The sequence below is a fragment of the Gracilinanus agilis genome, chromosome 2, assembly GCF_016433145.1.
Source record: "Gracilinanus agilis isolate LMUSP501 chromosome 2, AgileGrace, whole genome shotgun sequence".
NCBI classification, from domain to species: Eukaryota; Metazoa; Chordata; class Mammalia; order Didelphimorphia; family Didelphidae; genus Gracilinanus; species Gracilinanus agilis.
In genome coordinates this window covers 122,060,377-122,132,465 of record NC_058131.1, presented here as the reverse complement: position 1 = coordinate 122,132,465, position 72,089 = coordinate 122,060,377, and positions in this window count along the sequence as shown.

The following is a 72,089-nucleotide window of genomic DNA, read 5'->3' as shown; positions in this document are numbered from 1 at the left end:
CTTTTATGCTATAGAACTCAAAATACAAGAACTAGAAGGATCTTGGGGATGTCTGGTTTAATCTTTACATTTTGTAAGTGAGAAAACAGACCCAGGGAGGACAAGTCACTTTCTTAAGGTAACAAAGTCAATTAATGGCAGAGGAAAGTTTAGTTCTCTGCTTTCCTGTCTCCTGAGTCTCTTTATAATATGCTTTTGAGTATCTTTTGAAAAGCACCCCAGCAATAGTGCAAAGCACCCTGGATTAGAGCTCAGGAGACTTGGATTCTCATCTTGACCTATTGCTAACTCTCAATTTGTTCAACCTCTTGGGGTCTTATTTCCTATTTCTGGAGAATGGAATGGTTGGACTAGAACGACTCTGAAGGTCCTTTCCAGCTCTGACATTCTGCGGTTTTCATAATAGTCCTTCATGGCTGCCCTTGATGCTGATATTTCATCCACTTAAAAAATAATAGTGGGGACATGTGGATAGCTGTGGGGTAGGGGAAGGGGTGCAGTGAGGGAACACAATATCATCTACTCTCTCCATGAAAAAGAGAATGTGGACCATTTGACCCTATGACTGAACTTCCTAATGGCCATGTGTTTTGTTTATGGCCTTAGGTCAACAGGCAAAGTTGTGATGGTTGGGGTGCTTTTCCATTTAGTCATGGTTTTACTCCCAAGTCCTCCAGGTGGATGAGGAGATAAATAGGCCACATGCTCTTTGTCTTTCTGAAGTTGTTTTGGGGCATTTGCCCCTTCTATTTCTTCTCATCTTTTTTGAAGATGGAGCTTTTTCTGAAATGTCAGTAATGAATATTGGGAGATTCCTTTTAAAAATCTGTTTTAAGACATCCAATGATTTACGGTGGGCGACATAGCCAGCTGCCACTTGAGCTAATTAAAATGGGCCTCCTTGGAGGTCAGGTGAACCTTCAAGTTCAAATAGTTTTTTATCTGAAAAGACACATTCTAGTTCTTTCCAGGAGACATATCTTGGTGGCCCAACAGGTCAGTGGAAGACAGTGATCACTAATCAAGTGTCAGATACCATGGATGACATTTAGCATCACGGGGACCATCTTGGTGTCTGTAATTGGAGCTGAGGTCATGGATCATGCGTGGTTCCCTCTCACAGTGCTGATGAGAAAGCCAGCTTGGGCCTTGGAGGGTAGAAAGGGGTCACCAAGATGCCTGTAGTTACTTTCAACTGTACCTCATGGGTTCTTGAGGCTCAGTCACTGAAACTCCTATCTCAGGCTGGAATGCAGGGGAAGGAGGGGTTGGAAGGGGGGGGGGGGGATGTGGGGGTCAGGTTTCTGGGGAGGAATTAGGCTTCTGCTTGCAGACGATGGTACTGAGCTAACACGCAGGCAAGCACTGTTGATTGGGGGAAGTGCTGAACTGATGAGATATTTACTATCTCCAGCCAAAATTCCTTCCTTCAAGCAATGGTATCTGAGATTAATTGAATTGAAATGCCATTGCTTAAGATTCCATAACAAACAGTGCTCCTGAGGCACCTTCTCATCTCTTCTAACTCCCTCTGTGCTCCTCTGACCCTTCCTGTTCACAGTGTGCCTCAGGTATGTCATTCATTGGGCTGGATTATTTCATTGATCCTCATGAAACAATGACCTCATAAAACACCTCACAGTCTAGAGATAAGCACTGATGCATGCCCTGCAGCTGAGATTAAAATCTGTGCCATAAATCTTTCCACAATACTGTACACTGTACACACAGGGACAGGCAACAAACTTGTGAACACAGGGCTGACACAACAAAAATCCACATCTTGAGATTCCATGTGATTAAGAGATTTGTCCTTATATTTGTGATATACTAATCACACATTAGGGGTGCTGGTTAAGGTTGGTCATTGATGCTCCCCTTCTCCCATGGAACAAAACTGGGATTACACGTGTTGGGGATTTGGAGATTGCTTCAGCACAGTTTGTAAAATATTAATAATAATAACAATAACTGATTTATAATAAGAAAATAAGCACTCACTTTATATACACTTTTTCATTTTAGCCTTACAACTACCCTGTAAAGATGATACAAACAGCCATTGATATTCCCATTTTACAGAGGAGGAAACTGAAGCTTAGAGAAGATAATTGTGCCCTGTATGCCCAGTCACACAATTAGTATGCAAACATCCAGGTTTGTTTGTTTGTTTGTTTGTTTTTATTTCAGGTCTAACACTCTGTCTTTGATATCATACCGCCTTTCTGACTTTTACAGATCAAAAAGTGGTTTGTATAGAATTTAATTTTATGGAAATTCACTTCTCTTAAATAGGAAGAGGTTAGTGGTAATGTCATGGAATGCAGTTAGAACATTTTCCCATGTCTAATTTTTCATACTTCACGAGGAGGCCTTTAACAAATAGTAACTGAAGTATTGACCATCTCTATAACTTCTTACTTGAAAATATCACATTGTTAGTTTTGTCAACCAACATCGTGGGGCACCATCCTTAACTGGAAGCTATTAGCTAGACTGATACTCTCTCAGTTTTCGGTGGTAAAGACATGGGGAAGAGGTAAGAAGAAAGAAATGAGATAATTGAAATCTACAGTTTAAATCAAAACATCATGGCTAGCCAAGACTTTTAACTTTTCTTCCATGTTGATGACAAATCAACCAACAAAACAAAACCAAATCCAAACCAACCCCTTAGAATAGGAAGTCATAATATTTTTTGCCAGTCAACAGGCACTGGACAAAGCCATAGAAAGGCTTGAAGTAGTTCCTAAAGACTTAACAAATTCTCTGATGATAATGATCACAAATGCCTTTAGCAGATGTGTCTGATTTCACCACGGAAAGATTAGGAGTCACTAGAACAGGTGAAGGAAAGAGGCTATAGAATCACTTTTTCTGAGGATTTTTATGAAAAAGACAGATGTCCATCTGCCTGGGATGCTTTTAGCGTAGTTGAGTCTAGGCACAGGGGAATGGATTAGGTGACCTTTCAGAGGTCTTTGCATAGTCCCATGATTCTATAAGTAATGAGTAGACAGAAAATTCTACTCAGTATTTGGTCAGCCATCTGCTCTTTCCCGAAAACTGGTTGATAAAGGCATGGCTATGTGGGTAGAAGGTGAGCTGTAATTAATTATCTATGGCATTGATGAAGTTCTTGTAGGCTATTCCCCTGCTAATTCAGCACCATATTTACATCTCTTCCACACCTCCTTCCCCCCCCTCCATCCATGTTAACAGTCTATTTATGAACTCAGCTCTGTAATTAAATGTTTCATTTGCAAAGAAAATGATTCCTAGGAAAATCTGAGATGTGTTTATACAGGAGCATTAGGCCTTCTCAGACATTACATAAGAAATTTGTTCATGTTGGCTCACAGCTCTTAGCTTTTCAGATAATCTAATGTATTATGTTTCCAGTGTATGTAGATAACTAAATTTAATATTTTCAAAATGCCTGCATGCAGAAAAGCCCACGTTATTGTGGGCATAATTTAAATTATTTATGTCCTATAAGAATGGAAGGAAATAAGAATTACAGGAACAGGATTCTAAAAACCTCTTAGGCTTTGTTTAGGGCTGAAAATTAATCAGATTTAAGCTTCCATCATTTTTCAGACCTTCCTCTCCTGATCTTTTGGTCTGGCATTGACTTTGTCAGCACGTGGTTGTGCTTCCCCCGTTAAGGCATTTCTCTGGGACTTAGGTTATTGCCTTGTTAGGAAGGAACACCTCTTTAACACCTAAATCTGAGGAACAGAGGCAATAGGAAAAATTTGGGGCTTAGTTTGGAGGTTTGTCCTTGGGATTCCTTCTTCATTGTGAGGACCTTCCTCCACTTTGTCCCATATCAAAGGTAGTAGAGGTGCATTGCATCTGAAATTACTCACACCAAATCAGCAAGGTCATCTGAACCTCCTGAAATGGTAACAAATGGAGAAGGAAGCAAAGCAACCATTTTTATGAAGAGGTCAGAGAGTTGAGAGCCACTACTCATGAATAGTATCCTATATTTCCTAATGGTGACTTGCAGTCAAATTTTTTCTATGATCATCAGAAATGAATTCACCAGCTTTCATCATCAGGGCAGCTAGGTGGCACAGGAAACAGAATACTGGGACCAGAGTCAGGAAGACCTGAGTTCAGACTTGCCACAGACATGTAAAACCTGGGTGACTTAATTCCTGTATGTCTCAGTTTCCTCATCTGTAAAACGGGAATAATAATAACACCTACTTTCCAAAGTTATTATGAGGATCAAATGAGATAATATTTGTAAAGCAATAGTTGGCTTATTTTTAAAGCACTTACTATGATGTGTCTGTTCACTAAAAACTCATTGATTATTTGATGGACTGTTTATAGGAAGCTTTCTTGCTGAAATCTAACATTCTATCTAACTTTCTCAGGAGATAAAGATGTCTGAGCTCCATTTGAAAGGAAAGGCTTTTCCTAATTAGAGAATAGATACATGGTGCTCTATTTGGCTAGATCTGAAGAATTTTGGTTTAGGGATAGGGACTAGATCTATAATTTCATTGTTATAAGAACTCACGAATGAAGAAACTCCTTCTACTAATGACTCCTGGCACCTTCTTTGCAACGTATAGACTTAGAGAGTTGCCTAGAAAACTGAAGAGTTATGCAACTTGCCCAGGATCATATAGCCAGTATGTGTCAGAGGCGAGACTTGATCTCAAGTCTTCTTGGCTTTGAGGCTAGCTCTCTATCTCTTATATCACACTGCCTTTCAGCATGTTGATTTGTTACAAATGGGATTTAAAAATGTGGTTTGTCTAATTTGCCAGGATTGTCTTCATGGTACACATATAAGGGACTCACATTTTTGGGTTCCTGAAACACCAAGTAACCACACAGATTTGGGTGCATTGGATGTTTCAATCCTGTCCAAGTTGGCCACTCTAAGGGAGATACAGTATGTGTGTGCCTTGTGGCAACAGAGGGGGAGGAAACACAGGCAGTTATGGTCAATGATTCTTGGGGGAATGGATCTCTTCTCCAATGACTCATGAGTAATGAAGTTCGACAGCAGACTTCTTGGTGCCCAGAACCCGTCCACACCCAGACTTGATTTACATGGGAACCTTTTCTCAGCTCTGGCATCCAGAAAGGGAAATAGCAAATTTTGGGTGTTTGCTTATTTCCTTCAGTAATTTGGGTTGGGAGGAGGAAAGGCTGATTAATTATACAGCTCTGACTCATTAAAATACAAATTCCCTTTGAAATTAGAAGCAGGAAATGGATAGTCATTAGGCAAGCTTGGTGGGATGTTGGGTGGTCTCCAGCACTCATCCCTTAAGACACAGTTGGAAAAAGCATTTACCCTAAGCTATACCCTTTGGCGGACTTGAATGAAACTTAGGGTTAGACTTGTGGGGTTGTGGTGAAAACAGGACTCAGTGAAAAGTGTGGCTGCTGAAGGAGCCCACATAAGGGACCCTCAGACTAGGAATGGTTTGCCCATTTCCTGTCCCTGTTTCTCCTGGGGGCCCTACTGGGTAAATACTACCTTGTCTTGTGTGCCAAACCAATCTCTGGGCTCTCACCCCAGGTTGTCTGAAAGGCAATAGCTGGCTTAGTGCCCCATAGCCGTCAGTGCCTTCTCCTCAGGAAGAAATAGCCATCCAAGAAAAGCGCCTGGCAGATTGAATATATGCTACTCTCAGTAACAAAATTAGGCTATGACTTTTACTTAGAAGAGTCCAGAGGACCAGGAAAACCAGTTCAGTGAAAGCTGAGAAAAACCATGTTTGCCTCATTTTGCTCTTGGTTTTGAAAAATTTCATTTCATACTAAACAGCAGTGTCTTTGAATACTTATTTAGGCTGTTGGAGTGACCGTATCACTCAAGAATGTTCATTCTCAATGGCCTTGACTCTTGGTTTCCCCTCCCTTATTGTCTATTTCTCCTTAAAGTCTGGGAACCTGTCATGTATGGGAGAGGTAGCTGAGAATAGCTTGTGCTTATATAAAATTTTACAGCCTACAAAGTAGTTTCCTTGCACCTCTTTGATGAAGGTATACCACAGTTCAATAGATCAGTGATCTCACTAATGTTCAGATTATTTCCAGTGGCGTCATTCATATCCCATCCACTTCTCTTCATCCTGTGAGATTCTTGTCCATGTTGTCCTATAGCCTTTCCACGTAGCCTCTAGTCATTATGGTTTTTTTTACATTTTGTGGATCCTACTAAAGCACTCAGGCTATAATCTCACATCTCTCAGTCTCAGTATATGACTGACCCAACTGCATTTTCTGATTATGCAATCTTTAATAGTTTCCCTTACAGTACTTTTGATGTATCAAAGTATATTTTAGTCCACTTTTTCTGTGAATGTGCCATTTACTGCCCTTTGGAAACCCAAGTGAGGATATATAGTATTATTTTCAGCATTCTAGGCGAGAAAACAAGTTCGAAGAATGTAAATAACTTGCCCAAGTCATACTTCTAGAAAGTAATAGAGTTGGAATTTGAGTTGAGGTCTTTTGACTTCTTGTATACCATGTTGCCTGTTTCTCTTTCCACTATATTATTTGGGTACTGGGGTGACCAAATAAAGGATGACTATAATCAGCAGAATCTGTGAGTTTATGGATAGGGGAAAGGGGAGGCATTTGTTTTAGTTTATATATGTTCTATAGAAACCAGGTTTGGAATATGGGGAAGTTGCTGATTATCTATATCTATATCTATATCTATATCTATATCTATATCTATATCTATATCTGTATCTGTATCTGTATCTGTATCTGTGTCTGTGTCTGTGTCTGTGTCTGTGTCTGTGTCTGTGTCTGTGTCTGTGTCTGTGTCTGTGTCTATGTCTATGTCTATGTCTGTGTTTGTGTCTATATCTATATCTATATCTATATCTATGTGTGTGTGACAACAAAAAGCTAGATTTCTTTTCCTTTGGGGGATGTCATAAATAATTGTGCCTTGGTTAAAACTTATTGGTTATGATTCTGCTACTGTGCAAAGCTATAGCGAGACTTTTTAAAGAAAAAAAGTTCATTTCATATTTATTCAGAGAATGCCAGAATCCAGTCAAGTGATAGTAAAATCTAAATTTGCCTGAGATTGAACTTTATTTTTGTCCAGAGGTGGCAACAGCACTACCAACCATAGTAAGGTTTTTCTCCTGATAGCTTTAGAGTTGGGATGCATCTAAATTTGACTCCAAATCTTACTTTTTTGTCTCTTATTTGTCCAGTAATTAAGAGACTCTGGTAGAATAAACATTTGGGATGGAATAGGGATGTAAAGTAATAATATATAGTTTGACAAATCCAAAATAAGGTGAGATCTTGAATGAATGAAAACATATCTAATTTTGTGTCATGTACTGTGCTAGATATTGGAGATCCAGGCAATCAAGGTAGTTCCTGCCTTAAGGAGCTTACATTCTAATAAAAGAAGATAAAACATGTAGGGGACCTAAATTTGGAAAACAGTATGTGCTACAGGCATGGAAGTGAAAAATTTAAATTTAATAATAATAACAATAATTCCAGATTCTTATTTTTCCATAGAGTTTTATTAATAATCACTAAAGATAGAGGAAGCAGATTAAAGCCTAATCTAACCTAACTGACCACTGCCTGGCTCTCAGCCAAGCTCCCCAGCATGTGTGTGTTCACATCTGTCCATTCACACAGCACAAGCATGTAAATGGGATGCTAGGTAAGATGAGCTGGTTTGGACGACCCTTGGGGAGAGAATTCTATGGTTTGGTTTGGAAATGACCAGGAAGTGATTTGGGGTCCTGGCTCTAGGTGAGGTAGGGTGACAAGTTCACCAATCAGAACTCTGAATCTCAGGGAAGTCTGTATGGAAGTAGTATGAGGAAGAGGAAGGCCAAAATGCAGGCAACATGGTTTGGAAACGGTTGGGAATTTTGTCCAATGAATTGTTGAGAAATTCAGTTTTATCTATTCTATTCTCCAAGTAGAAGAATCCTCTTGAAGGAGAAAGGGAGGGCAAAAGTTTTACACTAATTGGTCAACCTTTGTTGTATTTGTTTTTTAAGGTCAATGAATTTTGCCCAAGATTTGCAGGAGGGGTACTTTGTTATGACAGAAATAATTATATCATTCAAGTGAAAAGTTCCCTATGAAACTGTAGCATTGCTTTTTTTGGCATCAAGATATTAAATTTTAAGTCAGAATAAAGGCAAAACTCAGAAAGGTCCTACTTGATCGTCCTCTGCTCTTCTCTGTGTTGGAAAAGTGATTTTGCTTTGAACTGGTGCTAGAAACCACCAAATTCCAAATCTTGTGAGTGTCAGTTTCTTCCTTTCCATTCTCACAGCCATACCCTAGTCAAAATTCTCATCATCTCATGCCTTTGGCCAACTGTGCCAAAATCCTAAATGGTTGCCTTGTCTCCATTCTCCTTTGCCTCCAGTTTCTCTTGCCCATGGTTCAAATCTCTGCAAATTTCAATTCAGTTCCACAAACAGTTCCCATGTATTTGCAACATGGGAGGAACATCTACTAGGTGCTAGGCACATAAAGACAGAACCAAAACAATCCTATCCTCAAAAAGTTTGCTGGTGCAAGCAAATGTCATACCAGAGGTATTCAATATATACACAAGTAAGCACAACATTAGACAAAGTTAGACAAAATAACTTCTGAGGGGAAAGAGCATAACAAGTGGGAGGATTAGCAAAGACCTTTGGTAGGAGGTGACACTGATTTTGTAGGAAACTAGGGATCCTGGAGGGTAGGGATATGTGTGTGGGAGCTAAGTGGCACAGTGAATAGAGGATTGAGTTTAAAGTCAGGAAGACCCATCTTCCTGAATTCAAATCTGCTCTCAGACATTTACTAGCTATGCCACCCCGGGCAAGTCACTTAACCCTGTTTGCCTCAGTTTCCTCATCTGTAAAATGAGCTGGAGAAGGAAATGGCAAACTGCTTTAGCATCTTTGCCAAGAAAATCCCAAATGGGGTCAGAAAGAGTCGGGAATGACATAAAAAAGAATTAATAACAACAAATAAAACCAACAATAACAATAATAGAAAGGATGAAAGAGTAGATAGAGTGTTGGAATTTGAATTGGGAAGACCTGGGTTAAAAGCCCCATCTCTGACATGTAGTAGTTTGAGTGTCTGAGTCAAATCTCTAAAACTATAGATTTGGGCAGGAAGTGGGCTGGGGGGGTGGTGGAGGATGGTGGGTGGGGCAGTTATCGAGGTGGCTCTGTGGATTGAAAGCCTGGTCTAGAGATGTGAATTTCTGGGTTCAAATCTGACCTCAGATACTTCCTAGCTGTGTGACCCTGGGCAAATCACTTAAGCCCATTGCCTATATCCTCTAGTGTCCAGCACAGTAAGTTTCTATTGATTAATGTTTATTGATCTGCCATATTGGCCAACTGGGTACCTTTGTGGGAAGTGGATAGAGTTTAAATCTGGACTCAGATTGGGTGATTCTGGACAAATCACTTACTGTTTGTCTCAGTTTCCTCATCTGTCTAATGATCTGGAGAATGGAATGGGAAACCACTCCAGTATCTTGCCAAGAGTCAGATACAACTGAAAATGATTTAAACAACAAACAATATCAGTCAATGTTTTCAGAATGAAACAAATTAAAATTTAAAGTGATATAAAGTCAAAGTGAAAAGGTTATTTTAGACTAAAGTTCTCCCACTATTGGACAGTTTATAGAGACCAGAAAATGTTGACTTTTTAGAGTCACTGGCACATTTATTTACACATTTAAGGTCTCTTTTCTTTTTCCTTTTTCTCTAGTGAGAAGCCAAAATTTTCTTAGAAGAGTTCAAGTCAATTCAAATTAAACAAAAAATGTTAAACTTAGTTACTATGGATATAAAGACAAAACAGTCACTGCCCCCAAAGACCTTATATTTTCTAAAAGAAAAGACTCAGATAATTTGTGGAGAGAAAGAGAACCAACCAATGAACAACTGGGGTGGGGTGGGGTGGGAAATCAGAAAACACTTGTGCAGAAAGGGTAGCACCTTGCAGGAGTATATTGGAGCCAGCTTGAGAAAGCTGATTGTTAATTTTTTAGTAAGAACATTTACAATTTGAAAACTGGCAAATGCTACAAATCAGGGCTTGATCTATTGTTCGGCTGATTGAGAGCCAGGGCTAGAGATGGAAGTCCTGGGTTTAAATATGGCCTCAGATACTTGCTAGCTAGGTGACCTGAACAAGTTACTTACCCTATTGTCTATTCCTTACTACTTTTCTGCTATGGAACCAATATATAGAATTGATTCTAAGATGGAAGGTAAGGGTTTATAGGAAAAGAAAGAAAGAAAGAAAGTGTTAGAGAAAATAACAATGCAGATTAAACTTAAAGTTTGTCAGGTATACAATTTTGAAGACCTGGTTGTTAAGCATTAACCAGAGTGCCCTTGTGTTTGAACTTTGAGGAAAGTTCAGTATTTGAAGAGGCAGAGGTGAGAAAAAGAATATATTTCTAGGTGTAAGGGACAACTTGTACAAATACATAGAGGTAGAAGATATATTGCATAAGTTAAAGGAAGAGCAAGTGGGCAAGTCTGGAAGGAATGCAGAGAGTAAGAAGGAATAAGGTGAAATAATTTTGAAAAACTTAAGGAGAAACGCAGTTGTGGGGAACTTTAAATTCCAGCTGAAGAGTTTGTAACTTAGCAGCAATAAGGATTTTCTAAACATTTTCTAGTAGATGCATGACAAATTCAGACCTGTTCTTTAGGAAAATTATTTTAGTAGTTACATGGAGGATAGACAGAAGGGTGAACCTGAAAGCAAGGAGCCAGATGAAGAAGCTATTGCAGTCATTCAAGAAAGAGAGGATGAAGAGAGCCTGAGCTAGGAGAGTGTCCATGAGAGGAGAAAGAAGGGCATACATATGAAAGAGGATTTGGAAGTAGAACAAAACTTGTTATGTTATTGGATGTGGGGAGTGAGAGAAAAAAGACAAGATGAGGATATTTCTGAAGTTGTGAACCTGAGCCATGGGGAGGTGCCATTGCTAAAATAGCAACAGGGCCTATAGATGCTCCAGCTCCAGATGCTTTTGTGGGCTCCCTTTGGGTGAATATGGAAAAACTTTTGGGGAAAAATGTTCATTTTTTGTCATAATGCCCATAATCATTAAAATAAGAACATTTAGGTCAGAATCTTAGAAAATTAATTCTGACAAATGATGAAGATATCAGATGTCTAGGAGGGCACATTTTTTTTTTCTGAAACTGATCATCTGTAATTCACTTGCTTAGAGCAGCATATCACAGAGGATAGAGGACTAAGATTTGGAAACACTTGTTTTATATCTGGCTTTTGACATTTCCTAGCTGTGTGACTCTGGACAAGCCATTGAACATCTCTGAGACTCAAGTTTCTTTATCAATTGGAATGAATGGAAGGAAGGAGGGAGTCAGGGAAGGAGAGAAAGAGGGAAGGGAGGAGTGAGGAAGGGAGAAAGGCAGAAAGAAAGAAGGAGAGATGGGAGGGAGGAAAGAAAAGAAGGGAAGGAGGAGGAAAAGAAAAGGGGAGCAGGAGGGGAGGAAAGGAAGGAGGAAGAAAAAAGAAGAGAAGGAGGGAGAAAAGGAAGGATTTGAAGGAGGGAATGAAGGAGGATGAGAAGGAGAGAAGGAAGGAAAGAAGAGAGAGAAAGAGAGAAGGAAGGAGAGGAGGAAGGAGGAAAAGAAGGAAACAATAAAAAGAAAGTAAGGAAGGAAAGAGGGAAGGAAAGAGAGAAGGAGAGAAGAAAGAAAGGAAGAAATTAAATAAGCATACATTAAATGCCTACAATATGCTAGGCACTGTGCTAAGCACTTTACAAATATTATCTCATTTGATCTTCATAACAATACTGGGTTGTAGGTGCTATTATTATCATCATTTTATAGTTGAGGAAATTGAGGCAAATAGAGGTGAAGTGGTTTACCCAAGGTTATACAGTCAGTAAGTGTCTGAGGGTAGACGTGTATTCTGATCTCCTGACTCCAGGTCCAGTTTTCAATCTACTGTGCCATCTAGCTGATTTTTAATCTGTAAAATGGAGCCCTCTATAAATGTCAGATATTATTTTTTAGCTGGGGCCCTTCTTTTACTTCATCTTGATCTCATGGTACTCTGCTCAAGGAAGTGATAAAGGAAGACTGGTCTACATGGTCCCCTCTCCTGTGGCAGTGGAAGCTGGATTTTTATTGCTTGGTTTCCTCTATCTTCTCTTAGAATAGTCTTTTGCCTAGGCTCCTGATAATGCATAGAAGGGGCCACTTGAAGGAAATCAAAAGGCCAGGTTTCAGGTTGGCATGGACATTTGGATGTCACAATCTTCTAGGTATCATTTGATGCCTGTAAACAGAAGGAATGGGGCAACTGGGCCTGGCTAGGGATTCTGGAATGTGGTGTCAGTCACAGGGCAGTCTTTTCTGAAACCAGACCCTGTCTTGACCCTGATTAATTACTCTGGAGTTGTTCACACAACTAAATTCCTGCTGTCAATGGGTCCTGTGATGTATTTTGAGGCTGCCAATGAAAATAGAGCAGCTCTAATCCTAGTGAGCCTGCCCTGAGGCTGGGTGGGATGTCCTGTGGAATGATTATCATGTGATGAGGCTGCCCATGCTTGCCAGATCTCCTTGGCTTCCCTGGTGTAATGTTCATAGGTTCCTCCCCCCCTTTCTTTTTAAAGGGGCTCACCTTAAAGGGGCTCACTAATGGAGATCACACATTCATAAATTCCAAATGTATTATTGTTTTATACATTTAATAACTTCCTATGTTATCCCTGAAAGAGATTGAGAACTCAGTTAAAACTAGTAACCTCAATTTCCCATGATAGAAAATGACTAAAGTAGAATCATTCTGTTATATTTCCAATAGCTCATTAAATATTGGGTTGGCAAAACTGGATGCCACTGAATATAATTTCAGAAACACTGTGGATTCATTGTTTTTCTAGACTCCCTTCTCCCTGGTTGCTTCTTTTTCCACTTTGTTGAGATTGGCAGAAAAACGAATGGATCTTAGAAGTTGTCAAGTCAAACCTGAGGTTTATCTAATCCAATGAGTTACTCTGTAATATACTTGATAAATGGCCATCTGCTTTCTCTGGTGAAAGAAAACTTACTACTTTCTAGTTAAGCCCATTCTACTTTTGGATGACTTGGTTGGTAAATTTTTCCTCATATCAACCTTAAATCTGCCTCTTTGCAACTTCTGCTCAAAGTAACTAATCCTACTAATGCAGAATGTCTAATCACTCTTCAGTGGGATGGGTCTTCAAATACATGAAGATGGTATCTATCATGCCTTTCCCTGAGTCTTCCCTAAACATCCATTTCTGTTTTGTGTTAATTTAGCTCATCAGACAGTAGTTTATAGTGACTATTTCCTGTCCAGAAAGCCTGTTAAACCTCCTAGGAAGCTTTGAAAAGCTTACTTTTTTTTATGGGCTATACATGTATTACCATCCAAAACATACTTCCATAAGAAAATACTCATCTAAAATCAACCCCCCAAAACCATTATAAATGAACTAATATGAAAAAAAAGTGTACTTTGATAGGCATCCAACTCTAGTAGTTCTTTCTCTGGAGGTGGATGACATTTTTTTGTCATAAGTTCTTCCAAATTGTCCTGGATCATTGTATTGCTGAGAGTAGCTAAGTCTTTCAGAGCTGATCATCATATAATATTGCTGTGACTTGTGTATAATGTTCTCCCGGTTCTGCTTATTTTACTCTGCATCAGTTCATGTAGATCTTTCCAGAAAAGCCTTACTTCTTAAAAAATGGAATTTTGTACTTAAAAGCCAACAAACTGAAACTACACGTTGCTATTCTGGACTTATAAGCCCTTCTCTAGATGGGTTGGGCAGAGTTTCTGAGCAGTATTGTGTCAGAGATGCAACCCGAGTTGTCTCAGCTAGACTTGTTTGTCATGGATTTTGTCTAATACAGAGGACTGACCTCAGTCAGTGGGTGATATCAAGTTCAGTAAGAGATTATAAAATGCCCAAGGTAAAAGGAAAGAACACTGATGTTACTTAGCTCCTCTGGCTACCTTCCCACATTTAGGGGAAAGAGGCTTCAGAAAAATTCCAAATATGAATGGTTAGCTTCCAGTCTCTGTTGCTTCTTGATGCACCTAAATCTTACATGGGAGGTCAACCCCAAGCTCCCATAATGGCAGCAGAAATGGAGCTGAGCTATAAGTAATTCTGGGCTGTTCCCCATAAAAGGTTGATTTTGAGCCTGGCATTCTGTTGTCTTTGTCTCCGGAACTAATAAAAGATCAGGTTATGACCAAGAACTTACCATATATATAGTTAGACTTTGGCTTAGAGAAATAGCAAAACATGATTTTGTGACAGAAGAAAACAATGCTCTTTCTTCAACCCATTTCTGGCCAGGCCTATAGAAATTGTTTATTATAGAATTACCTCAGGGGACCACTGGGTACTACCTTGATGGCCTGCAAAATAATCTATGCTCTGTCCTTTGTGCCCAAGAGCAGAAGCAGCTAGAAGCTCTCTGGCTTGCCAGGATGATAATTTGTCTAACCAGTTTTGTGTTGGCCATGTAGTCCTGTAGGCTGAAACCTACCTCTGTCTTACTTTTTAATTTAATGTTTGAGACTCTAAAGTTGGAGAAGGAAGGCACAATATTTGCTTTAGAAATAACAAGAAGTCATTACCTAAAGCAGGTTCTTAATTCATGCTACCTGATTTGATGTTGCTGTTTTTATAACACTAATCTTTCCTCCATCTATTTCTTTTAGAGCTTCTCTCAAAACTCACCTCCTCCTGTGCCATAGCTCAGGGTGTAGCTTTGGCTGATCTCTCTTCTTATTATTGTTCTGATCTTCCTCATATACTCATGTACAAGTTTGGCTGTGTACATGTCAGTTAAAAAAGAATTTATTTAACACTTAATTTGTGCCAGGCAATGGTATATGTGCTAGGGACACACAAAAAAGGCAAAGACATAGTCCCTGTCTTCAAGGAACTTACTTTCTAATGGTAGAAACAGAATGTAATTAACTAGATATACAATATATACGGAGTAGAGAGGGAAATCTGAAAGGGGGGAAGAAAGCATTGGCTGAGGAATCTGGGATGTCTGGTTGTTGTTCTTTGTAGTCCAAGAGAACCACATTGACATCACTATGTCAGGGTCAATGTGCTGATCAGACCACTATGAGCTTGGAGGGCCATTTGGGATCAAGATGTCTCTAAATTTGAACATTTCATTTTTTTTTTTGATCTACTACAATTCTGATTTGCTCATAGAGCACATCACCTTCTTTGATGTGGGCACACCATGCTAGATGGGCCTATGCCAATGCCTCCTGTGTTTTACAGCTGATACCAACATTCTTCAGAGAAACTTTTAGAGTATCCTTATATCTCTTCTTCTGACCTCCACGTGAATACTTTGTGTGAGTTCTCCATAAAATAGTCTTTTAGGCAAACTTAGTAAGAAGGGTGACCCCCTACTCAATTTTCTGACACTCTTACAGTATGGTAGAAGTTCTTTTATTTCATTCTCCCCAGAATGGACAAGTCAATGTTACAAGCATTACAGTCAGTGAATGTGAAATAAATGGGCTCACAACCTTCCTTTCATCCTGGTCCCTGAGCAAAGATGGTCCCTCTCCTTGATCACTATTGGCTGTTTCCTTGAGAGTCCCGATCTTATCTCTGAAAGCTAGTTAATCCAAATGTGCAATTTACAAACCCAATTTTCCCAATTATTCAAGCAGGGTTTAACCAATCAAAATAAGGAGTTTTTTAACCAATCAAATAAAAGACTGTTTCAATCCTATCTGTTCAAAATCTTATATAGCCTTTTCACCCATCCAAGAAGGAGAAAGTTATACTGCTCTTTCAGTATATCTCCTCAGGCAGATGTACTTCCCTGAGAGGAGTCCATGCTATCTATTTCCCCCACACTTATGTCTGGCATTCAAATAACATGGCCAACCCACTAGAGTTGTGCTCTCTGTAGTAGAGCATTCCAGGAATGGGGTGTGGACAAGAAGGGCAAAGACATGGATTAGAGTTGGGAGGTGGAGTGTTGTATTCCTGAGTGTTATATTTGTGGAACCACAAGAAGGACAGTGTAGTTAGATCTCAGAATATGTGGAAGTAAGGTGTAAGAAGGCTAGAAAGGCAAAAAGATTCCACACTGTGAATAGCTTTCACTGCTAAATAGACAACTTTATATTTGATCTTAGAGGTAATAGGGAGCCACTGGTACTCTTTGGGGGTAGGAAAGAATGAGGGTAGAATTTAATACTTTTTTACTTGCAGTATCTCGAGTAAAAAAGGAAGATTCTTGAAGATAGGGACCATTTTTACTTTTGTTTTTGTCTCTAGCACTTTAGCAACAGCACTTGGTACATCATAGTTCTTAGTAAACACTTAATGAATTGATGATGATGGTAATGAACTTGGAAAATACCAACTCAGGGTTCTGGATAGGAAGAATGTCTTTAGTTGTTTGCCATCCTCTTGGATTTGCAAATCCAGACATATCAATGTGATTATTTAAGAGTCCACTGTGTGCCAGGCATTGTGTTAAGTGGTTGGAATACAAAAAAGGTAAACTATAGATCCTTTTTTCAAGAAGCTTACAATCTGATGGGGATACTGCTTGTAAACAAATATATATAAAACAAACTATATATAGGATAGATAGAAAATAATTAACAGAGGAAAGGCACAAGCTAAGTTTTAAAAAGCCACCTAGCTTTTGTGTTTTCATAATTTATTTAATAATTTAAGATTTTACAACTTCATAACTTTTACATTCATAATCTTGTCTGAGATTCACAACAACCCTGTGAGGGACAGGGATATAGTTAGCAGTATTTTCAGTTTTAAAATGGTAAAGCTATGTCAGCTCTGGGATGGCAAATGGAAGAGGGGAGGGAAGGAACATGAATCATGTAACCATGGGGAAAAATACTTAAAAATAAATGAAAAATAAAGTAAAATGGTAAAGATAAGCATAGAAGGGTTACTTAAAATCATTCAACTACTTAGTGACAAAACCAGGTTACAAAGTCACTCCTAGTTCAATGTATCAGCTGAAGGGAAATGTGTGAATTCTGTTGGTCCAGTGGAGAAAATGAGGAAAAGTGAAGGGGTGAATTGAAAGTTTCCTATTCTCTAGGGGTGCCTATAAAAGCTATCTTTCATGCTAGGGCACCACTCTATCTCAAGAGTGTTCTCTTAACATCCAGTCTTCAAACCTGGAAGAATTAATGGGACCTCCATGCTTTTTGGGAAAATGCAAGAAAATCTTTAAAGGGGAAACTCTGGCTTATTTCAAAGGCCAACTGTTGTTTGGCTGGCTTCTAAATGCTTATACTTCTCCCCCTCCCCTAAATTATCATTCTAGTATTGGATGAACATATTGCAATTATGCTAATCAAGCTGGCTGGTCAACCTGAGGCCATATGGGAGGGGCACTGATGTCCCTAATTGTTTCCCTCACTTCCTAGGGCAATTGTCTGGCTGACTCTCCAGAAAAAGAACAGGCCCTAGGGCTGGCAGCAGTGGAGAGCCCTTCAGCCTAGGCCTTATGTATTATTTCATGTATTTTGACTTATTATACAACAGATATGCTGGGCTCTGACTCAGGAGAATTGGGAGTGAATCCTGCCTGGGGTACTTTCTAGCAGTGTGTTCATGGGCAAGCCATGAATAGGCAGTCAGCCTTATTTTCTTATTGGTGAAGTGGGAACCATCATACTTGCTCTTCCAATCTCACAGGGTTTTGAGGAAGGCGCTTTGTTGCAATGCTGGAGAAAAGTGGGGCTGTGATGCTGGTATGCTTGTTAGGCTTGAGCTCCCATAGACTGTGAGAGGGTATGTAGAGAACAGGTTGGGATGAGAGGATGAAGGGAAGTTTCTGCTTGGTTGGATAAGGCTCTGGACTGGAATTTGTCAAAATTGTTCTTCGGGCATCCTACTTCCCTCTTCCTTGACTCCCCCTCCATGCTTTTTAAAAAAAATTCCTTGTTCTCCATCAAACCAGAACTTTGATCACCTCTGGAACCTTCTAGTCCAACCCAGTATTCAAGGCTCTAGGGAGATACAAAGCAGGGAATAGGAATGGAGGGCACAGTACCTGCCTTCTAAGAGCTAACATGTGAGTAGTTCTTATCATATAAACAGATAAGTACTGACATAATTATTTGAGAAGGAAGAGGACCATGAAACATTGGGATACAGGGATCTGGAAAAGCTTCCTGGAGGAGGTGACACATTAACTGAGCCCTGAATAAGGCTAGAGATTCTGAAAGGTGAAGGGTTGGGGGAGGGAGGAACAGAATGTGCAATGAATGGTCTGGAGGAGGATGAGAGTACTGAGATCAGCCACCAGCAAGCCATCTATCAGGTTAGTAAATCCATATCAAGATGTTAGTGACCTAATGTGTTAGTCTTCTGGGGAGTATAAGCACTTTAAAAGACAAACTATAGAGGGAGAAATAATAACAACAAAAACTACTGAAAATAGCACATTGCTAAAGTACAACAACATATTCATTGATCTTTTTGGTTTAAAAAGGGCTTTTATGTATCTCATTTGATTCTCACCACAATCCTCTGAGGAAGATGGTAGAAGTATTATCTCCATTTCATAGATGAAGAAACTAAGGGTCAGAGATGTCAAGTGATTTGTCAAGGGTCCCTTGGCTAAAAAAGTATTGTGGTTCTGGGATTTTGACCTTGGGGTTTTGTCTCAATGAGTGGGGAGATGAGTTGCATTCTACCTTCCTTGGGATAGTTCATTGTGGGACTTGACTCTTAGAGAAATATACGTATCCTTAATCCTCATTCATTCCCCATCTTCACCCCTTTCCTCCCATGAACAAAATCCCAAAATCTCCCCTTCTGAATTGGGCATTGACCCCTTGAGGCATTTATAACCTCATTATTACTTGGGTGCCCACAAGAGTAACTGTGCAGGAGCTAATGGGAAAAATGATCCTTCCAGCCCCCTTGCTCCCAACCCCAATCCTCAAGTCACGTTGTGGATGAAGCAGATGATTCTTGATGGTCAGTACCAGGGGATGGGGCGGGGGAGGGCTGGCTCTATGCTCTGGGGCAATACCTGATAAGAGGTCCCTCCCACAGAGAAGCTAGGTTGCACAGTGAATAGAGCACCAGTCTTGGAGTTGGGAAGACCTAGCTTCAAATCTGATCTCACAATTCCTAGCTGTGTGGCTCTGGGCAAGTCACTTAAACCCAAGTGCCTAGTCCTTGCCACTTTTCTGTCTTAGAATTGATTGTAAGTGAATGAGACATTAGTTGCATAAGATGAGCAGGCATGGATAGGTGTTGGTCTGTATCACTGACATGATTTCATTCCTTTCCCTCTTAAATTCATCCCTCTTCTCAATAGCCCTATCACCGAGAACATCATTTTCCCCATCACTTAGGTTCACAACCTGAGTGTACACTTTGTTTCCTTATTCTCTCTGATCCCACCTGTTTAGTCAATTGTTAGATCTTGTCTTTTCTACTTCTACAGCATCTGACCCACTCCCTATACTCATTCAAGTGCCTAGTTCAGTCTCTCATCACCTCTCACTCAGACTATTTTAGTAACCTCCTAATTGGTTAGTCAGTCAATAAGTATTTATTAAGCCTGTACTGTGTGCTACTTTCTCTTCTTTCCAGTTCATCCTTCAAACAATGGCCAAATGATTCTCCTAATATGCAGGCCTGACCATGTCATACTCCTACTCAATAAACTTAAGTGACTCCCTATTGATTTTAGGATCAAATATTATTTTATTTCAACCTCATCTTTTTAAGATTTCTATTTTTTAAATGTTTCCTTTTTTCTTTTAATTTCATTAATATTTATATTTATTATACAATGCCATAATAATAAATAATACTCATTATTATAGTAGAGTTGTATATGCACCTAACTTACAAATAAATATACTGATATATATGTGCTTAAAATTTTTTTATTGATGAGGTTTGTGACCAGAAAAGTTTAGAGACTATTGAAATAGAACACATTGTATTTCTATTGTGGAATTCTAGTCGGCCTGACAGGGTGTATTTGTGTATTGAATGATTTCTCAAATCACATCAAATAGGAGACTCCATATTTTTCCTTCTCCCTCAAACATAACCAAGTTTTGTTTTGTTTTGTTTTGTTTTAAATTTCCTGTCTTCTTTGTGCCTGAAAAATCTACTGAGCGATAACTGGCATGAATCTATTCTCCCTTTGCCCTGGAAAGGCCTGCTATCTTGAGCTTTTTTCAATAAGTGAGCATTAAAAAATTACCAAGGTTTATCATGAACATCATACTGAAGAATCTACATCATCCGTTTCATGATAGAAAGGATAGAAGAGATGATCAACCAATCCACCTCCTTATTTTTCAGATGAGGAAACTTTTGCCCAGGGAGGAGAAGCAATTTGTTTAATAGGAAGTAGCAAAGGTACAAATTCAAATTCAGATCTTCTGACTAAAAACCCAGCATTCTCTCCAAGCAATTGAGAAGCTTTTGTTAAAGGCCAATGACAAAGACCCTAGGTACTGTTTCCTGCTTCCTCCCTTCTTCTCTTCTATTTCTGTGTTTTCTCCAATGCTTCCCCGACCCCCACCATGTTACTATTATGTCATACATAACACAGCTGCAGAAGACCCAAAAGGAAACTCCAAGTTATGAGTGCATAACTGGCTGATTGCCCATATGGTTTGTCCTTTGTTTTCAGGCTGTGTAGAGTGGATTTTATTAGCTATGAGTCATCTGGTAGGAAATATCCTGAATCCAGTTGTAAATAATCAATAACTAGGCTGCAATGTAGAAAATTAATTTAATTTGCTTTAAGCATAGGTGCTCAGTAGGTGTTGTAGCAATAGGAAAGAAGAAGACATGCTTTCTACACTTACTTAAGATGCTTTCTAGAGATGTGTGTGTTAGAAGCTGTAGTTTCTTTTCCTTTCTTTTCATTCTTTCCACATTTTTCAGGCCAATTTGTTTTGTCTCTTTTTTGTCTCCTATAGCACTCATCCATCTCACCTTTTTTCCCCCCCATTCTTCCTTGGTTTTTTTATCCTTTCCTTATCTCTGCTTATCTATCTCTGTCCTTATCTATCTCTGCTTATCTATCTCTCTACCTCTGTCTCCTTTAATTCCCTTTCTTATGCCCCATTGACCTTGGATTTCCCAATATAAAACAGCATCAGAGCTGTGGGAACACCTAAACAGGCAGACCCCCAGAAATGGCAGGGTTTAGTGGCCCTCCTTCCCTCTTTTCTTCCTTCCTCCCCTCCCACTGTATAACCTGGCCTAGGTAATATGGCTCAAATGGTCCATTATCTGGAGGATGTCTCATAACAGTGGGCGTTCTGACCTACAAAGCAATGTGAGCCATTGCAGTAACTACACACAACAGGCTAAGTGCAGGGCAGAGTTTCAGTTCTAAATCAGAAATTACCCTGGATTCCTGGCACTATAAACCAGATCACTAATACCCAGTGATTTTATTAGAGTCTCTCTTGTGGGTGGGGATTACTTTTTTTTTTCATTTCTTAATGCTACTTAAAAGGGGAAAATGAAAAGCTCCCTCCTCTGAAAAGAACTTTGGCAGGCAGACAGTAATGACCATGGAACAGACTGTTTAAATATTATTTACATATTATTTGAAGTCATAACATGGTCTTGTGCCTATTTGTGCTATGGTAAATGGCTGTTCAATTTGCTATTCTTAGCAAGGTTAGGGCAATTAAATTGGAGAAAAAAGATGAAAATCAAGGGCAAGCCGTTAAAATGAGGACCAGAGGAACTGTCAACCATTAAGGCTGCGTCTCCGGGAGCTAAGTGAAGAGGAGAGTTGAGAGATTAACTCACTGAATTTGATGTACTGGGATAACAGGAACTAAATAAGCTGCCTTTTCCACACTAACAGGTTACCTCCTGTTATCAACAACTACCTCCATTCTCCACTTCCTTTTGCCTTTCCATAGTCCTACAATCCAATGTGGAATGAGTTCATTGAAGTCTGCTAACAGTCTGCCTTGTTTTCCATCCAGGAGCTATAAAGAAAAATGGGAGAGAAAGGGATAAACAAGATAAGAGTTAGTTCACATGCTCTATTAGTAGCTATACTAGCATAATTTGATATTCGTATACTAATTAAATACTATACTAGCGTATGAGTAATAACAGTATACTAATAATATAATGATATACATTTCAAGAGGCTGGCCGCCCAGGTTGGGTAGATACCTTTTGGAGGATTTTTGGGAGAATGTGGACGAGTCACAGGCATGGACAGATTGAGATCTATGTTCCTGGAGAGAGGAGTCCGATTTCTGAGTTCACAGATTCATCAGAGGATCAATGATCAAAATCATTGAAGCTGATTCTGAGGGGAAATTGAAAGGGTATATGAGTAAAAATTCCAAATAGCCACAGAACCATGAAGTCATGGGCTATGAAAGTCAGAAAAGATAGTAGAGGTTGGAGATGAAGTGATTTGCTGAAGGTTGCACAGCTATACATAGTCTAAAAAACAATCTTCTTCCTACTTTGTTTTTATCACTTAAAAAACCCAACCAAACAAACCTGGAATGAATGAGCTTCCCTACTAAACTGTGAGATTTTTTTTCTCCTCCCCGTCTCTAATTAGAGGTATTTCTTGCCACATTTTAGCCAATAATGAGTTTGGATGGCTAGATATGAAACCGGAATGGATGATACAGATTTCAAATGGAAATGCAAGTCGGCTATAAGCTGAAATGAGTCTCTTTTGCAAATGGTTTGGACTATTTAGTTCAATTAGTTTGCTCCAATTTAGTATTTATAACATGGCTTGGCAGAAAGAGTATGAAGGGGCTAAGAGGCAGGGGACTCTGGCTCTCACAGAGGCTCTGAGGCAGGCATGGGAGGTTCCTGTGTGGTGAGAAGTATTATAGCTAGCCTGGATGGAGTACAGGGCCTGCCTGAGTTGTTTGGAGGGGCAGTGGGGGCTTCCACACAGGGCTGAAGGAATCAGCGCCATTACCCATGTGGAGGTCAGCACTGTACACTGAGACACAACTGGTAAAAATGTCTATCTGGGAGTCAGATGATGTGATCATCAATTTTTTCTTCTGGTATTTCTTAGCTGTGTGGCTCTAGACAAATATAAAACTATTTTGTGCTTCAGTTTCTTTATTGGTGAAATGGTTAAAATCATCAATTGGTTTATTTATACACAGGGACATGGTGAGGAAAGGACTTTGTAAATCTATATAAATATAAGTTCTTAATTATATATAAATATAAATTTTGTTCTTGTTTAGTCATTTCAGTCATATATGACTCTTCAAGACACCACTGGGTTTTCTCGGCAAAGATACTGGAGTGGTTTGCCATTTCCTTCTCCAGCTCATTTTACAGATGAGGAAGCCAGTGCAAACAGGGTTAAGTGACTTGCTCAGGGTCACATAGTCTAAGGTCAGATTTCAACTCAGGGAGATGAGTCTTCCTGACCCTAAGCCCAGTGCTCTATCTGTAATAAATCCTTATTATGGTTATGGGAGATATTCACAATTACCATTGCTTTTCATATTTAGGTTGATAATATATAAGGGAGATTAGGTGAAACAGTGGAAAAAAACACTAGTTCTAGAGTCAGAGGATCTGAGTTCAAATCCCATCCCTAGAATATACTATCTATATGACTGAGCAAGTCACTTAACTCCCCTAGGCCTTAGTTTCTTCAGTTTTAAGATGAAAGAATTGAACTAGATAGTTACTAAAGTTTCTTCCAGCTCCATGATTCTTAGTGTCTTTCTGAGATATCGATTTCCTCAGAGGCATAATATAGGCAATACTTCTAGATCAGAAGTTTTTAACTTGGGACCTACGAACCTGATTTGTTTGTTTAAAAGATATGTTGATAATTGTTAGTTAATATAATTGGTTTCGTTTGTAATCATATATTTATGTTTTTTTTAAAAAACATTATTCTGAGAAACCCACAGATTTCAACCAGATTGCCCAAGGTTAGGTCTATGATAAAAAAAAAAATAAGAATCATCTTTCTAGAAAGTAAGCTTCTTGAAGGCAAGCTCTTTGCCTTCATTGTAACCATCTTAATCTAGAACAGGAACTGACACAAAATAAACATAATAAATACTTTTTAAATGAAAGTTCCTCTGTCTAAATTTCCCATCAGCATGGCTAACTGAGATAATAATTTAGCACTTTTTACACAATTTGCTCTTGGTTATCTAGAAGAGTACTCTTTATTTTTAATTTTATTTATTTATTTCATTAATTTAGAATATTTTTCCATGGTTAAATGATTCATATTCTTTCCCTCTCCTCCCCCCCTCTCCCTTCCCAGAGCCAATGAGCAATTCCACTGGGTCTTACATATATCATTGATCCATACCTATTTCCATATTATCAATATTTGCAATTGAGTGATCATTCAAAATCAACATCCCCAATCATATCCTCATCGAACCATGTGTTCAATCATATGTTTTTCTTCTGCATTTCTCCTCCCACAGTTTTTTCTCTGGATGTGGATAGCGTTCTTTCTCATAAGTCTAGAGGGGTGCTCTTTAGAAGACTGCCCCATGAGATCCAATCTTCCTTTCTCTATGACCATCCATATAGCCTGGGCATGCTAATGGGAATCACATATGCACTATAGGTGGCAAAATAGATCTCAGTGTCTTTTGGACTATGAGTTAGTGTCTGGATTTTTAAAACACCTGGTTTTGTTTTCCTTTCTTAAAGAATCTGACTGCTGGCCAAGAGCTCATGAATGGGTTGTACTTAAAATGTTCCTTTAAGGAACAGGGAAATGTTCCTTTTGAATAACTTCCTTCCTCTCTAGTATCCTTTTGATTCTCCGTCCAGCAAGAGCCCTGAACTCTGAGCATCTCTTCAAGAATTCAGACATGTATGAGGAAACAGAAGAAGCAATCAGATTACCCGAACATTGAATACTGGGCCATTCAAGAGGGCTTTCTTGAGATGACAGTTTCAGCTTCCAAAGAGGCGTGCAAACCGGAATAATGAAATGTTCCATTTGGTTATATTCCTGGCCAGAGGAGGGGGACTGCCTCTGAATGGGGAAAAAGGTGGGGAGTTTCTAGCCTGATTTCTGTGATGCTGATAAGCAGTAATTTTTGCAGAGGGGGGAAAATAATCGAGTGCAATGAAACCATTTTCATAATACCATGGGAATGAGTTATTGGTTGAGGTAAGGCACAGTTGCTAATGGCTGCCTGAGCTTTCATCTCCATCTTTCATGGGCCAGGCAGACATTTTTATAGTGCTGACACAAAAAGAGAGCGTTTACGCTGCTTCCATTCTCCATCTGTCAACAGTTAGGTTAAAATGCCACTTCAGGATTACTTTTGATCTGATTTCCATTCAAACTTGGTATAGGACCTCAAGGTCCACCACTGGAAACTTTGTGATTCCTGAGGCTCTACAACATTTTTAGGCTATTAATGGATAGGAAGGAAGAGGGAAGGAAAGTGAATTTATTTTTGCCTGATCCAGGGGGAAAGTTTCATTTTTTCTTCTCTTTAATTCCTCAGATTCTGGCTGTAGCACAGTATTCTCAGAGCCCTTTCTGAGTACCAAGTCCAAAAGAGGGTTGCTTCTTGGTTTATTGCTCCTGATATATGCCTGCCCTTGAAACTGAAGATCCCATACAAAAATAAAATTGAAAACCTTCTTGAAAACACCATTCCCACCCCATCCTCAGCCAACAGAGACCCCATGACTTTTGAAGCTAGTTTCCCTCTTCTTTTCCCTAGGTCCTATTTGAGTTGAATGAAATACAAATTTAAAAATGCTGATGGGAGGGGACCCACATGCAATCTATGAACAGAACATATTTGGTCTATTCTCTGCCTTTTTCACAAACCCAGGTTCTCCCTTTTTTGAGCCAATGTTGATGAACCAAGCAGTTATAAATATGAAAGCAGTCATATCTTGAACATGGTTAATATTCTGAACAAAAAAATATACATAAGGAAAAACCAATGGGTCAGAGTTATTTTTATTTATACACCATCATAGGTTCTGACCTGGAAGGGCCATTTGGGGGTGATTTAGTCAAATCCCTTGTTTTCAGGTTGCCCAAAGTCATATAGGTTGCAAGTAACAGACTTTGGATTTAAATCCATGTGTTTTGACCCCAGGCACATCAAATTTTCTACTGTCCCATATGTCTCTTTGACAGGGAAAGTTCCCATAGGTCTAAATGTATAGAGAGATCCCTGTGACTGGACTGGGCTGCTGGGATTCTTTTGGCTTCCAAGAACCAGTTACCTGGTTTTTCTCTTATGTTCTTTGGAGTAGAAGGAAAGGAACAGAGGTTGGAGTTTTCCCTTTCATTGTTCTCTTGGCCATCAGGACTTTCTTTTGGACTCTCAGTTCATGTAACATAAACAGTAATGAAGGGCACTGAGGAGGGATGCTAGAATGTAGAATGAGAAAGAAGTTGGACTATTTTATGCTAAACAGATTCATCTTTGGTTTTTGAAAGGAGCAATTAACTTCTTATTTTCCTTGGCCATACTGAATAATAGAAATTCACATCATGGCTATTTAAAACTTATTAAACACCTACTATTTGCAGAGCAACCCCCTGGGGTATTTTTATCCAGAAGTTGGAGAAATGCTCTATATGGGACCACTAGAACTTGAAGGTGTCTCTCTCTCTCTCTTCTTAACTTTTATATTCATTTTCTACCCTCATCTAATTGAGAATTGATCACCTACAGCCTTGTAGTAGTTAAATGTATTCACACCTTGTTCCTCCAGTTAAACTGTAAACTCATTAAAGGCAAAACCGTATCATATATATATATATATATATAGTTTCTCCCATAGCTTTCAGACAGGAATATAGTGTTTCATTGATTGCTTTTGTTGAGAGACCCAATTCTGTACAAGATGAGTTGGTGGTCTAAGTGGTCAAAGGAGGAGAGAGGTATAGGAAAAGAAACAGGACAAACCAACATGTAAGAGAATTATAGATTTCTAGGGCCTGAAAGAATCCTAGAGGTGACTTAGTACAGTCAAGATCATCTTACTGGAGAAGAAATTGAGGTCCTAGAGATGGACAAAGAACTCTATTGGAATTTAATTACTTTGGAGGCTCTAATGGCAATATCATTGGAGTTTTACTGGTTATGCCACACAAGGTCTTCTTCTGGCAGTTTTTTATCATATGACAAGACTTTGCCAATAGAGTATGAACTTGAGTAGAGGGTTACAATGAGGATTACGATAATTAGCGTTTATATAGTGCTTTAAAGTTTGCAAAGTGCTTTACATATGCATTATCTGATTTGACCCTAATGGCTGGAAGTTATATAATGCCTTAAGGTTTGCAAAATATTTTATACATGTCATCTAATTTTCCCCAAATACCTGGCATTTATATAGCATCTTAAGGTTTGCAAAGCACTTTATACGTTATCTCTTATGTAAATATATTATTGTTACTTCCATTTTACAGATGAGAGAACTGAGACTGAAAGAAGGCAAGGATTTGAAAAATGAAACCCTCCTAACTTGAAATCTACTGTTCTCTGGTTTTGCCGTCTAAAGAAAGGTTTTGCTGAAGAGCTCAGTGACAGACAATCTACCTGTTGTTACTCAGTGATAAGCATATTTGTTTCAGAGTGGCTTATCGTGAGATTTGCATAGAGAACTGAATTTTTAGCCAGAGCAGCTCTGGGAAAAAGAGTTTTTTTAACAGCTAACATTTGCATCTTGCTTTAAGGTTTATGAAGTAATTCACATTTATTTTTCCCATTGATCTTCATAATAGCCCTTTGAGGTTACTGTTATTCTCTTTTTATAACTGAAGAAACTGGAGTAGAGATATTTAATGACTCACCCAGGGTCTCAGTTTCTAAGGCAGGATTTGAACTCAGATCTTTATGACCCAAGCCCAGCACTCAGTCTGCGAAGTCACCTAGCTATACCAGGTCCAGAGGGGATGTGATTTGGATCCCCCAAACCAAAGCAACAACAAATCCTTGAAATATTGAATAATAGAGAGAAAATGAGAATGGAAAGAAAATAATTTTGCATGAATGTGGGAGAAGCATAATTTCTTCTTTATGGACATCTGTTTCCTAAGACTATGTAGCTTCTAAGCAGCAAAGATGGGATTTGAGTCTAGATCTCCTGAAGCACACATATTGTTTTTTCCTACCATATCATGTGTAATGACCAGCATAGAACTAAATCAGGAAAATGTGAGACAGAAATGGGTGGCATAAAAAAATACATTTGGAATCACAATGGGTTGGGGCATCATTACTGACCATGAGAGTATGTTTCTAAATGGGAAGAGCTAATTGGCATTGGAGTAAAATGAGGTCCATAAACTTTGGTTTCTATTAGAGACTATATTTAGAAAGAAGGTGGGGCTCAGAGCAATGAATCTCAGAGTTATTCTGGTTCAGTTCCCTTCTGGAATTTGCATCTGTGTGGCTCAACTCCTTGTGGGGGGCATAGGTAGGGTATAGCATATTTTGAGTGATGACCAATGTATAAGAAAGGGCACCTAGGTGGTGTAGTGGATAGAGCACTGAATCTACAATCAGGAAGACTCATCTTATTGAGTTCAAATTTGGCTGAAGACACTTAAAGTTGTATGACTCTGGATAAGTCACTTAGTTCTATTTACCTCAGTTTCCTTATCTGTAAAATGAGCTAGAAAAGAAAACGGCAAAATATTCCAGTGTCTTTCCCAATAAAACTCCAAATGGGGTCACAAAGAGTCAAACACAACTGTAATGACTGAATACCAACATGTACAAGGAGGGACATCAATAAAGGTTAAAAATATGACTGGAAAAGAAAGAAAGCCAGCAATGGGGGGATAATAGTTGAATAGCCTCAGTACTCTCTTGGTTCCCACAAAATCTAAAAAACCCTTGAGAAAGACTCCTTCTTACATGGGTGGATCTTCTATGGAGCTTATATGAAAGAACACAGGCAATAAATAATTACTTATCAGAAAGCATGGAAATACTGTTTTTTGCTCCTTTTTGTATTCCTGGTACTTAGTATAGCGCCTGGCCCATAGCATCTGCTTAATAAATGTTTACTTGTTGCTCAATATCTGAGATCTCTGGTTCAGGCTGTGATAAATAGTTTGATTGATAACTGTTAGACTTCATCCATTGGAACATAGATCTTAGATCGAAACTATCTAAACTATAGGCAATGAATTGGACTTAGAAATGAAAAGGAAGAAGAGAGTAGATGTGACTACTAGAAGACATTATAAGGAGCCCCAGGCTTCTCCTCAAAACTGTAAAGGTTAAAATTAATGGTTGGATGATGGTTATATGAAATTATGTGATCACCAGTATTTATTATATCTTGAGTTAGAAATCTATTTGCAAATATTTATAAATAGAGCGGAAACAATAAAGAAGAGAAATGTGAGGGGGATAGAGAAGTTATCCATCCCATCAACCTAAATGGTTTGCTCCAGGTCTACTGAATCCAGGCAGAGATTAATTAGCTCTCAACCAGGAAGGCTGGTAGTAAGTGACCACACTGCCTCCTCCAAGATGGAAGCTAATCTCTCCAGAAGCTAGGAAAGGGGTCAGCCTTTTACTCCCCTAATGAAGTAATCCAAGAGTAAGAGTCCAATTAGAAGCTGAGCTCCAAGCCCATGATCCAGAGAAGCTCCCTTGAAGACTATCTAAGACATTCTCCAGAAGACAATCTCTTCATACTGTCTTCTCAAAGACAATCTTCCCTGAAGGAGTTCAGGGCTTGCTTTTTATGGTGACTCCTTGTTCCTTTCTCTTTTCACGGGGGCCAATCACAGTTTCTAAACTGTCTAGCACTGCCCAGGAGGCAGTGTCTATAGGATCAACTTCTCACCTTCTGAAGGTTAAGTTCTCATCTAAAAGATGAACAGATTCTGGCTGATTGAATTTCTAAGGGTGGAAATTCTCTAAATACCTTGATAGCTTCTCACCTAGTACTAAGTAGGGTGTTTAATCTTTTGTTGATTCAATTCAAAAGTAGACAAAGGAAGGTTAATCCTGTCTTTACAATCTAGTGAGGTACTAAGTAGGGGTACTTACATTATTGTTAATTCAGGATAGACAATAGAGTAAAGAATTCTCTTTCACAAAATCAAGATCCATTTTTTTGAACACCATTCTTCTTATGATTGCCAGTCATGGAACCCTCTGGTCTTTGAAGAATTCTAATGGAAGATCAACCAAAGGGCAATGGAGGGGTGTGTAGTAGGGATAAACAAGCTGCACACATTCCAAATGTGTCGCATTCCAAATGACAATTAGGTGACATAGTGGATAGAGTTCTGGATCTGAAATCAGGAAGAACAGAGTTCATCTCCAGCTTTAGACACTTACTAGCTATGTGACAGTAGGCAAATTACATAACTTCTGCCTGCCTCAGTTTCCTCAACTGAAAAATGGGGATTATAATAAGAACAACATGCCAGAGTTGTTGTGAGGACCAAATGAGATAAAATTTGTAAAGTTAATTAAAGATAATATTTTTACAGTGTCTAGCACATAGTAGTTGCTTACTAATAATGCTTGCTCCCTCTTTGCCCAAGTGAGAAATTACATGGGATAAGTGACATTAAGGATATCATTAAAGACATGTTTGAAAGGAAAAACAAATAGGTTGGCCATAAGGGAAAGATAATTGGCTTCCTTCAAATCCCAGCTAAAATCCTACTTTCTATAGGCAGACATTCCTAATTTCCATTAATTCTAGAGCCTTAAATCTATTGTTTCTTTCCTATTTTTTTCTGGTATATAGCTTGTTTGTATGTAGTATTCTCATGTTTTCTCCTCTTTAAGATGGTTGTTCTTTCTTTTGCCTTTCTTTTTATCCCAGCACTTAGCAAAGTGCTGGGCACATAGTAGTTGCTTGATTGATGTTTATTGACTGGAGACTATTGAATGACTGAAGGGCAACTCAAGGTATCTATGCAATGTCATATAGAAAGGTTTTCAGCACTTTTGGTTGACCACCCCTTGTACACATATATATATGAGAGTCACATAGGATGAACAGGTATGGTTGGGTGGCTCTTTTTGCCATTCAAGGAATTATGGCTATCATTGAGATCACATATCCACTGGAGTATCAAAATATTGATTCATGTTACTTCTCAAAAACTGGAGTGATTCTAGGCTGCCCCCTTTAGTAAACTGTTCAGCCTTGATCGACTAATGAACTGGCTCTGGACAAGAGAAGCAGAGAGACTTGGTGGCAGGACAGTGGCTGCCCAGCATTCTGGTTGTAATGGGTTAGTGGTTTAGGGATGCTGAGTGTCCTAATTTGTGATGATTTTTGACAGCTTATTCACTCTTTTGGAGGTACCCAGGGAGTAAAATGAATGAAAGGGGAAATGATTTGTTTAGTGGAAATTGGTAGACCGATGGGCAAGTAGCTATTTCCAAGATGTATGGGAGCTCCCTGTATCAGAGCACAAGCCTTCACAGCACTTTTCCTGGCAGATTTAGAACAGAGAACACTGATAGAGTGGGTTAGAGCCTGAACAAATGAGCAGCATGTGCTTAGGATTGGGGAGACAAGAAGTTGGAAAATGATTGCCCAAGTTGCAGTCACTTTGGGAAAGTGAAGTGAGTTTTAGCATCTCACTCTGTCCTCCCTGTTTAATGCTGAATTTGCTTAATGATCTTTAAATAACTTATTTAAAGAACTTATTGTATAGCAACTCAATGGCTCTGCTGGAGGTGATGATACCACTGAATTTTGACCTCTATTATATCTGTAGTGGTTCTAGGTGATAAGAATGTTGTTTTTAAGTCATTTTAATTTCTTCATGACTCCTTTTGGGGTTTTCTTGGCAAAGACACTAAAAGTTTGCCATTTCTTTCTTCAGCTGAGGAAACAGAGGCAGAGTTAAGTGACTTGCCCAGGGTCACACAGCTAATAAGTGTCTGAGGCCAGATTTGAGCTCAGGAAGATGAGTCTACCTCCAAAACCTGGCATTCTATCTATTTTGCCTCCTACCTGCCCAAATGAAAAGACACTAGGTAGATTTCAAAGGACATTTCTATTCTTCTACTGGTTTTGTCATTGGTTTAAATATTATCATCGTAATGTTAATAATGAACATTTACATAGAGTTTTAGTGGTCAGTGTGTTGAATTCCAAGGGCTATTACATATACATTATCTCACTTGATCATCTCAGCAGCCCTCTTAAGGAAATGCTATATATAGTATCCATTTTACAGACGGGAAAACTGAGAATGAGACAAGTCAAATAGTTTACCCAGGATCACACAATTTGAATCAAGCCTAGGTCTTCCAAACTCCCAAATTAGTGTTCTATACATAGTACCATAGCATACCTGATCACAGATTGAATCCAGAAACTATTTTGAAAGGTTATCCTTTAACATAAAAATTGCTTCCTTTCTCCCACCCTCAATCATAGGCTAACCCACTGGAAAAAGGGGAAAGAGGCATGATTAATTATTTCTTTTCCATCTTGAGTTTTAAGCGGGCTTCAGTAGAGGTGAAGCCTAAATCTTCTGTAATTTAGACCAGATTTTTGCCTTCCAAGTAGATAGAGACACAGCTTCTCTGGATACACAGCTTCATGACATAATAAATCACAGAGGCTTTTGGTCCTGAAAAAAAAAAGACACTTTCATTCATTCAACAGATTTTCAGTGGGTACTAACCAGGCACATTGGGGGAGAGGGCAATGGTGGTGGAGGATAGGGTAGAGAAGAGAGGTAGGTGGGAATAAAGGGTGAAAAAAAAATGAATAAAATAGATCCCAAGGAGGAACTTACAGTCTAGTAAGAAGAAACAGGATGTCTGCTCACACAAATACATTATGAACATGCAAATGATTATGATATAAAGCAGGAGTCTTGGACTTGGAGTCCTGCATTTGAACTCTACCTCTGCCACCCTTAGACAGCTAGGTGGTGCAGTAGATAGAGTACCAAGTTAGGAGTTAGGAAGACCTATCTTCCTGAGTTCAAATCTGGCCTTGGACACCTGGTAGCTATGTGACCCTGGGCAAAACCTTTTATCATGTTTGCCTCAGCTTCCTCATCTGTAAAATAGACTGGTGAAGGAAATGGCAAAGCACTTCAATATCTGTGCCAAGAAAACCCCAGATGGGGTCATGAAGAGTCAGACAAAACTGAAATGGCTCAATAATAACAAATCTGAGACCCTCGAGCTGTGTGACAATAAACAATTCACTTAATCTTTCTTGCCTTCATCTGGGAAAATGGAGCAGTACCTGCCTCAAAAGACTATTGTGAGGAGCCAATGAAATAACAGGTAAAATTTTCTATATGCCATTAAAAATAAAGGCTATACTTATAATTTATTTGATAAAAGGCAGTGGTTCTCAAAGAGTATTCCAGATACTCCTTGGTGAAGAGAGCTAGGAGGCAGAATGTGCCCAGCAAGTCAAACCATCCCCCCCTACCTTGACCATCATCTTCCTATAGACTCTGATGATGACAGCCCAGGACCCCTGAGCCCATGTTCCTTGAGAACAATGATATTTCCAGGCCAGGGCCCATAGCCTTCCTTCTGGTAAGCCAACCTTGGGGAGATGCAGACTGGCAAATGCAGGCAACTTAGCCAGATTTATCAAAGACCCCAAAAGAAAGTTCCTTTCATCAAAGACTTTGGTGCTGTCCAATGGTTCAACATTAGAAACTCAAATGATTTTATCAGTGGAAATTACATTAAAGAAGAAGCACCACCATCTACTTTGTTACCACACTCTGAAGACCATGGGATATTTCCATCTTTCCATATGCATTGTTTCCCTCATTAGAATGGGAGCTCCTTAGATAGAGGGACTGTCTTGCTTTTCTATTTGTATTTCTAGCACTTAGCAGAGTAAGTAAATGCTTAATACTTCATATACATACCAGCTATTATTAATTAACATAAGAGTGGTTAAAAAAACTACCATATGAATTCAGAGGATGGAGAGATTACTTCTGGTGAAAGTGATGAAGAAAGATTTCATGGAGGAAGTATCATTAGAGTTTGTCTGTCCTTAAAAGATTAGCAGGCATCTAATGCTAAGCTCAGGGTTTCAATAAAAGCATGGTGGTAGGAAATAGCCATACATGTTCCAGAAATGGAAAATATCCTAGTTTGGTTGGATAAAGCATTAAAGGAGTAGTAAGAGATAAGGCTCAGAATAAAGTCTAGACACCAGTCTCAGAGGGCCTTTGAATTCCATGTAATGAATTTGGGCTTTATTTGGTAGGCAGTATGTGGCTTTTGTGCTAAAGAAAGGTACCATCTGAGGGTGTTTTAGGCAGAGGGATTAATTTAGGGTTGGTGTGCTAAGGATGGGAAGTAGGAATGCTAGTAAAGAAGCATTATTCTAGATGCCTCAGCATGTTGATGACCTGAAATAGCCAGGTGGCTGAATTAAAAGGAAAGAGGGATTTGGGAGATCTTGTGAAGGAATAATTGACAAGACTTTAAAGTAGGTTAAATTCAGGGAATATAGGAGAAGGAAGAGACAAAAACAACCTTGTAGTTTGAGCAAGGGGCCAAATGGAGAATAATAGTGAAAAGACAAAAATGGAATCCAGGAAGGGAGTTGGGATTTTGTGGGGTAGAGAGGTTAAGAGAAGGAAGAATGATCAATTCAGTCTCAAAAGTCTTGAATTTAAGGAAAAACCAGGTGGACATTTTAAGCAAGAAATTTTTAGGGTTCAGGAAAGGTTCAGAAAAGAGGTGATTGTTAGAATATGGATTCGGTAGTCATGTACATAGATTTAGTAGTCATGTACATGGAATTGGATGAAATCACTAAGGGGCAGACAGGGCATATACATGGGGAAAATAAATTTGTTGAAGACTGACCCTAATTTAGACACAAGGAGATTTAGAGAGTGGAAAGGATGGGATTTTAAAGTATCCAGAAGCCTTCTCTACTAGCAGCAATGCAACAATACAGGACAATTCTGAGGGACTTATGAGAAAGAGCACTATCCACATGCAGAGAAAGAACTGTGGGAGTAGAAACACAGAAGAAAAACAACGGCTTGAAGACATGGGTCTATAGGGATATGATTGGGGATGTAGGCTCTAAACCAGTGGTTCCCAAACTATTTTGGCCTACCGCCCCCTTTCCAGAAAAAATATTACTTAGTGTCCCCTGTCACATACTATCACCACCCCCTTACAGTTATTCACACCCCCAAATGCACCTGTGGCCATCACTGCTCCCCTGCATCACTGCAGCACCCACCAGGGGGCAGTGGCGTCCACTTTGGGAATCACTGCTCTAAATGATCACCCTAGTGCAATTATCAATAATATGGAAATAGGTCTTGATCAATGATATATGTAAAACCCAGTGGAATTGTGTGTTGACTATGGGGGTAGGGGGTTGGAGGGGAGGGTAAGAACATAAATCATATAACCATGGAAAAATATTCTAAATTAATTAATTAAATAAATATTCAATTAAAAAAGAAAAAAAAGAAATGCTTTATTATAAAAGATGGTCATCTGGGAGGGGATAACAATGGATGACTTTCTGGTAGAGGATGGGGATACAGGGAAAATCTAAGTAATATAAAAATTAGAAATAGTAATAAAAATCTAAATAAAAGTATCTAGAAGGTGGGCTTGGCCAATAATATCATATATTACCATATGGTCAAATAACATGATGATTAAAAAGAGACTATCAGGTTTTGGGAATGAGGACATTGGTGACTTTGGGGAGAGCATCTTCAATGGAAACTATATTACAAAGGCTTGAACAGTGGAGACTAATGTAGACCACTCTTTCTAGAAGTTTGGCAGGGAAGGGAAAGAATGAGGGGATAAATACATTGAGGGAAAGTATGTACCTCTATCTATCTATCTATCTATCTATCTATCTATCTATCTATCTATCTATCTATCTATCTATCTATCTATCTATCTATATCTTTAAATTAAAGGAGAGACTTTAGTATGTTTGTAGGCAAAGTGGCAGGAGACAGTGGTAAGGGAAAGACTGAAGATGTAGAGGAGAGAAGGAGTAATTGATGGATTGAAATCCTGGAGGAGGGAGTGAGAGAGATGGAATCAGAGGCACAGGTGGAGGGGTTAGCCTTGGCAAAGAGGAGGCAGAATGAAGAATGACTTTTCACGATGAAGGCAACAATCTCAGGATGCTATCCATCATGGAGTCATACTAAGTAGCAGTCCATGTGCACAAAAATGCTGAAGAAGCAAAGGCATTTCTATTTCTCTGAGCTGGGCAAAACAGTTTCTGCATTCCAGGCAACTTAAATGCCATTTGTATCTGGGTCTGACAGTTGCCTGTCCCATCCATAGAGTGTGAAATGACTGCTTTTCTTTACTGTTTTCGAATCCCCAAAAGCTTCAATGGCATCAGGTTTTTTGCTCTACTTTTCAAGGGTTAGCTATGCACCTGGAAATGTATGTCTGGGTTCCTCCAGAGTTAATATTTATTCATAGAAAATCCATTTTATTGCTTTTCAAAAGAAAAATTCAAGATATTTATTTCCTGCCATCACTTGTCTAAACCAACCCTACCCAGCCAGCTGTTTCAGTGGTGAATGGTTGGGGCCCCCCCATTTGTAAGGAACTGGCCTCCTTTGGTTCAGATTGCAGCCTTCCTTGCTCCTTGACCCACTGACTCAGTGAAGGCTGACTTTTGAACTTTTAGAACTGTTAGAAGTTGACTCTGGCTTTTTGAAATGGAGCTTTATGACAGACACCTGCTTGCTTTCTCCTTAACCCCAGACTGGGGTTTGGTACTCAGTCATTATTTTTATTTTGTTTTCAGTTTGACCTCTGCCCTTGGTTCAAGTCAGGAAGTCTATGGAGAAGATTCTGAAGGAAATAAAGCAATACTATTTTCATCACAAAATCTTTCTTGCTAGGTATGAGTTCAGTGGCTTCAACTGAAAACATTCTTTGTCCTCTATTCCCTGAGTGAACTAGTAAGAGCTAGATAATCTCCTTTTCTTCTGGTTGAACAAGAGTCACCTAGTTATTTGAGAGTAATTCTAGGCTTCTGCATATTTATGTTGACTTTCTCCAATTTCTTTGTAAATATAACTTTCCCCTGTTAGATAGGAAGTAGGCCATGGGGTTAATGAAGAGGGGCCTCACCTGTCTTAGATTAAACCTGCAGAATGAAGGCAATTAATTAGAGAAGAAATTATAGTCAATGAGAAAAGGAAAAAAAAATCAATATGATTCTGAACTTGGGGCGGGCTGTGGAAGGGCAAGAAATAACTGCGAGAAAGGGGATCGTGGGAAAAAAGCCTATTCACAAAGGATCAAAATGGAGTGTAAGTAGTAGGTAAGAGTTTAGAGAAAGTTGAAATCTGAGTTACTCAGATTTTTGGAGCTGAAAGTGACCTCAAAATCCATCTAATCCATCCAATCCCCTCATTTTGTAGATGTAAAAAACAAGCTTGGAAAAGTCACAGAAGTAGTAGTAATAGAGATTGTATTTATACCCAGTTCTTCTGAATTCAGATCTGGCATATTGCTGCTGAGAAAGTATACAGAAGGTTTGAAAATGAAGGGAGAAACTCAAATTGAGTATATCAGAGAGATGAGTCTGTCTACATGTCATCAACACATGTCAGTGGAAAACAAAATAAGTGAGGGAAATGCTTATTCCACACAATGCCAGACATCTAAAGATGTTTTGAAATATCCAGCCTTTTGGAACCATGCAGCAAATTGTCTGAATGATTGACTAGAGACATTGCTGTGGACTCAAAGCTGGTACTGCCCAGGAACTCCTGCTAATCTCTCTAGGAGGCTAGGTTCCAGAACTTTCAACTGGTATTGCTAGGGAGGTAACCTTAAGGCTACTCAGAATGCTCCTTTCTCTTTCTACAAGGCTGGGGATTAGCATCTCTCTCTGCTTGGCTAGGTGGTTTCACTCTCATTGGACCCTGCGGTTGAGATATCGGGGGACTACAAGGTGTTTCTGGCACTACCTCCCCAGGACTGAATCATCCAGTTACTCAGTCAAAGGAATCAGGGTCCAGGAATTTCTGTTACACTAGTACTGCCTTGGCTACTGCCCAGAGCGCCATTTTATGAGGTTACCAATTCAAATTCGCTTCACTCTCAGGCTCCTCCTTACTCTCTGAACTTTCCTACCTCCTTCCCAGCAGTCTTGTTTCTTTCCCTGTTCCCTTCCTGTCTTCTCCTCACTTAAGGAGATAGTATCTTCAATGAAGGGTCACTCTCCATTGAAAGAGAAATGCCAAATGCTCCCCCCAAAGCTCACTACCTTCTAAATTCTTCAAATTCTTCTGAGAATTCTTTTGATCAACCTTTTAGGTGCCTTGAATCTCACCACAGCCTCAAAAGGGAGATTTTCTACATATTATTATTCTCCATTTTATAGATAAGAAAAGCAGGGCTTAGTTAAAGTGACATGTTCATGGTCAGACTTTGGAGCAGATGGTCATCAAAGTCTCTTCTAATAAACCCTATGGTTCTGTGAAAAATTGGAAAGTTTCTTTGGGCTGGACCATAGCTCATTTTCCCCTCTTCTTGCATTTTCTCATTTCACCAGATTAGTTAAGGGAGGAGAAGGAAAGGAAGAAGACTAGGAAATATCAAGAGTCTGAGTTTGAATCTAGACCTTTCCTGATTTCAGTTCTAATTTCAAGTCTTTTCTGATTTTCCCATATTGCTTTTCTGGCAGGGTATAAGAAGCTATAAGCTAAAAGAATGAATTTATAATTTTGGAATATCAGGTATCAGCTAAGCGGGTTGTTTTTTTGAGGAAGGGAAGAGAAAAGAAAAAGAAGATAACTTTTCTAATATCTTGGCAATCATACCATGTAAATCTAGCTATTTTATATTTTATAATATAATAATTCTATTTTGTGATATTCCACAACATAATAATTTATGATATAATTCTAAAATAGTCCATATTATATTTATATAGATTCAGTCTGGTAAAGCATGCTCATTGTCAGTCCTCAGTGGTCAAACTTTGCTTCCCAGATTGTCCCAGTTCTGAACATTGCCCATTCCTCTGGTGGCCTGGCTCACCTTTTACCTCTCAATCTAAAGAAAAGTTTCTCCTCACTGAGCAAGGGAGTAATGTCAGTGATGGAACCCAAGAAAGAAACCAGAAGCTCTACTCTTCGAGTTTTACTACCATCTCTTCTTTCCCTCTCACTGTTTTGCCGCCCTTTTCTGAATGTCGTCCACCCTCTGTTACCTTCTGAAATGATTATTAATGGAATTCTCTACACTTTCCCTGAACTCTTGGTTTTTCCTCTTAGTCCCTGATTATTTTAATTCTGCCAGACTCTTTTTCATATCCCTTGCTTGCTGGCCCTTAATTTACAGGCGAACATTTCTCCTATTCATTTCCTTCATTTCCATTCCTGTAACGTTCCATCTTCCTTCCTGGAGCTTGTACAGACTGAAGAGAATGAAAATATACTTTTCAAATTTTACTGGCCCAATTATTCTACTTTAAATGAAACCAAGACAGCAATCACACTGCTCTCTAAAAACCCAGGCACATTGAGAAGGAATGAAAATATCAGCCTTTTTCTTACATTCTCAGACCACCTGCTTTGACATGGTTTTACTCAAAAGAATGATGAGGGTTTAAAAGTGTTTCAGGTCTTATTTGAAAGATTTTTTTTTGTTTTTGCCAGCAAGATAATGGAGGCAACTGAACTGCTAATGTTTTTTAAAAAACTAATTAATCAAGCATATTCAACAGCTACTATGATCCCAATATTAGATTAAGATTCAACAGAGTGTGTTTACAAAGAAGTCAATGACAAAAGGGTAGTTTTTTTTCCTTCTTCCCTTCCCATAACTAATCTGGTGAAATGAGAAAATGTAGGAAGGAAGGAGAGGAGCTAAAGTCCAACCCACAGAAACTTTCAATGTTTTCACAGAACCATAAAATTAGTTGGAAGGGATGTTGGTGTTCATCTGCACCAAGACTCTCATTTTATAGACAAAGATATTGAGAAGCAGAGAGGTTAGATGAGCCTTCCTAAGTCACCGAACACCTCTAGTGAATGGCAGTCAAGACAAGAATTTAGATCTCCCAGATCTGTGTGCAGTTTGTAGCACCAGGATCTTGTAAAGCTAAGCCCAAAATCTTTCTCTTATTCCCCCAATTAGAAATGATATTTCTCTCCTTCTTTGCTGTGAGGAAGGAGTTTTGTCAGGTGTAAGAATGAATGAATGAATGAAGCATATGTGAATTGCTTACATTATACATATAAGTGCTGGGGATACAATAGGAAATAAGACAGTCTCTGCTCTCAGGGAGTTCCCAATCTAATGGAGGAGACAACATATATGGAATATGAATTATAATTATTATGTCTATATCACAGAAATGATCAAGTTCTCTTTTCTATTGTTGGTTGTCATTGTTGTGTGTACATACATACCTTATATTCCTGGTTGTTATTTTTGTTGTGTTTTTTTTTCCCAGACATGTCTGACTCTATGAAACTCTGCTTGGGCTTTTCTTGGCAAGGATACTATAGTGGTTTGCCATTTGCTTCTCTAGCTCATTTTACGGATGAGGAAACTGAGGCAAACAGGCTAAGGGACTTACTCAGGGCTACACAACTATGAAGTATCTGAGGCCAGATTTGAACTCAGGTCTTTATTCTATGCCTGGCATTCCTTCCACCTAGTTGCCTTTATATTCCCTACAATATTACAAGTTTCATGAGGTCTGGGGCTATCAATATCTCATATATCTTTGTCTAATCCTTTATGGTTTCTAACGATGCCTTCAATAGCAGAAGTATTCTCTAAATATTTGTCAAATGAATGAGTGAGGGAGTTTGGAGTCTGACCTTTGTGGAGTCTTTTGGAAGCTCTGCTGAAATGTTTTAATCAGCTCCTTAGGGCAGTTAAACTTCTGTGTGCCCACTTTCTACTTGACTTCAGGAAACTGTGAATACCAGAGGCTACACCCTTCTCCAGGTCTTCCAAGAGATCCAGGTTTTTTACTGCCTCTGATTTAGTTCTTGGAAAAATCGTTGTAATAGAATTGGTGCTACCCCAACTTTGAAATTACTTTGCACACATTTTATATTTACTTTCTTGTATACATGTTGTTATTCTTCTAGTAGAGTATAAACACTTTATGGGATTATTTTAGCTTTTTCCCCCCCCTTTTGTACCACCTCTATAACCTAATACAGTGTTCGGCACAGAGTAGGTGCTTAATAAGTGTTTGTTGAATTGAGAAAATAATCCCAGAATCTCTAGAAAACTGATCCTGCTCAGTACCAAAGAAGCAAAGCTGGTGGCATAGAGTATGGAGTGCTAAATGTCCAGTTAGGAAGGCCTGAGTTCAAATAGGATCTTAGATACTTACTAATTGTGTGATCCATTTAACTTGTCTGCCTCAGTTTCCTCATTTGTGAATTGGGGATATTAATAGTACCTAGCTTAGAGGCAGCTAGGCGGCTCAGTGGATTGAGAGCCAGGTCAATGATGGGAGGTCCTTGGATACCTCCTGTCCCAAAGTAAGTCACTTAACCGCCATTGCCTCGCCCTTATACTCTTCTGTCATGGAAGTGCTACACAGTTATGATTCTAAGAAGGAAAGTAAGGGTTTAAAAACAAATAGCACCCAGCACCCAGGGTTGTTGTGAAGATAAGATGAGATAATGTTTATTGTAAAGTAGTTCACAAACTTTATAACATTATATAAATGCTCTCTCCGTGTATAGTTTGATGTGTTCTCCCTTTGGCCCCGTAAGAGGAGGATGTTACCGGCTGACTTTCCCCATAATTGAGTGGGGGGCAGAATGGGCCCCCAGAGTGCTGCTACTGGCCAACTTGAGTTCACAGCCATATTTGAGAATGGGAGCAGCACCTCTTCTTTTGGGATCCCCGGCATCTGCTGCTTATGGGGCAGCAACTTTGCCTTAATGCCAAAGAAGAGCAAAAACATCCTTGAAGTGGAGCCGGAGGGCTTCCCCTCCTCGTTTCTGGAAGTTTCTGTATCTGTGAAGCCTCGGCTCACCTCCCTCCTCCTTTTTCTTTTTATAATCCACAAAGGAATGAAGACATATGAAAAAGTGTTATGAGCTTAATCGAAAGTCTGTCTAATAATAATGAGAATTGCAGTGGGCTTGTAAAGAACACAGATCAGGACCACTTAACCATAATGGTACTACACGGTAATGAAGACTCAAGTAGTCCTTATTAGACATCAAGCTGTGAATCAGAACTCGTCTCACCCTCTGATTGCTGAAGGAAATCTGTAATTGATGCGCTGGAATGGACATTATTATTATTACTTACTTTTATCCAGATGAAGCAGCTCTGAGGTTGCCTCGGGCCACTTTGGTACTCCAGGTGTGCAGGTCGGAGGCTCTGCCCTTCCATTAAATCTTTAAATAAAGGCTCTAATCAATTTCCATTGAAATCTGTAATAACCCCATTTAACGACCAGTTTGTTTGAGTGTTAACAGCCTGTGAGCTAACAAACTGGTCATTAACAGGTGCTAACTTCACCTTTCTGGTTAAAACAATCCCTTCCCCTCTCTTCCTGTTTGTATTAGGGTGTTTATGTAAATTCTTTGTGGGTTAAAAAAATTTTTTTTCTTGAGGTTGGCATCTCTCATTAATCACGTAGGGACCTTTGCTTCCAAGAGTTCTTTTCTTTCATTATTTCACTTTTCAACCCTGATGAGTTTTTCATTTTTTTTCTCCCCACCCAAGAACAAATGAATTTAACTGAGTTGCCTCCAGAATGAATTATATGATGAGCTCTATAGAAGAATTTACTTGTTTATACTTCCTGATCTGATGAAGTGACCAGACAGGTTTTCAATATTTTTTTGAGGAGTACATGCCTAACAAGCTATCTAAACTCCAAGACTTAAAGGGAAAGGGTTTAAATGAGATCATTTCAAAGCTCCCTCCAGTTTCGGATATTTCGTGATTCACTTTCAGTTGGAGGTGACAAGGAGAATATGGATAGATAGAGCATTTGTGATTTCACTGGGATTGGGAACTCTGGGTGAGTCCAAGTCCCTCTGCTACAGAAGGGTGACACAAAAGTTAAGTGACTTGCCCAATTACATACCAGTATATGTCAGCACCTAAGTCTTCTTGATTTTGAGGCCAGCACTTTCTCAACTAAGTCGTACTACTTCTCAAAGAATTGATAATGGTTATGGGTTTTTTTTCCTGGCCTTTATTTTAGAAGGGAGTAACAATTATGGGCTGTCCTTCATGATGGAAGGAATGGCAATTTGAGTTCTGTTGGTATAATTATGGAAGTTTCCTCTGTGTAAGACCATTGGACCTGTAATTTTGATTTTAGTAGCAATCTAATTGACATCTTCCCTCTGCCATATATAAATTAAGTGGGCCAGATATCTGACTTCTAACCAATGGAAATAACAATCAAAACAACTGGCATTTGTATGGGGTTTTCAAGTTTGTAAAATACTTTACATATATGATCTCATTTGAACTTCTTAACAACTTTGTGTCAGAGATGGCATTTAAACTCAGCCAGTCTTGACTCCAAGGATCAGCAATCTTCTCATTGTGCCATAAAGTCTTTCAGCAGTCTTACCAATTATTTATTGGACAGCCTGAGGGGGTGAAGAATTATATTTAATTACTTCTGGTAATTTTGAATCTCTCCTGTTTTCATAGATAGAAATAGTAAAGTAAAGTAAAAAAAATAGAAAAGTAAAGAAACCATCTATGGTTCAGCTACTCCTTGAATTAGTTAATTTGTGATGTCTGGAAGAATCAATAATGGACATGTCCCTCTACAAAAGGACTTTAAGAATGAAAGGATTGTCTAGTTTTATTGATATGATTTTTGACTGCAAGGAAGAGCAGTAAATGAGCCAGATGATTAAAAAAATGTTTCCTCCCATCTTAGAATCAATACTGTGTATTGGTTTCAATGTAGAAAAGTGGTAAGGGCTAGGTTATGGGGACTAAGTGACTTGCCCAGGGTCACACAGCTAGGAAATGTCTGAGGACAGCCTTTGAAGATAATTTTTTTTTAAGTAAGAGAGGTATGTGCCAGAGATAATACTGATTTACTTATGCCACACAGAAAGTGATAGAGTCAGGATTTGAATCCAGGTCCTTTGGCTCTTTTTTTCACTGTAACTTGTTATCTCTCACAGAAAGCTAGGAAGTATAACTAGCATATTTATTGGAATAGTGATGATCCAAAAATGTCTCAATAGGCTAGAATGTGTCCCAAATCTAATAAGCTTAAATTTATTAGGAATAGATGTAGCTTTCTATTGGAGTTTAAACAAAGTTGCCTTTACACAATCAAAACAGGAGAGGCACAGCTAGATAATAGTTTTATCTGAAAATTATTTGGGGATTTTAGTAGACTACAAGGGAGTTTACAGAATATTGTGATCACCAAAAAAAAAAAAAAAAAAAAGCAAATGTAATCTTTCTGTTGTTGTTTAGTTGTTTTTCAACTCTTTGTGACCACTCTTGGGGTTTTCTTGGAAAAGTTATTGGAGTGGTTTGCCATTTCCTTCTTCAGCTCATTTTGCAGATGAGGAACAGCAAGTAAATGTCTGAGACCAAATCTGAGCTCAGGGAGATCAGTCATTCTGACCCCAGTCCTGTTACTCCACCCACTGCAATATCTAGCCACCCAATGGGAAAGTTACAAAGATTTAGATTTTGAATCATTTTTTCATTTAAAGAAGAAATTTCTAAAACTCAGTTATATAAATGTATCATGGGATACTCTTCAGAATGTTGTGGCTTTCTCCTCACTAGGGATCTTTAGACAAAGGCTGGGGGACCATTTTTCTGGATTGGCTTAAAGGATATTTGTTTTCAGGTATGAGTTGGGCTACATAGGTTCTGAGGGTCTCCTCCAACTTTGAATTTTTGTGATTCTGTGATCTGGGGGGAAATTTTTATATAATGTCTCTATTTAAGGTATACCAAGAATAAGAGGAACAGGTGGAAGAGACATTAGAGGAGAGAATTTCAAGTAGGGGGACTATATCAACATTGGCATGAGCAAGAGATCAGAGAGGATGGGACTGAGAAGAGGCATTTGGATGAGACAATTAAGAGATTTCCAGTGACCAAGAGAAGACTTTCAGGAGTATGGGAGCAAAAGTCAGAATGTAAGGGATCAATAAACTGATCGTAGTAAAGAGGTGGAAGATTATTTTTTTGGAGCTTGGTGTTAAAAGTAAGAACAGGAAGTGCAATAGGTGAAGAGGATAGCAGTGGCACATTTAGATATACAGGGAATGAAACTTTTGGAGAGAGTGATGGAAGATTAAGGAGAAAGTAGAGATAATTGATAGAACAAGCTCCCAGAGGATATGTCACAGGAGATGGGATTGGGAGCTTGAGAAAGGAGGAAAGGTCCTTTTCTGAGACAAAAAGACAGAAGGAAGGAATGGATAAAGATACAAAGAATTTCTGAAATGGAGGCGGCTATAGTTATATGACCTGCACGTTCTCAGTAAAGTAGATGTTACTACCATTGACTGAAGGAGAAGGGACAGGTTGAAGCTAGGGATTTGAGTTTGCAAAAGATGTAGAACAGCTCCTAGTGAAAATGGGATAAAGAGTTAATAAGACATTAATAAAAGAAGTACTGAGTATCAGTGAGGCCCCTGTTGAATAGGTTAGCTCAGTGATGGGCGAACTTTTTAAAGAGGGGACCAAAGGAAAGGAAATGCTCAACTGTCAGTCTGTTTTTAAGGCAACTCTTTCAAAGTTTCATTGTATTGTATCCTACTTATTGTATTCGTCAGATTAGGAATAATGTCTCGGGGGCCAGATAGAATATTTCAGGCCACATCTGGACCTCCGGCCATAGTTTGCCCATCACTGGGTTAGCTAATATGAAGGTGTATGATTGTGTGAATTTCTCTAGCAGTCTAAGAGCAGGAACAGAAGAAGCAGATACTAGGGATCTTCCAACTTTATGCATTTTTATTTTGCATTTTTTCTTAAAACCTTTAATTTCAGACATGATGGAAATTTTACAGACACACATGGAAAACTTAGACATGATCACAGTTTTGACTGTGTAGACAAACTAACCAGATTGCTACCTGTACCATAAAGCTGCCTTCATACCACCATGATACTTTCTTTCTTTTAATCCTGTTCTCAATTCTTATTTTTCCCCATCTTTATACTTTGTTCTTTGTCAAACTAGTTTGTGATCTGACCGTACTGATACAGCTGATTCAAGAATTATCTCCACATCATTAAGGAGTTACTTCCTACCATTGAAATATAATCGCTTTCTTTTCTTATGATGTTTTTCAATGCTAGCCAGTTTTCAGTGCTAGCCATGTCTACTGATGTCATTTTTCATGCTGAATAGAGGTACAGATTTTTTGGTATACTACAAGTCTGACCTTTCTCATTCTTTATTCCTGATCCATCATGGTATGGGATATAGAAAGGCAAAGGGTTCAAGGATGGTAGGAAGAACTCTGTTCCAATGGTTGATCATGGCACTCAGTTTGGGAAGTGAAGTGAATGAAGCCAGTGAGATGGCCTATAGGATAATAAGGAGGAATTAGAAGTCTTTAATTCTGATGAGACTAAAGACCAATTTTAGTAAGAGTGAGGACACGGGAGGTGTAAGATAAGGTAATGAGGGAAAGTAGATTTGAGAAGATAAAGGAATTGGGAGTCTGTGTTTGAAGGGTCAAGGAGAAGTTCATCCATGTGAAAATCTGACAACACAGAAAGTAAGGGAAGATGGAGGAAGAGGCTGAATTTATTGAAGAATTTGGGAGAGCATCTTGAAGAGGGCTACATAATAGCAATGAGGATAGAGGGCAGATTGTCTAAATGGATGGCTGACACTTTAAAGAGGAGAGATTACTGGGAGATGGGGGCTTAATAAATGTTTGGAAATGGCAGAAGGAAGCAAAAAAGCCTGTAGGAAGAAGAAAGCCCATTACTGAGCAAAGGAAAGTTTCTTACCTGCACTTTCCTTCTTATCATGCCTAGTGATGAGGAAAAATAAATGTGTAAATGAACCATAAAGCCTATCACAAAAATAAGAGCTCCCTAATAACCAGTGACACAAGTTTAAATTCTAGGTACTAAAGAAAATGTTGTAAGGCCTTTCTCTTCTCTTCCTGCAGCTCTTTTCACCCTTTGCCTTCACAATCGCCTTCTCCCACTAGTTCATAAAGCAAAGAAACAGCCTTTCTGGGCACTTTGAATGTTTTTTTTTTCCTCTGGCACATCTCCAAGCCATGCAGGGACTGCTTGGGCAATAAGCTTACACATATGAATACTATTAAACATAAATATATGGTTGTTATTGTCAAATGACTAGTTTCAGAATCTTCTTGGGATATAGATAAGGCCATATATCTCTCCCTCAGATCATCATTTCTTAGACTCTTTGACCCTATAGGAGTCAGGCTTGTTTTGGTTAGGATTACAACTTGGGTGTGTTTTTGTGGTACCCAGTGAAACCCACTGTGAGTTGTTTCTCTGTTGATCCTGTGGGTGAGAATGTCAAGTATTTGTCCTATCTCATTCTGTGGCAGCTTAAGTCAATAGAGGTGGAATTGGGCATAACCATGACAGGCTGTATATTTCTGTACTGTCTGTTGTTAATGATTGGCTGTGTGAAGTTTATAAATTATTCTTGGGCAGCAGGAAGCACTGTAAATAACCTGTCAAATGTCACAAGATGGCCAGCTAAACAATACTTGTGTTAAATAAACAACCCTGTAACTCCCCGTGTTCCTGGCAGAGATGCTTCAGGTTGTGTTGACTCATGCTTGATCCCATGCCCTCAACAGCAGAAGTATTACTGGCTGGGAAATGTTTGAACGCACGTCATGGATGGAGCCTTATGGATAGAAGCTCCAAAAGCTATGTTCTCTGTGTTCTCTCTGGGGTAGCCATTCTTATTGTGGAATCTTGACTCACAACTGCTGGTGCTCTCTCCCTGACATGTCACGAAGAATGCTGAGCTTAAGGAAAAACCAGACTCTTTACATAAGGGAAAAGCCAATATGGCAGTGGGAAATGAATTGGTTTTAGTTCATGTGAGTTGTAAGAAACATTTCTAACAAGGAATCTCTTATTCTACCCTTTGGACCACTTCATTAATTTATCCATCCGTTGCTTTACCCATCATCCATTTATTTATTTAATGCCTACCCATTCATTCATTTGTTGACAGAATATTGACCACATTTAACTATGTGGAAAGTCATGTGCTAGGTGCTGAGAGGTATAAATGAGTTTAAGACAAAGTCCCTTCATTGGCAAAACTTACAGTCTAGTTAGAAGATAAGAAGCTCACATATGGAAGGTGCAACAACTTCCCCTTAAATTAGAAAATGGAAGACATTATTTGATGGGTGCCAAAAGCTGATAGAGATAGAAAGTACTTGGGGATAAGAGCAGGAAGAAATCATTGGGGTCTTGGTTAGTCATGGAGGGGGTCAGACCATAGGTGAGCCTTGAAGGATCAGTAGAATTTGTATAGGCAAGAGAGGAACCTTAATGTTAGTCCAGGAATGGCGAGTAGGATGAAAAAAGATCATATTCAGATACATATTCACACATGTATACAAATGTACACTTATGTCACTATGAATGTAAATAGGCAGCCTTTGTTCTTTTAGAGACCTTTGGGTTATCCAGTTGATCTGTATAGCATATGATAGATATATCATTGCATAGCACTGATAATAATAGCTAAATTTAGATAGTGCTATGCAGTTTGAGCACTACATGCATTATATGTAAAGTATTTATACTTTACAAAAATCATATGAATAAGCCCCTACAGTTATTTTTATCCACACAAGGAAATTGAACAGAAGATGTCAGAGACAAATTTTGAACTCAGTCCCTTTGATTCCAAATTCTGTACTCTATTCACTATGCCATGTTGCCTCAAAATGCTATTATCTAGAATCAATATAAGTAAGGTTGAAATGTTAATACCAACACTATTGGGTTTTTATTATATTTTATTATATTATTTATATTTATATAATAAATATACTTATAATTATTATTATATTATTGGGAGATTTATTAATGTATGTATTTACTGAGGACCTACTATGAATAAAGTACTTTACTAGGTTCTCTAGAGAATACAAAATGTAAGACAAATTTTCTGGCCTCAAAAAACTTAACATTTCATTTATGGAGATACTTAGAAGTTAACTGCAAAAAAAAAAAAAGGCATATATAGGCTGTAGTGAACATATGGATTGGTTTTTATCAGTCCTTGGGGTATGGGAATAAAGGCTCCAATTGTGGACAAGGATAGAACACCTCAGTGGACTTTACATTAAATACAAAACTTGATCCTGTGGTTGTCTATCGTTAGCTTATAATTGTCTAATGGTACAGGGGAAGAAAATGAACAAATCTATACTTAACCATTTCGTTTCCTTTAAGGCAAAATTTTCAGTCTCTACTCCTAACCTTTTACACGGCTCCATTCTCCTTAGAGCTGTTAACAAGTTGCAAAAATATGCTTAAATTTCACTCCTCTCAGTCATTGGTCACTGACCTGTGAAGGTGCTAATGAGTAGTGAAATGAGAGCAGGGGAGAGGAGAAGGTGCAAAAGAAGGAAGAAGTAAAATAATGGCCCTAGTATCAAGTTGAAGAAGAAAGAGAGGAAGTTAGCTGGATGACTCTTGGAGGTCTGAGAAATCCATTGAGAGTTCCAAAAACCAGTGTAAAATTGACCTTAACTGTTGATGGATGGTCCTCTATTCCCTGGTGTAAGGGTCTTACCTTAATGACCTCAGGTTTCCTTCTTTCTTTCTTTGTATGAATCTCTAAGCTTGGATAACAAGACAGCCTTTAGTTTGGAAGGGAAGTTTCACAGATAACCCACATGTAAGCTAGGTAAGCAGGAAAGAGTTGTCTTCCCATACCTAATTGACAATGGTGGGACAGCCTCAAGTTACGTGCCTCTCGACTCAAGTTCCATATTAGCTGTTGCTTGGAACGAGCAGATGTTCTGGCTACGTGGGTCACTCCTCACCTCTGTCTGTGAGGTGCATCAATCACTTTAATTATAATGGAACATGGAGCTGGGAACTGAAGGAGAAAAATCAACCCAATCCCAAGAACAATCTTTCTTGATGAATTCTCCCCTAAATCGAAACAATTCACTGGGTAGCCCAGCTGGGGTTCATATGCTTTTGATTACTGTGGGCTATTTAGCTCTACAAAATGACATGCTGCTTAATGGACTTTTAATGGTTATAGGTTTCTCTCTCTTTTTTTTAATGAGCTTCACCAGTTTGTTACTAATGCCCTGTGGAAATCTGGCAAGGGGCCAGATTTGATGTTACACGTTTTCTGGTTTCCATGCGGCATAAATGCAGCCATGGTAGCCAGTGGGGAAGTGTGGTGCCACTAAGAAAGGGAAGAAAGTAGTCCTAATAATTGTATCATCTTCAATACTCAATGGTCATATCATCATCAGTACTCAATGCTTTGCAGTTCAAGTTGCCTGAAGGCCTTGATCACCTCTGCAGGCCTATTGGGATGGGATCTAAGACTTGCAATGGTTGTAGTTGACTTTTCTTTCTTTTGGTCTCCAACTTGATGGTAAGAGCAAAGGCAGCTCAATGTTCCTGTAAAGTGAATAGCTTGCTTCCTGTTCAACAAAAGAACAACAGTCCTCACTCCCCAAACCACAACATTTGGCATGGGAAGAGAGAGACCTTTATCAGAACTTATAACCTGAAAACGAAAAGAATTTTTCTTTCTGAAAGAGAAATTGAAGAGAAAGGAAATGAAATCAATCTTCATGGATGGGTGGTCAGGCTAGTGGCAGAAAGAAATACAGAAGAAAAAGGTCAAGGATAGACTGCTAACCAAGAATTCTCACTGTTTCTGGGGGTATGACCCAGGGCAAGAGGATATGCAACAAGTAACCAAGAAGAAAGAACTACTGAGCAATTTATTGGATTATCCACAGAAAGCAGAAGTTGGTGACAGAGGCAGTGCTCATACATAGCTCACTTTGGGGTTCTATGGTGGCCTTGGTAAATGTCAATATCCCACTGGAAAAAACTTTTCAGGGGTTAATGAAGCTCTTGCCCTCTGACTTGACTTCTGTGCCTTCCCATAAGATGCTTCTCAGAGCATCTGCCTCACTCGTTGCATGGGATTTGCATTTCTGGAAGTGAAATATGTTCAGTTTTCAGTCCTATCAGGAAGCATTTCATGTTTAGGAAAATAACCAATTATTAGTGATATAAGGAATCTAAAAGATCATCTAATACAATCCTTTATTTTACAAATAAGGAAATTGAAACCCAGAAGAATTAGGTGATGGATTCGAGGTAATCCATCTAACTCATGGTAAAATCAAAACTAGAATCTAGGTTTGCTAATATCTAATGCAGGCTTCTTTCTCTTCCAACCCATTGGGCAACCTCACCCTCCTTTGTGTAATAATCAGGATTTGAAATGTCAAAAATCGAAATGAAATAGATGGGGATATGTGTTTTTCTGGCCCCATTCCTGGAACTCCTGCTCAGTGACTTCTCTGTAAAAGAGCCAGTTTGGTTTCCCTTGGATGCAATAGAAGTAAGCTAAAATTCCAAAGGGAAATCCCAGAAGAGAATCATGAAGCAAATGTTGAAAGTGTCAAAGGCAATCCTGGGAGAGTTTAGTAGAAGAGAAGGAGATGGGGAGGGATGGAGAGAGAGAGAGAGAGAGAGAGAGAGAGAGAGAGAGAGAGAGAGAGAGAGAGAGAGAGAGAGAGAGAAGGTGGGGTTCCTTGATGAAATATTTTTGTTTTTTCTGAGTCTCAAGACACTCTTAAATCAGGCACTCAGGTCATATGGTGCCTAAACTTGTATCTTGGCCTTGGGTGAAAACAGTTCACATTGTAAAATTAACTTTCCACATTTGTCTGGCACAAGTGGTAGAGCTTTCTTTCAAAGTGAGTTTGCGAATGAATGAATGTATGTATGTGTTGACTGGGTTACTGTGCTTAGGGGAGTGTTCTGGGCTTCAGACTTGGAGAGGGATTAAAGCTTGCTTTGAAAAGTGTTGGTGTTTTCCCAAACACAGCATGGTGATATTCTTAGGGTTGTTCTTTTATTTGCCATGGAACAAAATGCTCGCATTTCATGGGAGCAATGGCCCAACAGATGGTGTTCTGTGGAGGCCATGGATGTGGCCTTGTAAATGACTATTCAAATTGGCCAGTTTCTAGCCCAATTTACTATCTGTTTCTTATTCCCAGGAGATATACAGGTGGTAAAATAAATGAAATGAGTTTTTGTTTTATTTGTTTAACTATATCAGCATGTCCCAAATTATGAGAATTCACTTGACAGAATTCCAAACATATGAAATTATTAAATTGATGATGTAAATGCATAAACTTGAAGGATTCCTAAATTTTTCTTTAGAAAAAACCCCTAAATTTGTAGGATTTGGTGGGAAAGTTTCACATTGCCATGCACCTGTTGCTTTGTTTTTCTTTTCTTTTTTTCCTGTTGTACCCTCTTATTACTGACCTCTTGGTTAGCCTGTCCCCCTGTTATCCCCCTACCCCTTCTGTCTGCAATCTGTCATATTAGCCTCATAATCTTACTGTTGTTCCCCACTATGTCTCAATCTGATACATGCTTGCTTAAGATCAGAACTGTGAATGGAAATTCTGGGGAGGACAGGTAAGAATTCTGAGACTAGAGGATACCAGTTCTGGAGTAGAGTTAGGGGGCAGTGAAGCTCAGTTAAAAAATACTACCACATTCCTTTTATCTCTGAAAAAGTGTAGGCTTTTGCTTAGACTACTGGGCAAATATTTTAGTGTAACCATTCTGTAAGGATAGAGAAGGTGCAGGGATCTGGTGTGAAGTCCAAAAATGGTAATATCAGTTTATATATGTAAAAAATAGCTCACACTTATATAGAATCTTAAACAAAAGTTCCTTATATGTATTATCTCATTTGATCTTCAAAACTACCTTTGGGATGTTGTGCTATTCTGGTCCCACTTAAAGGAAGAGAAAATTGAAGGTAAGAGAGGTTAGATGACTTCACTAGGGTTACACAACTAATTCATGTCAGAGGCAGGTTTCAAACTCAGGACTTCTTATCTCTAAATTTAGTGTCCTCTCCTTCATGCCACCTAGCTTCCATAATTGGGGTTTGGATTGTCAGTCTGATAAATGGGGTCTCCTTTTTCCATGCTGGGATGTAATGGGGGGAGGAAGGGCAAAATAGGTAATAGATCTTAACCCTGTACAGTTATTTTACTTAGATAAATGACAAGAATTCATACCTAGAACTGAATTTCATAAGCTCAACCTTTGTCAGACACTGAGCCCAAAGTAGTATATGAATGATGACACTGGAGTGGTGGTTAGAAATAGGATTCCTAGCCTTACTCCCTTTTGGCTTCATTACTTGAAGAATTTCCCTGAGTGGGAGACATCCATAGGCATATCTATGATGAATCTTGTCATAATGTTTTATTTTTTCATATTTATAAGTTGAAAGATCACCTGATCACAACTTCAGAGCTGGGATGAACCTTAGAATTCATTTATAATAGTTGTAGGATTTATGAAATCTTAGATCTAGAGCAGAAGTGATGCCCAAGGCCATCTAATCCAAGCTATTTTACAGATGGAGAAAGTGAGGTATGAAAGTTTAAATGAGTTGCCCAAGAACACAGATAATATGTTTTACAGCTAGGGTATGGATCATGCCATATAAGGATGTTGAATGGACTGGGGAGGCTCATCCTGATGAAGAGGAAAGGAGACAACAAATCTGTCTTCATTTTAAAGGGTTGTCATATGGAGAAGGAATTAAGCTAGTGTTTGGTACTAAACAGCAGAACTAAAAGCAGCATTTGGAAATTCCAAAGAAGCAGATTAAGAAATGATGAAATAAAAAAACAACCCAGTATAATTAAGACTTTATAAAAGTAGAATGCTCTGCTTCCAGAATCAGTGGATTCCTTTTCATTAGAGGACTTTAAGCAAAGGCTGGATGATCATTTTTGAGGTATTTTGTAGAATTGATTCTTCTTTGAGATTCTGTTTTTCTATGAACCTGGGTCTTCTGACTTTAGATCCTGTGCCCTTTACACCAAAGTATCCTTTTTCTTTTATTGTTGAAAGACTTGTTTTATGTGGAGAGAAATAATGTCTTTTGACTCATGGCATAAATTGGATTTAAGTGAGGTAGAGTTGCATAAAGTCTTTGGCTTCACCCTCCCAGAGTCATTTTGAAATTCAGTGGCAAGACAAAAGTCAATATGACTGGTGATGGCTCTGGATGCAGTGGATGACCTTGGTTTCTTCATTGTCTCACCAAGCTCCATGCTTTCCACAGTATTCACCTCTATCACCTTCATAGCCATTGGAACAAACTGTTTTCATCTGCTCCTTTCCCCAAAGGAAGCCTTCACATCCTGAGATAAACATTCCCCAACCTTACCAAGGAATTTGAGGCCTGAGACATCTTAGCCTCTAGATAAGATTTAAAAGGTTGACAAAAGAGGCCTTATCTGTGGTTCTTAACATTTCTTCTAGTTTGCTTCAAAATCAGAAAATGGATTGGCCAATCTGTTAGTTTCATTTTGCTTTAAACACAGGGAAAAAATCACAGGAGATGATAGTCAATGTCCTTGCTAAAGGTAGGTAGAGGTGGCAGGTTCCCTACTCCTCAGTCTTTGCAGAATTGACTGGATTGGATTGGCGGTCCATAGTTGGAATGGAGAGTGTAAAATGCTTCTTTTTTAGAGTGGCATTTATATTCTCAGGTTTACAAACTTATTTTTCTTTTTTACTGACTATGTAGATAATGGAAAACAAAGGGAAGTTTAGGGGCAGCTCAGTTTCCTTTTATTCCAAAGTCCTGAGGGCAAGAATGTTATTATTTTTTGGCTTTGTAGCCTTACCACCTGTCATAGTATTTAAGAAATATTTGTTAAGTTGAATTGCATGTTGAACTGGGACAATCCTGAAAGACTTATGATGGAGAATGCTTTCTACTTCCAGGAGAAGAACTATTGGAGTCATCTTTCACATCAGTGTATCTTTGATTTTATTTTGGAGTTTTGGTTATGTACGAGTGTGCTTTTACATCAATGACCAATATAGAAGTGTGTTTTGCATGACAATAAAAACATTTAAAAAAGAAAATAAAAAATGGTTAATAAATGCTTATTACACACCAATTTATTTCCTGCCCTCTAGGAACTTGTACATTAAATAATTGCTTTTACTTGAAATATCTTGATAATTGAAACAAGAAGGTTGTTTGAGTTGTAGCTTGATATAACTATTTCTTTTAGCTCTAAAGGTATGGTTCTATTGATTGAGGGACTTCTGGTGGAAAATCTCTTTCCGTGGCCACTATCAATAACTTATGGTTTTAGACAGTTCCCTGAGAAGTTAGATGACTTGTCTATGGACATGCAGTGGATATATGTCAGAGACAAGATTTAAAATCCCCCCAGTTTCAAAAATAGGCTTAGATGTACTATATTATGCTACCTTTGATAAAATATCAAGAAATACATTTCATTTCCTATTCTCAGCATGCAATGGAGAACAGTGGCACATAGTAGATGTTTAATAAATATTGATCGATTGATTAGATGATGTTCAAACTCATTAGGAAGCAGAGGACTTTTTGCTTTAGCCCACTTTGATAAGATATTCCTGTCATGGACAAAGCCCAATAACTATTGAAGATAGGAAGTGCTTTTGTGTAATTTTCATAGCAAATTGCAAAAAAACCCTTCTGAAATGGGTAATTTCTTCACCCAAGGCATAGAGAGAAGAAACATGAGGAAATTCTTGTTCTGTAGGCTAGTGAATCTAGTGTTCATAAATACTCCTATTATCTGGGAGACAGATACCAAACCAGAAATGATTCAACTTTAAAACAAATTTCTACCCCAGCTTTTATGAGGAGAGACATCTGGACTTATTATTTCATTACTCTGTTGTTCATCCTCCTCTCTCTACACTCCTCCCAAAGTGGATGCAGAACCACAGCTGGGCTTTAACTTAAGCTAGAAGTCTTAATGAAGTTTCCTCAGAAGTTAAGACAACCAAAAACATTTATTATTTACTATCCTTCAAGCACTGTGCTAAGCACACAGGATACAAATACAAGAAAACACAAAGAACTTACATTGTGATGAGATAAGATGTGAAATAGAATTGAAAAGCAGGGGTCAGGAGTAGGGAAAGTAGGAGTAGGGAAAGAAATACAGAAAGAGGAAGGTACTCTAGGGCATGCTGGGAAGGCCCAGAGAGTGAAGAAAGGTTGGGCTGGACCCTTTTTCAAAATGAAGGATCTGAAAAGAACTCACCACTGGGAGAAATGATGGCAGGAATAGAGGGAGAAGGCAGTTGAAGCATGGTGGCAAAATACAAATGGTGAAGAATGGATGGTCCATGACTTTCCTCAAGATAAAAATTCTTGGAGGATCTCACCAATGGAAGCTTAAGGGCTAAAGGGATGGTAGCTGAAGCATGTTGGGGAAGTCTGAAAGTGTAAAGAATGGCCGAGTATCTTGACTAGATTAGATTGCAAGCTCCTTGAGGGGAGGGGCTGTCTTTCACCTCTTTTAGCACAGCACCTGATGCATCTTAGACACTTAATACATTTTGTTTGCTTGGTTGACTGGGGTTATTCAGCCTTGGAGGGAAGAACTAAGCCAGGTCTTGACTTTAATTCCTTTCCTCTTTCCCCTCTCCCACATTGTGTCTTCACCATAGCTAACTCTTGGAAGTATTTCACTTTAGTCCATAGTGGGGTGGGGCTTCACAAGCCCTCACAAGGACCAAGGTAGGCTAGGCTGCTCCTAATGAGCAGAAGGATTTCTTGTGAATACAACAGGGTGATTATAAGATGCTGGCAGCTATGTCAGAAAAGAAAATCAAATGGAAAATCTTACCACAAAGGTCAGTCAATATCCTATCCTATACGGCCGCCCACCCAACTTCCCTGCCCCGTCACGGACTGCGGAGGTCTGTGGAGCAGTTGCTGTCCATCGCCTTTCTGTCTCTGGAGAGAAAGAGAAGAAAGAGGGTCTTGCTGTTCAGAATGTCTCTCCGTGTAACTGCGCTGAGTGGCTAGTTGTTGTTAAGACTTGTAACTGAAATCCTTGTTTGTTTGGGTTTCTTACCCTTAGCAATTCCATCTGTAATCTCCAAGGTGGTAGCAGCAATTAGTTTTACTAATCTCATCAACTTTTAGCTGATTGGCACGCTTCGCTGGCTGGAGCTCAGAGTCCCGTCGAGGGGGCTTACTTCGCTCTGCGTAGCTCCGCTTTCTTCTAGTTTCCATTTGCTCATTTGCTTGTTGGCCACTCACCGTGGCCCAGACAGATTTCTATTTTGCACGTAGGCATATTATTTGTGAACATTTTGTTATGTTCTTCGGTGACCATGTTGCCACCTTCTCACAGACAGGGCTCCACATACCGGGACTTTTTTTTTTTTTTTTTTTTTTTTTTTTTTTTTTTTTTTTTATCATAGCTCTAGTGGGGCTGGAAAAATCGGCAGCCAGTCTGGGGAAACATAATAGTCACTGCCTGTTCTTTTTATTCCTGTGTCTTGCCAAGTTGTGTTGATTTTACTTCCTCAACATCTTTTGCGTCTGTCTTCTCTCTCTGACAATTACCCTAGCTCAGGCTCTCATCATTTCTTACCTCTCCCTACTTGCAACAGTTCCCTTTATCCGCTTCCAGTTTCTCCTCTCACCAATCCATCTTCTATATAGTAGCTAGTGATTTTCCTACAAAGCATTGTTGTTGTTCAGTCATTTCAGTTGTGTCTGCCTCTTCATGGTCCCGTTTGGGGTTTTCTTGGCAAAGATTCTAGGGTGGTTTGCCATTTCTTTCTCTAGCCTATTTTACAGATGAAGAACTGAGGCAAACAGGGTTAAGTGACTTGTTCAGAGTCACACAGCTAAGTAAGTTTCTGAGGCTGGATTTGAACTGACGTCTTCCTGACTCCAGGCCCTATGCTCTATCCATTTGGACCATCTAGCTAGCCTTCTAAAGCATAGGTCTGACCATATAATTTCCTTAATTAAGAAGCTTCAATGTCTATGCTTCCCTGCAAGCACTGCCCCATCCCCCAAACCCCTTTGCTTTCCTTTGCCTCCTTATTTAAAAGTCTTTGCAATCTGTCTCCAGCTTACTTTTCCAGGATGATTGCACTTTACTCCCCTTCTGTTCATTCTCAAATCCAGCCAATGGTATTGCATACTGTTGCCCCTACCCATGGGTGGTGGTGGTGGTGGTGGGGTGCACACATTGTAGGAAAGTGGCAGCTAATAATGCTTGCCTCAGGGTGTGCTCAAGCTGACTAAAGCTTTCCACAGATGCCCCACCTTTGCCTGGAATGCTCTCTCTTCTCCCTTCTTCTTGGAACTCTCAGCTCCATGATCACCTTCCTTGAAACACCTTTCCAAGTTCCTCTAAATGTCAAGCCCCGACCCCTGTCGGAGACCATTTGTATTGGCAATTGGGTGGATTGACCTACCGACATGTGCAGATCTGTCCCTCAAATGAGCATATCAAATCTCTGGGAAGCCAGTTTCTAGCTCAATGTGACTGAGGGGCTTGTAGTCTGAGATGGGGGAAAGTCTTTTAATGAGCTACAGGACTTGGGTAAGAAGAACTCAGTTTTCTGAGCAGCCAGCTGAATGTATATCCAAAAAGGAACAACCATTCTTTCATTGTCTGATTTCCTTTGCAGCTGTGAGCAAGGGAGGACTTCTCCAAGCTGGTTTTCAGAGGGGCCATGTGTCCTTTTGTCTATGGGGTTCATTATTTTCTGATCTCAGGCTGAGGGTTTCCAGGTGGATAGGTCCAGGCAGTAATCCAGTGAGTTTTGGGGGTTTCAGAAGATCTCATTGGTGACTAGAGATGGTAGCCATAGCCATTAGAGTGGTAGTGTCTGATGGCAATGATGATGGCTGCAATTGGATGTGAAAATTATGTGAAAGGCAGGTTACCTAAAGATGATGGTTGCCTAAGCAATTGAATATTATGAAGAGAGAAGTGCTGGCAGGAGACTCAAGAAAGACATGAACTCTGGGGATGTGGCAGTGTGATCCACCAGGAAGAGAATGCTGTGGAGAGGGAATTTCAGGACAACTCCATGAATGGAGAAAAGAAACAAACTAACTTCCAGTTCTGGGAGTGGGAGATGCCCCTTTGTCATATGTGTGCTCTATGTATGTTCCTCATTCCCTTTTTACTTTAAGTTTTCACCCATTCTCCTCAGGAATAGTCCAAGGGGAGTGTTTGGGGAATGTTTTGTACCAATTCTTCATCTTATACTTTCTCAGTATATCTCCTTTCTAAAAACTAGTGCCCAGAAGTGATTGATTTTTTTTTTTAAACCTTACCTTCTGCCTAAGAATAAATACTTTGGACTGGTTCCAAGACTGAAGAGTGTAAGAGCGAGGCAATAGAGGTTAAGTGACTTGCCCAAGGTCACATTGCTAAGAAGTATCTGAGACCAAATTTGAATCCAGAACCACCCATCTTAAGCCTGTCTCTCAATCTACTGAGCCACCCAGCTGCCCCCTCTCAAGTGATTGATTTTTGATGAAGAATACTCAGGAGAAGGGGAGAGGGCTGGTGAGTGACAGTATCAGAAATCCCAGGTGCTCAGGATTACCTCTAGAACCCTTAGAGGAAATGTAATTAACTGGCCACTGGGGACCGGGCTGACCAGTGTAAGTGGGACTGCCCTCAGAAGGGTGCTGCAGTTTTTATTTTGCATATCTTAATATTTACTTATTAGTGAATATGTTGTATCCCTCCAATAGAATGCATACTCTTTAAGGGGAGGGATTGCCATACTTTTGTCTCTGTATTCCGTGCCTAGTACAATGCCTGTCACTCAGTGCTCCATAAATGCTTATTGATTTTTCTGGTGTTCATGGACCAAACAAATGTATTTATTTTTATCTAATGCCTGTGCTGACTTAATTCAATGTATTGTTCTTCAGATATTTAGATGGCAAAATGGTCCCCATGTCAATGGGAAATTAAGTTATTTTTCCAGAAGTGTCCTTAGATATACTGAAGCTTCTGCTTACACTCACCGTCAACTGTTTAGAAAGTATTGGTCCTAAGAACTGGATCACTGACTGGTGGGGGAAGTTGGGTAATTATAGGAGAGATTTAATACAAAGGTCTGCTGCCAAATGAGTTTTGAAAATGATCATGTTTATAAGCCTATTTCAAGAGAAGGAACTTATTTCTCTTTCTCTGTCTCTGGAAAAATACACACACACACACACACACACACACACACACACACACACACATGAGATTAACTCTGAGGAGTTACCTACATGGAGAGACAACTCTTTCTTCCCTTTTTGATCATCCACTGCACATTTAAAGCTAAATTAAACCAAAAAATTCATCTTAATTTTACTGTCTTTCAAAACAAAGTGAAAAACAATCAGTCCACCATAATACTTTCTCTACTTCCCTTTGTTTCAGGAGACTCAGAGAGGGAAACAGTTAGAGATGGAAGGGATCTTAGTGACCACCTACTTCAATTCCTCCGTTTTATAGACGAGTTAATTAATAGGCAGAGAGGTTTAGTGACTTCACCAGTCTGAGTAAGGAACAGAGTTGGGATTTAAATCCAGGTTCTTGTTACAAATCGAATGCTTTTTCCATTGTATAATGTTGCCTCTACTTGGTAAAAATCCACTAATCTTCTTAGGCAAGTAATTATTCATAAGCCTGGTTGTGTCTTTTATTATTACATAATATTCTATCTCTCTCAGGGGCTGGGGGCCATATCTGTTTTAAGCTACGTCCTTTTTATCCCAGTATCTAAAGAAGCCAGCACATTAGAATGCTCTTGGTTGCCTACGATGAGTTTTAAATTCTGACATGTTCTTTTCCTGCTGAAGGCATGAGAAATTTCAGGAGATGATTTTGGGCTACCATGGATCACCCTAAAAGCAGAAGCACTCAAGGACGGCCAAAGACCAGGCTTACATTTATCTAGATAAGCCTTTCCAAAAAAAGCAACGGAACACAATGGAAAGAACACTAGGTTAGAAGTCAGATGACCCACGTTCAAATCATACCTCTGATGTTAACTGTGTTTCCTTGGGCAAATCACATAACAACAGTGTAGATAATATTTATATAGTGCTTTAAAGTTTGCAAAACACTTTACAACTATTTTCTCATTCGATCATCACAACAGCTCTGGGGAGAGAGATGCTATTATTGTCTCCATTTTACTGCTGAGGAAACTGAGGCTAAGAGAGGAAACTGAGACAAGGTGAGGGAACTGGACTAGAGGACCCCATTAGCTCTAAATCTTTGATCCTATGCACTTTTTCCCTGTGCCTTCCATCTTAGGAGATTCTCCTCGGGGCCAATTGTGGACCAGACTGGCGCCATGTCCAGCTGCAGGGGGAGCCCTTGTCCAATTTCTCAAGGGCCATGAGCGAGTGTTTGGCTGTGCCTTCACCTGGCTTGTGAGTGTCAGTTCTTGCCATAGTTTTCACAATCTCCACACGTTATGGCTACTGAAATGCTAGGACACCAGCCGGGTGGCAGCTTGTGTCTTGCCATTCCCAGGCAGTCCAGTGAAATGATAAACAAAAGTCTTTTGTGCCATATGAATGAGCTTTAAGCACTCCTCACTGGAGCCTCCTGTCATCCAAGCAAGTCATGTGTATCAAAAGCCCTTATATGTGAAAGTTTGTTTTCATATCTGGCCAGCTCTGAATGGGAACCCCTTTTGTCGTGTTGTAATACAAACATTTGTTTATTTTTTTTGAACAGTGCCGGCAGTCATGATACAGGAACCAGGGGACTGAATGAAGGGACCCCTTTCCAAGGAGGCGCCTTTGAAAACTCTTCTGTTGGACCATTTCAACTGTCAACTGATCTTGAGTTCTGTTTACATTAAGACAATAGTAGGGCTTCCTAAATAAATAAATTAGAGGCACCCAGAGCCCTAGTGAAACCCCATAAATGGGAGGAGCAAAGGGGGGGTTTTGTGCTGCCCAGAAACAATGGCTATTTTATCTTTCTCTGTGTCCCCTGTTTGTGTTTTATTTTTAACGCAGAGGGGGTGGTGGTGGGATGCTTTGTATTAATTACACTGATAAAACTCTCCTGATAGAATGTCCCCTTGGAAAATCTCAACAAAAGAGTTGACATCTCTCCCTGCCTCGGTGACACTCTGCCAAGCAAATATTTCCTAAGGTGAACAGAAGTTTTTTTGTTTTGTTTTGTTTTGTTTTGTTTTGTTTTGTTTTGTTTTGTTTTGTTTTGTTTTGTTTTTACCCCTTCCTTCCCATGATTTTGACTTTTAAAGAGAATAAATAAAAATTGGGAGGCAAAGCTTTCTGGACTGGTTTGGTGTGTTTGTAAAGGGTGCCATAGGGGTGCTGGGAGTATTTTCCTGGGTAAATAAATCTTTCAGCATCTAGGAAACAGCTTGTGTTTCATAGAGATCTAAGGTATCATTAAATAAAATAGATTTACAGCAGCTCAGGGCATTCAAGTTGGGAGTGAAGGTGGGGGCAGTGTTGGGCCCAAGATGGTAGGAGAAGGAGGCAGGAAGTTGTTTGTTATTGGACAATTCGACTTCTGGACAAAAGGGCACCTCTGGCTAGAACAGAAATATGATGAGGGAGTGTTTGGAGAGGGAGGACCTTGAAGGGCTGCTGAGGTGTACAGTAGACACTTTGTCTTCTGCATCCTTCTTCTCTCTATTCCTTTCCTTCTATTTCCCCCCTTTTGTTTCTCTTGCCTCCTCATTTTCCTTGTGTGCTTTTTGCCCTGATTTTGGACTCATTTCACCCCTTCTCAACTGCCCCTGCCTCCAATGCCAAGACCCCTGTTCTCACAGCAGAAGTAATGAGAATTTACTCTTCCTAAGGTATTATCTTTCCATCACCCTTTCCAATTTGGATTTACATTTTATTTTATTTTATTTTTTCATTTTTTATCTTTTGATTTTTATTTATTTTTTAAAATTTTATTTATTTGATTAATTAAGAAAAATTTCTCATGGTTTCATGATTCATGTTCTTTCCCTCCCCTCTTCCCACTCCCCTTTCATAGCCAATGTTCAATTGCACTAGGTTGGATTTACATTCTAAAAGAGAGCGGAAGGAAGGAATCTTTAATACAGTAATGCAATTTCAGGCATTGTGCATGGGGAAGATTTTTCAGGAGAGAGACTTTCCTAGGTACCTCTCGAATCACTACATATAAGTGATGGCCTGTTCTACACACTTAATAGACTCACTCTGGATCTTCCATCTACCTCTCCTTCTCCCCTCGTGTGTCTTACTTACACACCCTCACCAGTGAGGGGTGTTAGCAGAAAATGGTAGAGATGTTGACAGTCCCAAAAGAGTTTCTATCACCACTAGATTGATGGGACAGAGTATTTTAATCTGTGAGGCATAACAAGACTTGCTGGTTTGTACTTAACTAGCACATTTCTTAGTTTTTAAGTGACTCTAGTTTATTTCTTAATTCTAACTCCTTAATTCCAAAAAAAATTTTAATAAACACCTCTGAAAACCTTTACCCAAATCAAACCTAAAAAGCCTGTAGGGAGCACCAATCTATGTAGTCTAATAATAAAATAATAGATACAAGAAAATAATTATTTGTCCCCTTCTTTTGATACTTGGGGTTGTCTGGTTGTCAAAATGGCCTAGCTCCAGTAATGGTTTTGAAGAAATGAAGTCTTAGGGAAATTTTTTTTTCCTTTTAAAGTAATGAAATATTTAAAAAATAGCTTTTCATTGCTGCCTAAAATCCAGATGACTTTGGGTTGAAAAATATGACCCTCCTCCTTCCCCCCCAAAATGTCTTTAACTCAAGGTTATGGTCATAGCTGTGCTCTTCTGGCTTGACAATAAGGAAAAATGGAGAATGGTGACTGTCTTGTGACTTTATGTAAATGTAGCTAAGACCAGAGTGACAATATTAAAAGCTCAAGAGAAAAAAAATGACCATAATCTTTTGGATAATGAAACCTTAGCTATTAGCCAAGTGAGTAGACACCATTAGTTAGCTACTGTTTTTCCTTCGCTCGTTCCTCCTTCCTTCCTTCCTTCCTTCTCAAAGAATAAAAGGAGAAATGTTTGAGGGCAAGAATGGAATTTCTTTCTCACAGAGATACATACTCATATTGATAAACAAAAGAAGCACTCACTAATTGGAAGAAATTGTCAATTATACCCTATTCTAGCCTGTGGAGTGCCATTGTCAGATGAAAGGATCTAGTTGACACTGGTCGAGGTAGGGGAGGAAACCTTTTCTCCATAGTTGAAGCATCTTTACATGTAGGTGTTTAAGCACTTTGGTAACATAGTAGGAATCTGACTTGTTAAAAAAGCTTGATTTAAATGGGGATTTAAAAAAATGATTATTTAAATGGTGATTGAACTGGTCTCTATTTATAAATGCCCAATAAGTAGCACCAGGAAAATCCTTTTAATTAAATTGACATCTTAATATCTTCCTCTGAAGGCTAGATGGAATTTTTCACTAGACAGACATATTCCACAACTCTGTGATCCTGGACAGTGGCTTTCCATTTCTTTTTCCTATCTATGTTTCACTCACTCATTCATTCATTCATTCATTCATTCATTCATTTATAACATAGAAATGACCTCCAAATGCTTGGCTCTGTATTAGCCATTATATTTTCTGTTCCTGGGGCAGATTGGTTCCTCTACTTTTATGACAATAAATCTTTACTGTACTTTAAGCTATCTGAAGCACTTTCTTTACAATACCTCAATATTGTAACTGGACAGGGATGACCATCCTTATTTCACAAAGAGTAAACTGAGGATAAGATAATAACTTGTCCATAGTCATATAGCTACTGTAATTGTCAGACCTTAAATTTGAACCCCGTTCTCCTGATTCTAAAGGTAGTGTTTTTCTACACTATGACACAGTGTATCTTTTAGGCTTTCCTAAAAGGCAAGACAGCAGAACTAAGGAGTTAATCAACAAATCATTCCACCACAAAGTTTTGTAGCACGTCTGAGTTGTGCAAGACATCAAACTAGTATTTTTGGGAATGCAGAGAAATGGAACGTTCTTTCCTGTTTCCAAAAGGTTTGTAATCTAACTTGGAATGAATTACTCATATAAAGAGAGGAAAGAGCACTGACTCTTCAGTCAGAAGACCTGGGTTGAAATCTCACCTCTCTTGCTTGGGTGACCTTGGGTAAATCCCTTCAGTTCCTGGGACTTTTCTCATCTATAAAATGAAGGGGTTGAACTTTTTGATCCCTGAGGGCCCCTCTTAGCTTTAAATTTATAATCCTATGTAAAGATAACTAGCAATACATGCTAAAGTTTCTTTAGAAGTTCAGAGGAAGAAAAGATCATGTATCCTCAGAAAAAGCTTTATAGAGGAGGTGAGATTTGAAGGATGGGAAGGTTTTGGATAGGTTGACAGCATGGAAGAGGATATTGTGGGGGTGGGGGAAGGCTTGAGTAAAAGCAAGGAAGCAGAAAATACAAACACGGGTTAGACAAGGAGAGTACAGTTTGAATATCAGTTTTAATGGATTAAAAGATTTTCATAGGAGAAAGTGAGAGACAAGGCTGGACTTTGAATGCCAGGATAAGGAGTTTTGCTTTTATCTGGTAGGCATAGGAAGCCATTGAAAATTAAAGTTACCAAATTTTGCTTTTGGTAATCTTCCAGAATTCTGAAGACTTTCCCCCTCCCCCTACCCCCATTCCCCAACTGCAAAGGGCTATCTTAATGCTGTCTTAGCTCCTTGCTCTTTTTGGTTTTCCAAGAAAATGATGCTGCTCCTTCCTACTCTGATGAATCCATCTACTTTCTGCTCCTTGTAACACCCTTGTCCCACTCCCTTCCTGACCACCATTTCATCTCTCAGAGAATGCCATGGTCTTGAGGTTTTATATCATTTGGGGGAAACTCTTAAGCCTGAAATAGATTTGATTTTGAATGAGTTGTCTTAAACTGACTTGAGGGAAACAACAACAACAACAAAACAAAAGCAAAAAACCCAGCCCCTCTGAGGCTTGCAGTATTGAGTATGGTGGTTGTGGTGACGATGGGGTTGGAGCGATGGGGAGAAAGGAGATGGGAGGAGTAGAACAGAATTCCAAGAAAATCTGGCAGGTTGGCAGTAAGTTGGAAAGGGAGATTAGTATTGGCTCTCTTGGGGCTCAGCAAGTTGAAACACAACAAATGATCTTTTTCAACTAAATTAGGGTTTTCAAGGAGGAATTTCTCTAAACTCCCCTTTCCACCATCCTCTTTTTCATGATTTTTTTTCCTGTGGTCCTGTGAACTAAGGTTCAGTTTTTCATTCCCTTTTTCCCCACTGGGATATAGTGGTATAAATTGAGGCCATGCAATACTGGAGTTTTGCTCTCTGAGTTCATTGGTCCCATCTTTGCATATTGGTCCCATGTTGAATTCCATGTCAAATCTTTCTACCTAAAGAACTAAGATCCAGTGGGGAAGTAGGATGTGGTAGGTTGGGTGTGCATATTGAAACAACACAATCACCTATGCTAATTCACATAAATTAAAGCAAAGAAAATGTTGCCCAGTGGAACAATCCTAACCCACTGATTCTGGAGGGATTTCTTGGCAGTGATAGAGCTTGGTTTCCAAAAGTACTTACTTGCTCATACAGCAAGCAATGACAACATCCTTTTTTTTTTAGACATTCTTTTCCCACTGGGGTTCTCCTGGATCTGTGACTAGTAAAAGCTGATCAGGCCCACTGATGATGCTTGAATGTCTCAGTGAGCCTGTATAGCTAGGCCAGGTGAATTGGAAAGTTGTCATGCCTGCTCTAGTTAGACTGAAGAGGGCAGTATGAGATCAGACTTCACCCGGCTTCTAAGCAAGGGAGGTGAGATACACTTAATATATGCCACCTGTAGTGAGCTCCAAGAGGATTTCAAGAAAAATTAGATGGGGAAATGGATCTATTGGATTTACAATAAATGTCTTCTAGTTAACTTCACCTAAAAGGAATTCTACATGAGAAGAGTCTTTCTTCCTCCTTATATGTTTTTTTGGCTTTTCTTTTTTCCTTTCTCCACTTTAAGACATAGGGTGCCATTCCTGGCTGTGCCTCTGGCTTTCATACCCTCATCACCTGCTGCAAAGCAACCCCCCTCCCCCTTGTGTAAATCCCTGTGTTGACAGTTCAGATGGTTTTTCGTCCTTTCACAATGGATTGGAACTTAACTGTGCTGGGTGCTAAAGCAGATTTTGCTGGGGGGTCTGCTCTTAAAATTTCCCAACCTCTGTTGGCAAATGTTGGCAAACTAAGAGATCTCCCCCAAAATGCTTTGAAGGAAGAGGGAAAGGGGTTGAAGTAGGAGGGGTTCAGAGAGCATATAGCCTGGTCTTAGAAAACAAAGGGCCCCTCCTTTTTAACATAGGAAAAAAGAATGAAGAAATAGACTGACATGTTTTGTTTTTTAATTAAATCTAGTTATCTATGTGATCTGGGACAAGTCACTTTCCCTCTAGACCTCAGTTTCCTCATATAAAATGAGAGAGTTGAATTAGGTATCTCCTAAGGACCCCTAATAACTCTAGATAATAATAAACTTTATAGAGTACTCTAAGGTTTGCAAAGCTATTTACTATCTTTGAACTCATTTGATCCTCACAACTCTCTGAGATAAATACAATTATTATCTCATTTGCAGATGAGGAAACTGAGGCTGAGAGAGATTAAATGACTTGCTCAAGGTCATATAGCTAGTAAATGTCTAAAATGGGAGCTGTATTTTGTTCTCCTTGACACCAAGTCCAACATTCTATCTACTCTGCTGAAGCATCTCCAAGAATCTATGGTCTTATGAAATTTCTTCCATCAAACAAAAAAATAATCGGGAGAAAATGTTGATCTATGAGGCCTCAGGGCTCAGGAGGAAGGGGTAAAAATGAGAATGATTCCTAGGATAGATGTGGCTGACTTGTGACTAGAAGAAGCTTGAAGGGAAAATGAATTGGCTCCAGGAATTGGCATTAACAAAGATGTGGGGTTTATGTACACAGTTAGTCATAATACCACACTTCCCTTAACATGGACGCAAAGTCCCTCTACTCACTGAAAACATTCTCCTCAGGGTTCATTTGTAGGGTACATCTCAGACTGCTGAGGGAAAGACTAGAAAGAATGCTTTGGATTTAGGGTTATAAAATCTGGATTCAAATCTTTCTCCTGCCACTTGTAGAACCTTAGGAGGGTCACTTAATTTCTGCTCCTTGGTTTCCTCTGCTTTAAAATAATGGTTTGGACTAGATAATAACAGTAGTAATTACAGTGACATAATAGCTGACCTGAAACCTTGCCTATTTTCAGTACTTTACATATATTATTGCACTTGAGCCTCAAGAAAGCCTGCCAGAGAGATCCTACAGATATTATTGTTTTCTAAAATTTTAGAGATAAAGAAACATAGTTCAGAAAGTGAATTGATCTGTCCTGGATTCCACAGCCATTCCGAGTCAGAAAAAGGATTGAATCATTTCCTGACTCCAAATCAAATACTCTTAAGACGATGTGTAAGATTCCTTCCAGATCTAAATCTAGAATTATGGGATCCACTTGAGATTGCACTTCATGCTTGATGCAGCAACCTGTGTAAAAATGTTGTGGTGACAGAGCACACAATGTACCTTATCTCTGGCCTGAGCTTTTCATCAGGATGGCCTTAGACAAAACCCAGTTCTCTGCCTCCTCTCCCAGCCTCACTTTCTCAGTTCATTTCAAAGGTGGTAGGACACAGAGCTGCATATGGAACATGTTGCCAAGGTTTTCTGTTGCAATTATGTTCCCCAGAAAATGGGAGTAATTTTCTTTTTGGAGAGAGAACAATGGAAAGTGCTGGAATTCAGCTAATCATCTTTTTTGGGGAGGGGTGGTAAGGGATGGGGGTAAGATTGGGGCAGGATGGCCTTTTATTGCCCCTAAATTCCTAATGTCCTGATATAGAGAAGCAGACTTTGAGAAGAAGGCTAATAAAATAAAAACCTTGTTTCAAAGTATATTTAAACACCTCTTTTAATTGTAGATAAATCATGGCTCTTTGAGATGGCCTTCTGATTTAGGAAGCCAGGTAGTGCCACCCAAGAGTGGCTTACATTTTGGAGGATAAGAATAAGAAAACAAAGTATATGAAACACTCTCAACTCTACCAATGTCAAGATTCTGCCTGCCATCTTATCCATATTGATGGACAGTCTTTAACTATAACAGAAAGATAAGTATTTGTTTATCTCACCTAACACTCCTTTAAGATGGGGTCATTTCTGCACCTCCCTTCCAGAGCTTAGCAGAGTACTTTTTCCTTAGGAAATCCTGTGCATAAGCTTGTGCAATATCATTTTTGGTTTTGGTCTGAACCTGTGATTTAATCAGTATTGGGAAGCCTCCTTTCTAATATTAATGATGTGAAAGACATATGGAACTTTTCCTCTTAGAGAATTTCCTGGTGGCTACTGAGAAACTAGTGAAGTGACTTGCCCATGGCCATACAACTAGTATGTGTCAGATATGGGATCTGAACCCAGATCTTCCTGACTCCAAGGCTGCCCTCTTTTTAATTATATAATTCTTCCTTTCATGGTATGATCTAAGACTGTGGTGGCAAACCTTTTAGAGACCAAGAGCCCAAATGGCATCCTCATGCCTCATTTTAGCCACCCTCTTAGGGGAGGGAGGAAGTGCTCCAATTGGGCTGCTGGGAAGAGGGATGGCTGATGTGAAAAATGTTCTCAGGTGCAGTGGAGAGGGGGAAGGGAGCAGTCTCCTCCAGCATAGTGCCATAGGTTCACCAACACAAATCTAAGGGAAGTAAAAAATCCCCTGACCTAAATATTTTCCTCATCAGTCTCTTTAGGTCTCTCTTAATTATCTTCATTAAGGAGTCATGCATTTTTACTACATTATGGCATTAACCTGAGAAAGATGTCATATTCTTGGGTAGGGATTAGATAATCTCATTATCATCATCCATTGTCACATAACCAGGGAGTAAGACACAAGAACAGTTTTGTTTTGATGTAGGATGCTAAGGGAGCTGGGGGCTGGGGGAGAATGAGAAAATGTCTGGCAGTGGCTATGGGATATAGCTCAGATAAGATTCTTCTAGTTCTGTAATCTTTATCTAATGAAAATAAAACAAAGTTTTAAAGTTTGAAAATAGGATTTTCTACCATTATAGGGATTCTTAATCTGAGATCCACAACCTTGATTTTAAAAATATTTTGCTGACTGTACTTCAATAAAATTCTTTTCCTTTGTAATCTGGTATATTTTAATTTATGTATTAACATAATTCTGAGAAGGGACTTAGAGGCTTCACCAGACTGTAAAAGGAGTCCATGGCATATAAAAAGATAGGAATCTCTCATTTATAAGCAGATTTTTTGGCAATAGAGGCCATTTCTCCCTATAGGAGTGTAATTTACTGTAGAGATCCCTGGGTTAATAGGGTGTATTATGAGATCCATAGGTTTTCAGAGAGGTTGGGGTTGATGGCGTCAGAAGTGTGATTTGAAAGGTCAATCCTTATTCTACTCATGGAGAAACTGAGCCCAGAGAGTCAAGTTGCTTAGTTCCAAGAGGAGAATGAAGCAAAATGATTTGCAAACTGGACATCCATTTTCCCTGATCTGTCTCAGGACAGCCTCTGCCAAAATGTAAGGGTGTTCATAAAAGGGATGATGATGAATTAGATGTCACTCACTTCTAGTTGGTTGGGGTTACATGCTAGGCTTAGGGGAGAGTGGGTTTTGGGGCCATTTCCACATTGGACTTTTTGTACCAACATTTTCTTCAGATCCAAGATCTCCTAACATTCTCAGTTTAGACAAATTTTCCACTTGCCCCAAACAGAGAAAGCTCTTTTATCAGTTTTTGTGTCTACAGAATCCAAGAAGGGGTACAGAAAGCTAGCAATACAAGTAATTTCTTAGGAATACCCAGCCAGGAGCTAGGTGATCCCCAGGGAGGTGTGCAGCTCTTCAATAGAGGTGCTGTCTGGATGGGACACCAGATGGGATGCACATATTTTTGCATGGTCTTATGGTCAGCCTGAAGCAAGGATTTTCCTATGAACTTTTGGTTTGAAAAGCCTTTTAGCTTACAGTTTGACTTGAAACATCTTCCCCTGATTTTTTAAAACCTTGAACAGAAGTAGAATGCTGGCTTCTTTTAGGGGTAGTGGGGGAAGGGAACTGGATCTGATGACTCCAGATAATCTTCTGTGAGCTTGTGGCATAGGGTAATGTGAGAAACCCCTGGAGGAAACTAAGTTGATGACCAGGTTTGAAGTCATGAAGAAATACCAAGCAAGAGTACAAAAGCAGACATGCCAAAGATTTGCTTCTGTTAAATACCACCCCCTCCGCCTTCCTTACCTCCGGATGCACAGATATGTTTTTATTTCCTCCTCCCAGAAATAGCTATAATTTGAAGGTCACCCAATGGCTTGCCTCTCTGATCCCCCAAATCTCAACCCCAAGAAGCCCCCATGCTTTCAGACCTCCAAAGTATTGACTTTGCCATCTGTAAAAGCCTTCTGGGGCCATGTTTATTTTAACTAAGGAAGTTCTGTTTCTTGGCAAGCTGAATCCATTAAGGAGTTAGCCCATCAGCATAGATTACTCTATCTTATCTAATGGATTCTTCTAATTAACAATCCATTTTCAATGGAGTATGATCCCCAAATAAGTAAAGCTGAAGTGTCAGGGAAAGGTATGTTGGGAAATAGTGGAAACCCTGGTTATTATGGTTAGGGGCTTGGTCAGCCAGGGAGAAGTAGAAGGGTACTAGAAGAGAAAATGAACCAAAAAAGACATTACGTATGCTGGAAGGAACTTGTGGAAGGGAACAGAACATCGACTTTGCCTAATTTTGTCTATGGCCTGAATCTATTTCAAGCTATCCATTTAATATTTTTTCCTAGGGTCCATTTGGGGTATATATGTATGTC